The 71,404-nt window shown below is 44.2% G+C and overlaps 2 protein-coding genes and 1 pseudogene across 2 annotated transcripts; 2 read left to right on the forward strand and 1 right to left on the reverse strand.

Moving 5' to 3' along the window:
* The first annotated feature begins 688 nt into the window (after positions 1-688).
* Pin4 (peptidylprolyl cis/trans isomerase, NIMA-interacting 4) lies at positions 689-5,140 on the forward strand. Its single transcript, XM_057759723.1, has 4 exons — positions 689-800; positions 2,916-2,989; positions 4,024-4,143; positions 4,967-5,140. The coding sequence occupies exons 1-4, from the start codon at positions 758-760 to the stop codon at positions 5,123-5,125; spliced, it is 396 nt and encodes a 131-aa protein (XP_057615706.1). The 5' UTR covers positions 689-757; the 3' UTR covers positions 5,126-5,140.
* Positions 5,141-14,680: 9,540 nt separating this feature from the next.
* Positions 14,681-35,392, reverse strand: Ercc6l (ERCC excision repair 6 like, spindle assembly checkpoint helicase). Its single transcript, XM_057759722.1, has 2 exons — positions 35,325-35,392; positions 14,681-18,493 (listed from the first exon to the last, which is right to left on the reverse strand). The coding sequence occupies exons 1-2, from the start codon at positions 35,390-35,392 to the stop codon at positions 14,860-14,862; spliced, it is 3,702 nt and encodes a 1,233-aa protein (XP_057615705.1). The 3' UTR covers positions 14,681-14,859.
* LOC130868698 (U6 spliceosomal RNA) lies at positions 28,026-28,126 on the forward strand (annotated as a pseudogene).
* Positions 35,393-71,404: the final 36,012 nt, after the last annotated feature.

The following is a 71,404-nucleotide window of genomic DNA, read 5'->3' on the forward strand; positions in this document are numbered from 1 at the left end:
CATCTCCAGAGCCTGGTTTGATCTCCCTCCCCCTTTTTGTTTTGTTTTGCTTTTTGACAGATTCTGGCTCAAACTTTTGATCTTTTTGCCTCAATCTCCTTAGTGCTAGGATTACATGTGTGTACCACCATGCCCAGCTTTCATAATGACTTCTGCCACAGGCAATGGAATGATATAGGCTTAAAAAATTCTGCCTTTTGTACCCTGTCAAATTGTACCCTATTGCTGCAAATAATAATAATTATTATAATTATAATAAATACGAGGAGCCATTAGGGAATATAGGCCTGTGTCGGTGAGAGGACTGGAGAAAGGGGCCATCACCTCACTTCTCCCTTTTCCCTTTGTCTGGCGTCCCTAAGGCGTTACTAAGAGCCCACGCCAAAGAATTGCAGTAGCTTAAGGCTCGCATTGCGCACGCGCGGAGGAAGCGTGGGTGGGGACGAGAGCGATCTTAGAGCGGGTGCAAACGAGGGCGTAGAAAAATAATGACGAGCACCAAGGCGGGGCTTTCTCGCTTAGCTCAGCCTTCGTCTCCGCCTCTCCGTTTAACTTATTGGTTAAACGTTTCAGGCCCCCGTTGGTCAAGGAACCAAAGGTCTGGGTCTGCCCCAAGCTATGCCTGCCTCCGGAACCGCGACAGAAATGGTTGATTGTGAAGCTGCTTACAGGCACTGTTTAGGACATACTCTAGGGGCCTGAAGGGGCTTTTTTCTTAGCACCGGAAGAGTTGAGAGTTCAACCGCAAGCCTAAGAGATGCCGCCGAAGGGGAAAAGTGGTTCTGGAAAAGGGGGGAAAGGTAGAGCGGCCGAGACAATCAGAGAGCGTGGGGTGGGTTAGGAGAAGGGCGGGAGTGTTTCCGGCAGCTATGGGTGTCATAAGCCTGGCAGCAAGTGACTAGCCCCCCCACCCCCCCAGAGCCGCTATGGTTTGTTTGGGGTTGTTCCGGTAAATCAGAAAATATAAGTACGCGAGGGGCGCTGTGGTTCAGGGAACACATGGGTTTCAGTGCAGGGACCATCGTGGCGGGGAATAGCTTGTGGGGATGGTTCCTCGAGACCTAGAACTGCTGTTTTAAGAGTTTATTACCACTAAAATGTGATCCGATTAAACGTCAGCAGTAAAAGGAAGTCCACACTGTGGTCCTTAAGGGTCTCTTTAACAACTAAATTATGACGTGCCCTCCCCTGACCCCCTTTGAGGAGGGACTCGTTTCTTGAAGACGAGTGTTGGACACCGCTGTGCTTTCAAGCTAGAAAAATAAGACACAACTCTTATTCTTCCTCATCCCTGGAAGTAGTGGGGAAGATAGTAGCCAGAAAGTACCGTACTGAATTCAGTACTGAGAGAGGGATATTGTAGAAGGTGGGAAGAAGAGAAATAACTGGGAGCTACTTCAGGCAGGCCAAGATAGAGCAGCCGCAGTAGGGTAAATCATACCCGACCCAGAGAGTCCAGCCCCAAAAGCACCGATGGGAAACAGCACAGTTTGTGTAGCATAGCACTGCTGAAGTAAAACTTCAAGACAGATTATCGAGTGGGGAAATTAAAGCAGCAGACTAAATCATTGGGGGTACTGTGTGTGATGTTAGTAAAGGTCGTGGAGGGTCAGGAATCCCGTAAAGAAGTCATTTCAGTAGTTCTTGGAAGAGATAGAGGTGGCCCGAATTCTTTGGTTGTGGGAACCCAGAGAAGAGACAATGAAGTGCTGTAGAGCGATGGCCCGGAGGTCCCAGAAACCACGCTGTGTTTAAAGAAAGAAATATGAGAATGGGTGAGGTGCCACAACCGTGCTACAGCACAGGGTGGCTGAGGCAGGGGGATCTGAGTTTGCGGTCATCTGGAGTACATAGAGCACCAGTATCGAAACAAATAACCAAAATAATTATGAAACTAGAAGGATACGTGGGGAGTGAAGGAGGAGGAGAAGGGCATTGCCCCCATTTTGGAGATCCTCTTTGGTTGTCCTTCAGCTGCTTAGCTCCTGTTCATCCATCTCCCATTCCCTGGCTAACTAAAATATCTGTCCGTTTCCAAATTCCCCTTCCACAAGTTTTCACCTGCTGGTTCTCAAGAAGTGATCTGTCTTTCTCACTGGAATGTGGGTTCCTTGGTGGCAGCTATGAACCCTGTTCACCTTGTACCCCTCAACACCTGGAACTCAGGAATTATTTAGGAAGCATTTGTTCAACTGAATACTTAATCCAGGGGGGGGTAGTTCTTAGACATCTTGGCCTCTAACAGTGTGCTGCCTATGTGTGTGTGTGTGTGTGTGTGTATATATATATATATATATATATATATATACATATATATAATGTTTTTTATTTATTTTTGAAAAAGAAAATCTTTTTCATTATACATACCAATCCTTTCTGACCCAAAACTTAACAGTAGTAAGATGTGCTTCTAATGCTTGATAACTTGAATGGCAAAAACTTGCCAGGAGGCCATCAGAGAGGCATTGTGGTAGACTGCAAACATTTGGGCATAAATACATTCTTTACTTTGTAGTATCTTTATTCTCGGAGAGTTTGGGTGTTCGAATTGCAAGTGTCAAACACTGGCACAAAAGATAGTAGAGATTATGTAACTTTCTATAATGGCAGTGCTCGGTGTTCTGCCGTTGGAGGGCAAGATTTGGGATGGGGTCAGAGGATTTGGAAGAGGCTTCTGGAGCTCATTCATCATGCCCACATTCATCTCTTTGTCTGTTTTCTGTGAAGTGTTTTGTAGGGCGCATTTCCTGTTATTAGAGATGAGTCACCGGGGAAGGTAACTTGATTGTGTGACTCACCATGGAGCCTTTTGGAGCTTGGGGATGTAATGGAAAGATCACCTTGTATTATGAGTTGGACGCATCTAAAATGTCAAAGTAATTTGAAATGAGTACCTGTCCTCTTTTTTTCTAAAGGAGGTGCCGCTTCTGGGAGTGACAGTGCTGAGAAGAAGGCTCAGGGCCCTAAAGGTGGTGGCAGTGCAGTAAAGGTGAGTTAGCTCCCATCCCCCCCTTTCCATGCTAAGTATTAAGGTGGCTAGCTGTGTGGATGCATGGAAAAGACCGTTAGTAACTTGTTCTTATGTAAGAGGCTTAACACTAAGGGTAAAGGAAAGAAGATAGAAAACTGGAAGCCAAAGACCAATCTCATTTTTTGTTGTTTTGGGTTTTTGTTTGTTTGTTTGTTTGTTTGTTTTTCAAGACAAGGTTTCTCTGTGTATCAGCCCTGGCTGTCCTGGAACTAACTCTGTAGACCAGTCTGGTCTCAAATTGACAGAGATCCGCCTGCCTCTGCTTCCTGAGTGCTGGGGTTAAAGGTGTGCGCTACTGCCCAGCTCAGTCTCACTTTTAAAAGGTGGAATTTTCGCACTTTTAGTACTGTTCTTTAAAGTGTGTTAACTTAGGGACTGGGGTGCTAGCTCAGTCGGTAAAGTACTTCGAAAAGGACCTGTTTTTGATCCCCAGAACCCATATAAAAAGCTGGGCATAATGGCATACATTTAAAATTCCAGCATTGCTAGGTAACCGGCCTAGCATAATTGGAGAGTTCCAATCCAGTGAAAGGCCCTATCTCAAAAGACAAAAAGGGATTGGATGGCACCCTAGATTATCTTCTGGCCTCCACACACACTTGCACACAAATTTGTTACCTTGACCATGCAAATGTGGGTGGAGATAAGTCAGCAAATAATTACTTGAAGCCCTTAACCACCCAATCCCAGAGGAATGTCTGCAGACAGAACTGTACTACTATAGCTATGTAACAAGAAGTTTCATGTTTAAAAAAGCATAGATTTCATTGCCTCTGCCTACAAATTCAATGTTATTAATAAAATAACTTGTAGGATGTCAGTGATATGAGTTAATGTGTTGTTTTGTAGTTACCTGGAATAATTCAGATGTTCAGTGATATGAGTTAATGTGTTGTTTTGTAGTTACCCGGGATAATTCAGATGTGACTCTTGCACCAAGAAGAATCAGTTTCCTTTCCAAAACACTAACTAGACATGCTTTTCCCTTGTAGGTCAGACACATTTTATGTGAAAAACATGGCAAAATCATGGAAGCCATGGAAAAGTTAAAGTCTGGAATGAGATTCAATGAAGTGGCCACACAGTACAGTGAAGATAAAGCCAGGCAAGGGGTATGTTGCACTTATCTGTCATTTGAATGTTCTGTTGTCATGCTAGAGCAGTAAGGGTAGCATGCAGAAAACACTGAGTTTGAGCCACCACACTGCAGAAACATTTTCTCCACAAAGGAAATACAAAAGCAGGGATTATTTTCTATGTTCTGTCATTAATGTAGCCATATCTTTGTTTTGAGAAAAGTAGAAATGTCTAGCTTGTGGGACTAAGGATGTAGCTACATAGTAGAGCATTTGTGTGGCGTGTGTGAAGCCCCAAACTTGATCCCACCGATTGTAAGTTCTGAGAAGGTGCATAAGAATCATCTGTGAAGCCGGGCGGTGGTGGCGCATGCCTTTAATCCCAGCACTTGGGAGGCAGAGGCAGGCAGATCTCTGTGAGTTCGAGGCCAGCCTGGTCTACAAGAGCTAGTTCCAGGACAGGAACCAAAAGCTACGGAGAAACCCTGTCTCAAAAAACCAAAAAAAAAAAAAAAAAAAAGAATCATCTGTGTAGAAGGGGAGATGGGGAAGGGGATCTGCTATGTGAGACTTGTCCTTTTGAAACCAAGCACCAAGGACAGAGTCACCTATGTCTAAATGTAGGCGTGACCTACCTTTCACAGACCACTTCAGAATACAGCAGTATCGTGAGCACTTGTCCCCCATCCAGTCTTAGACTTCTTGCTCCCATTTGTCCCTGGTGAGACAGCTCCTCCATAGTCCAGATGAATAAATACAACCTAGTGAGCCACTGTCTTCATACTGGGAACTCTCTGAAGCTGCATTAGAACTATTCTCTTTAAGGCCACTTGATACCATATGCCTTTGGATTTTTCAGGGTGACCTGGGTTGGATGACCAGAGGGTCCATGGTAGGACCGTTTCAAGAAGCAGCATTTGCCTTGCCTGTAAGTGGGATGGATAAGCCTGTGTTTACAGACCCACCGGTTAAGACAAAATTTGGATATCATATTATTATGGTTGAAGGAAGAAAATAAAAGCACATGAAAGACTGAGTAAATGTTTTATATTTCGTTTATCTCCTTAAGTGGTATTATGAAATAATCCTCATATCCTGTGAACTGTCCTGGGTACCAGTATGTTCTGCAGTCACTTTCACTTATCAGTTCTCAGTGATGACTCATGCAGACTCCTTTAACTTGAGTTCCCATTTTCCCCAGACTAACTTTGACCGTCAGTGTGTCCCATAAATTAACTCTGAAACCATCTTCAGAGGAGTCAGATTTTAGGCCCCTGAAAACCTTGGGCACCTAGTAGGCGAATTAGCACATTTAAAGCATAATTCAAGTTAGTTAACTGATCTGCCAGGACAGGTGTCACTAGCTCCATTGTCTTAGTAGAATACATGGCAGCCAAGCAGCCATCTAATGTCAACTTTCTCCTTAAGATTATTTTTATGATTAAGGTGTCTGTGTGTTTGTGAGTGTGCATATGTGTGTAAGTGCCCGTGCAGGACAAAAGAGGCCATCAGATCCCGTGGAGCTTGGTGTGTAGGTGGTTGTAAGCCACCTGACATGGGGAACAGGAAGCAAACTGGTCCTCCGCAAGTGCAGCTAACACTTTCCTGAGCCGTGCCTCCTGTTTCTCAACTTTCTCTTCAAATAAATGTCTGTCAAAGGAGGTACCTGGGGGCTTGCCAGATGGCTAGCAGGTTAAGGTACCTACTACCAGGTCGGATAGCCTGAGTTCAGTCCCTGAGACCCACATGGTAGAAGAGAACTGGTAACCATAACTTGTCCTCTGCCTTAGGTTTTCCGTTGCCGCGGTAAAACACCATGAGCATAAGCAATTTGGGGAGGAAAGGGTTTCTTTTGGTTACGCTTCCACACCACACAGTCCATCCTTGAACATCAGGGCCGGAAGCTGGAGGCAGAAACTAGGAGAAGTGCTAGTCGCTGGCTTGCTCCTCATGGCTTTCCCAGCGTGCTTTCTTAGAGAACACAGGACCACCAGCATAGGGGTGGCATCACCCACAATGAATCAGGCCACCTCATGTCAGTCGTCAATGAAAAGTGCACCACAGGCTTGCCCACAGTCTGAACTAGTGGCGGTATTTTCTCAACTGAAGTTCCCTCTTCCCAAATGACTCTAGCTTGTGTGAATTTGGCATAAAACTAGCCAGCACATCCTCTGACCTCCACATGCATGCTGTGGCACAGGAGGAGGGACGGGGCACACACACACACACTAAGTGGTATAATTTAAAATTAGGGGAAAGATACTTGGCTCTCCTATGAAGTTTTCTATACTAGACTACGCAGATATTCTCCAGTTGCTGGCTAAATGAACAGGAGTCAGCATAAAAGCACTTCCTTCATGCTCCTTGCATGCTGTCCTGGTTGGGTTTTGTTGGTTTGTTTTGTCAGATTGCTTTGTAGGCAAGTCTGTGGGACACTTCTTGATTAATGATTGATGTGGGAGGGCCCAGCCTACTGTAGGCAGTCTGGACAGGTGGTCCTGGATTATATAAGAAAGCAAACTGAGGGGTCTGGACCCCGACAGCTCAGCAGTTAAGAAAGAGCACTTGACTGTTCTTCCCAAGGTCCTGGGTTCAATTCCCAGCACGCACTTGGCAGCTCATTACTCTAACTCCAGTTACAGGGGATCTGGCCTCCTCATACATGCAGGCAAAACCACCAATGCACATAAGAAAAAAGAAAGCAAACTGAGCAAACCATGAAAAGCAAGCCAATAAGCAGTATTCCTCCATGGCTTGCTACTTCAGTTCCTGCCTCCAGCTTCCTGCCTTGAGTTCCTGTCCTGACTTCCCTCAGTGAAGGAGTGGGACCTGACAGCTGAAAGATGAAATAAACCCTTTCTTTCCCAAGTTGCTTTTGAACATGGTGTTTTATCACAGCAATAGAAACTTAACTAACACATATGGATTGCATTAGGATTCTTTCCATGGCTAATATTCTGTTATCTAAAGACTGTGTGTGGGAGAATGTTCTGTGTCGTGTGTATGTGCATGTGGAGGTTAGATCTTCTTCTGGAGCTGGGCTTTGTTTGTTTTGAGAGGGAAGAGTCTCTTACTGGCTTGGAGCTCACCAATTCAGCTCGGTTGGCTGGTCAGCCAGGGATCCTCTTTTCTTTATCTTCCCAACCCTGGGATTGTAAACTCTTGTCGCCACACCAGGTTCTGGGGAATGAACTTAGTCTTCATGCTTCATGCTTGTATAGCAAGAACTTCACTGACTGAGCTAGCTATCTCCCATATATATATAGTTGTTTTTTTTTTTTTTTGAGACAGGGTTTCTCTGTAGCTTTGGAGCCTGTTCTGGAACTTGTAGACCAGGCTGGCCTTGAACTCACAGAGATCTGCCTGCCTCTGCCCCTGAGTGCTGGGATTAAAGGCATACGCCACCATCACCCGGCATAGTTAAATTATATTTATTTATTTATTTTGTTTGTGTATTTATATTTTATATGTGCTATAGCAAGTATGTGGAGGTCAGAGGACAACTTACTCATCTGGTTCTCTTTCTCTCATATGGGTCCTGGGGATCAAACTTAGGTCTTCAGGCTTGGCTGCAAGTGCCTTTACCCATGGAACCATCTCGGTAGTCCATTATGTCTATATTTAAATTTTTTAACTGCTGTATTTATGACATATAAAAATGTGTCATGAATAAAATACCATATTGCTTTAGAAATAAAAATTTACCAACTGATTTGTTTGTTTGTTTGTTTTATTGAGACAGGGTTTCTTTCTGTAGCTTTGGTTCCTGTCCAGGAACTTGCTCCCTTGACCAGGCTGGCCTTGAACTCACAGAAATCCACCTGCCTCTGCCCCCGGAGTGCTGGGATTAAAGGTGTGTGTCACCACCACTCGAGTTCTGAATTCCTGCCATTTAGCAGATGTGCCACTATGACAGAACAGTGTTCAAAGTAATCTAGGTATGATGCTATGTGCTTTAGTCCCAGACTCTTGGGGCTTAGCTTGGGGGCTTTTGAATAAGGCCAATCTAGAACTACATAGCAGGTTCCAGGCCAACTTGGGGTATAATAATAGCATTGCTCTGTCTCAACACACAAATCAGAGCATCAGAGCTCAGCTAAGATGCAAAGAAAGTACTTATTGAAGTAGTTTCACATACGATACTACTACCTTATACCACTTTCATGTAGCTCAGTAGCAGAGCACTTGCTTAGAATAAGCAAGGCCATCTCCAGTTCACTCTACCCCCAAAAGAGTTAATAATCTCACATACATGTTTATAACAACGAATAATGAAAATAAACTCTGGAAACCTTGAAACTTTGAAAAGCTTTATAGTACCTGGTCTTTTCCTCAGGACATTGGCTTACTCAGTATATTGTGAATCCGTTGGGTGGATGTCATCCCCAAAGGGAAGTCAGGAAAAGTGAACCAGCAAAACGAGATTCTATGGCTTGCGGAGCAATTAAAGCTGGCCTGGGAGTAAGTAGGGAGGAATGGGCCTCTTAGGCCAAGTATCTCTTTGGGAGTTAGCCATTGACTGGTAATTACAATCTGGAGGAGTTGATGAAGGAAACATTTGAGGAGTTTAAGGCCGGGTGTGGTAGCTCATCCCTTTAACCTCAGCATTTGGGAACCAAAGGTTGGCTGATCTCTATGAGTTCAAGGTCAGCCTGGTCTATATAACAAGTTCCGAGACAGCCAGGGCTACACAGACAGGCCCTGAGTCGAAAAACAAAATTGAAGGTTGACAGATTTAACCACAGCATGGTGGGTACATTTAATTAAGACTTTGTTTCTTTCACCAAGGACCTCATTTATAATAAAATAATTGCAAAGTAAAACCAAATTGAGATTGTACTTCTTTATCTGGTAAAGCTCAAGACATTTAACATGACTGGGGAGTGTATGAGGGGAGTGGGAATGTGAATTTTAACCTCTCTGGAGAGTAATTTGGCAAAATTATCAAATTTAGAAATATACCCATTGATCCTGGAACTTATTGCCTAAGTGTAATCTAGCATAAAAGCCACAAGGATATTTGTGACAGCATTATTTGGAAGGAATCTAAACATTCATCAGTGGCGTACCACGAAGAGATTAAAGTCAGGTGTGTTACAGCGTGTGCAGCAAACTAGCCCTAGGGTAGGAAAAGTGTATACGAAGAGTTTGGGGTATGCATAGCTCAGTGTTTACATTTGCCTGGCATGGGAAAGGCCCTGGATTTCATCCCCACTGCTGCAAAACAAATGTAGACAGTCTCTGGGGGTGCCATTTAGAACTGAGGGGACAAAGCAGGTTAAAGCTCAGTGGTTAAGAGCACTGGCTGCTCTTCTAAAGGACCCAGGTTCAACTCCCAGCACCCACATGGCAGCTCATCACTGTCTAACTCCAGTTCCCAAAGTTCTGACACCTTCACACAGACATGCAGGCAAAACACCAATGCATATGAAATACAAATAACTAACTTAATATATAATTATTGGGCATGGTGGCAAACACCTTAATCCTAGCACTTTTTATCGTAAATTTATTCATTTAGTTATTTTACATACCACCCAGTTTCCCCTCCCTCCTTTCCTCCCGTTCCCCACCCCAATTCTAGCACTTTAATCCTACACAGAGACCCTGTCTCAAAAGAAAAAAAAACAATTTACCTCAGGCTTCTTGGTGGCACATGCCTTTAATCCCAGCACTCCGGAGGCAGAAGCAGGTGGATCTCTCTGAGTTCAAGGCCAGCCTGGTCTACAGAGTGAGTTCCAGGACAGCCAGGGCTGTTACATTGAGAAATCCTGTCTCGGAGAGAAAAAAAAATGAGAATTTTGACTTCATACCCTTAAATTTGGATTTTGTTTTTGAGACAAGTTCTCACTATATAGCTCTGCCTGACCTGGAATTTGCTAGGTCAGGCTAGCCTTGAACTCACAAACCTGCTTCTGCCTCCCCAGTGCTGGGATTAAAGGCCTGCCTCGACACACCCAGGTAGACCAGGGAACTTAAATATTTTGTGACATGAAATCCTTTGGCAGTGTGTAAAGGCTGTGTATCCTTTCTCAGAGCTGAGCGTTGTTGATTTTTAATTTTTTTTTAAAGATGAGATCTCTCATTGTGAAGCCCTAGTTGGCCTGGAACTTGGATTGGCCTACCTCTGCTTCTCCAGTGCTGGAATTAAAGGTATGTGCTACTATGCCCTATATTCGAAAGTTCTTTTTGTTGTTGTTTTAGGTTTTTATTTTGTATGTGTGTGTGCCTCCTGAGTTTATGCATATCGCAGGCATGCAGGTACCCTCAAAGGCCAGAAGAGGGTGTCCGGATCCCCTAGAGCTGGAGTTGGGCAGTTGCGAGCCACCTGATGTGGATGCTGGGAACAAAACTTGGGTCCTCTGGAAGAGCAGGAAGAGCTGTTTCTCAGAGTTTTGGTTAAGTGCATGCATATCTACATAAGATAGAGGGCTGAAGAGGTGGCTTAGCAGTTAAGAACTCTGGCTTCTCTTTCAAAGAACCCACGTTCAATTCTCAGCACCCACACGGTAGCTCACAATTGTCTGTTACTCCAGTTCCAGGGGATCTGAAACCCTTTTCTGGCACATTGTGCACAGATATACATACATGCAAAACACCCATACACATAAAAATAGATAACTTTTTTTAAAAATACATAAGATTACAAGACTGTCACATATGCTGAAATACAACTGAAAGTTTAAAATTATAGTATGTATGTGTGTATATTTCATAGCAGCAAATAGCAGATCTAAAAACTACTTATATGGGGCTCAATATAGTATGTATGTGTGTATATTTCATAGCAGCAAATAGTAGATCTAAAAACTACTTATATGGGGCTCAAACTCAAGACCTCCTTACTGCTGGCAGGCCTGTAAAGGCCTGCATTGCCACACTCAGTTTATGGGGTGCTAGGAACCAAAGCTAGGGTCTTGTGCATGCTAGGCACACACTCTACCGACAGAGCTACATCCCCAGTCCTGTCTACCTGCTTCATGAATTTTGGGGCAGGGATTTTTTTTTATTGTTTTGTTTTGCTTTGAGAGGGTCTCACCAGTGTAAGCCTGGCTGGCCTGAAACTCTTTTGTAGATCATCCTGGCTCAAAACTTACAGAAATCTGGTTCCTCTGCCTTCTGAGTGCTTCAGGGATTAATGGCATGTGCCATCAGCTGGGCTTGTTTTTTTTTTTTTTTTCTTTTTTTCGCAGGGTTGTGGGACAAGACCTCACTGGATAGCCCGGGCTGGCCTGGCATGTTTTCCCACTACTACCTCCTCAGCTTTAGACTTGAGACACACTAACAGGTTTTATTTTGTTCTATTTTTGAGTCAGGGTCTTATATATCCCAGGCTGGCCGTAGCAAAGGATGACCTTGAACTCCTTACCCTCCAGCCACATCCCAAATGCTGGGATTACCAATGTGCAAAGGTGCCATCACACCAGTCACTCTTAGAAAAGTGCACAAGCCTAAGAAGCTGCAGGCTACCCTGAGAACAGTGGGGGATGCAAAGGCTCTGTGTGCCACATGCAGCTAAGTAGGAACAGGGCTCAGGCCATCATGGGTGATATAGGGGCCAGAGCCCAGAGTGCAAATGCCTTTGCTGTCCCCTTAAATCCTGAATGTGATGTGTAGAGGCCAGAAGCTGGATATTTGGACAAGTATTTCCCCAGGCTTGGAGATCAGTAGCAGGACCTGCTCGTTTCAGGGGACCTAGGAAACTGCTTCTGTGAAGTCACTGATTGTAGTAGGAGCTGTAGGGCTGCATCCTGCCACCCGGCTAGCTTTATACCCGAAATAATTACACACAAACTGTATTCTTTTAAACACTGCTTGGCCCATTAGTTTTAGCATCTTACTGGCTAACTCTCGTGTCTTGCTTTAACCCATTTCTAATAATGTGTGTAGCACCACGAGGTGGTAGCTTACCAGGGAAGATCTTAACCTGCATCTGTTTCGGGTGGGAAAATCATGGCGACTGACTGACTCGGCTTCTTTCTCCCAGCATTCTGTTCTGTCTACTCCGCCTACCCAATTTTCTGTCCTATTAAAGGGCCAAGGCAGGTTCTTTATTTAACCAATGAAATCAACACAAAACAGAAGACTCTCCCCCATCAACTGATAAACTCTGTAGCAAACTGAACTGGCCTCAGGGGTCAAGCCCAAGCTTCTTCCTCTAAACAGGACCTTTGTAGTTTTCTGTGTGGAGCATCTGAATGGGGACAGTGTCCTGTCCTCATTTAACAACCTTGGTGGGAATAGGTCCTCAACAAATCTGTTAAATGACTCTTTGTTTCCAGAGTGAACTGTTTATTGAACAGTTGTCAACCAAACTGGATTCTTCTAGACCTTGGGAATACATTTAGTGCACAAAGTGAATCTCTGCATTCATGGAACCTACAAGTGGGGTAATAGTTAATCCACAGCGTGGGGGAAGGCGCTCTCCTAGGATTAGGGTTGGAAGCTTTAAATAGGGAGGGGAGCTATGAAAAATTAGTCTGTTCTTGGCTCCTGGCACAGTTCCTAAAACCCTGAAAATCTCCTGAAAGGTGTGTTTGCTGGTGCAATGACTGGTGGCTAGACAACCCCACCTCCTGTTCCAGCTCTGGGAGGGGAGGCAAGTAGCCATGAGACCAAGGTTTCATTAGAGGGGTGGAGCTGCCCAACCTCAAGGGTTATAGACTTAATCACTAATATCCAACTACTTAATCAAGCTTGCTTATCTCATTAACCATCCAAAAATACCCTAACACAGACCCCAAGCACTGCATAAAACAATGGAGTTTGGGAAGGTTTAGGTTAATACACCTAGTTGCTGGGGTTGTGGTGTTGTGGGGGTGTGTGTGTGAGAGCTCCCTACAGCCTCCTTCATAACTATACATAATCATCCTTTCTAGTCCCAGTTCCTAAAGTGTATTTTCTTTAATAAACTAAGTATAGTAAGCAGTTTTTGGGAGCTCTGTGCACTGGAGGGTGATGAGAGCCCAATCTGTAACCATGTGTCATTCAGCACTAGCCTTTGAGCAGGCCAGCTGCATCCGCTTGCGAAGACCGTCACAGCTGGGCTTGCTGATGTTCCCTCCTAGGAAGGGCAGGAAGGGCCGCTGAACCCTACCCAAGTGTTCACAGCTGCTCTGATTGCATGTAGCCTCCACTTTCATGGAGAAGCTGCAGTATACAGGCTGGAAAAGATTAGGGGAAGGAGGCTCCATCTTTGCAGCCAAGGGGAAGTCATCATCCACGTGGGTGAACTTTCCAGTGTGACTGCTCACACTATATTCATACTATAGTCAATAACCCCAATGTATGCGCTGTAAGCAAGCCCATAAACTTGGTCTCCCAGGGTCATACTTTGGTTTGCCATTAGGGCCTTTGGAGGAGGCGTAGACATTGCTTAGTCCTCCCACATGGGAGAAAATTCTTTCACACTACCCTGCGAAGGCAGCCTTTTTGGAACTGAGACCTTAAACTTGTAGTCTCATGCTAACTCTAGGTGGTAGCTGAACTGAATTGCAAGGCACTGGTTGTTGCCAAGAGAAGTGTTTTAGTATGGATTCCCACCACCACACTGGGTGTCAAAAATGATGAAAGTAAAGAGATCAGTGCTATGTAGATCTGTTCATTCAGTACCAGGTTAAGTCTGTTTCATGTCTTACTTTCTCATCATGGGCAGTTAGCTCACACACCCTGTACCTCAAAGGTTACGGTAAGGATTAAACAAGACACCTATGTGATATGATCAATACCCAGTAGGCACTTCCTTTCTTCTTCGTTTTGTTTTTGTTTTTTTGAAGCAGGGTTTCTCTGTACAACAGTCCTGGAACTAGCTCTTGTAGACCAGGCTGACCTCAAACTCACTGAAATCCACCTGTCTCTGCCTCCCGAGTGCTGGGATTAAAAGGCGTGCACCACCACCACCCGGCCAGAAGGCACTTTCTAGACACTAGTTCTTAAGTGACAATTTATACTATGCTGAGGATGAATCAGATTCTATCTAGTCTACATCCCAAAGAGAGGATGTGATAACCTCAAAACAGCAGCATAAGTGGGGTGTAGTGTCAAACACCTTTAACCCCAGCACCCAGGAGGCAGAGGCAGATGAATTTCTGTGAGTTTTATGGCAGTCAGGTATACAGAGTGAGTTCGAGCACAGCCAGGGCTATGTAGAGACTAAAAAAACTTAAAAAGACTAGAAAACTAAATAGAATAAAACAAAAACCAGTAAGTGGCTTGAAAAAAAGCAGTCAAAGGTGAGTGAACTAACTACCCAGGTGGTAGGAAGAGTGACTGCAGGGCAGGCTAGTAGCTGAAGAACGCCAGCACAGGCGCCATCTGCAGCCAAGTCGCAGGCACAAACATCACTTTACTACATGTCTCAGGATTTAGGATGCTAAGTGACAAGCTCTTGTAGTAACTAAAGAGTTTTTGTATACGTCTGCCTATCACTTCATGAAAGAAAGTGAACGAACCCTGTCTCAAAAAACCAAAAAAAAGAAAAAAGAAAAGAAAACAAAGAACATGAATGGAGAAGAAAACACTTGAGAAAAGTCACTTTAATTTTCCGGTCTGAGCTGACAGACAAGATGGTCCTTTTCAGAGTAAAAAAATAACCCAGATAGTTTCACAAGAACTTTAGGAAGTATCAATTAAAAATACAAAAAAAAGTCATCTGAAAGTTTGTAAAATATGCCTAAAAGAAAAAAATGAAATATTCAAGGAAAGAAATACTAAACAAAACTTTTTAGACATACTAACCAGGCCCTAAAGTTCTCAAGCGTTGTTAAGTTGCTTATATAAACTCAGAGTCATGAGCATGACCTCGGGATCCGCACTCTTTATGTCAAGAGCTTTCACTAAGCAGTTGAGAGCCTCCTGTATCTTCCCACACTCTTTCAGTTCTCTTCCACGAGCTACAAGAGTCTCATAGTCATCAGCAGCCTCCACGGCTGGATCCTGGGGAGGATCAACCAAAGGGTCGCTTGACAAAGGTTCAGGGGAACAGGGAGAGCTCTTCGGGGTCAGAGGTCTAGGCTCAGACTCAGTCAAGCTGCTCGGCTTGTTTCCTGAAGCCTGTGCTTCCTCAGAAGGATCCTCTTCTGTGTGCACAGAGGCTTCCTCACTGCTCTCTTCTTCCTCTTCTTCCTCATGACCTGGAGCACTCTCCTCCTCACTGCTACTCTCAAGCCTTTCCTCCATATCTTCCACGTCATCTAAAACCACATTGATCAAAGACCTCCTAGAAGCCAGAGATCTCCTAGAATCTAAGGATATATTCACACTTTCAGGTATTTTTGGTGAAAAGAACCTTCCAGGTGGACTTTTGTCATTTTTGGGAGATGAAGCATCAAATTGTTTCACAGATGAGAACTGATAGGGAGAGGTGCTAAATGAACTTGTGCTGGAAGTACCTTTAAAAGCATCTTCATCTTCAGTGTCTGAGAGGATCCTTCTAGCTTTGCTTCTGGTTTTCACACTAATCATGTCTGGTTCTTCATCACTCTCATTAAAAGAATCAAAACTGCGATTAACTGCTGATTCTGCCCTAGTGTTAGCTGCAGGGCTATTTTCTTTCTCAGCGAGTCCCAAAAACTTGGAGAGATTTTGTCTATTGTCTGCGGAATCTTCCAGGAGAAGATTGAAATCACATGCATACTCTGGTGGTGACTCTGAAAGGTCCTCTTCCAACTCCAACTGGGCCTCGCTTGCTTGAGCACCTTGCAGTGCACTAGGAGATGCTGACAAGACATCAGATATTTCAATCACGTGCACATCTGATTCTATGTTTTGATTTTCATCTGCTATGGGACTACTATCCTGTAGATCTAAATTTGACCCAAGATCAGCCTTCATGGATTGTCTAGGTAAATAATTAAAACTTCCCAGGAGGTTCTCTGGCAGGGCCTCTTGTCCAGGTGATGCTTGTGATGCCTTCTTCTGCATAGCTTCATTTCCAGCTGCAAAACATTCTGCAGGTCCCAGTGAAGAGTCAGTCCAAATTCTTCCCATACTTCCAGCCTCCTGGGGTGAAGTAGCTCCAGTGCCAGCATCCAATGTACTTTCATAGTGGTGCCCATCACCTTGCAGCAAAGTAACATCAAGTGACTTGGAGGGATCTTGGGACTCACTCTCAGAAGACTGATCACCAATGCTTATACTGGCCATCTGAGAACTGATAGCCTCTACCTGGGTAGGATTAGTCAGAAGGTATGACGGTTGAGGCCGGGGTTTGTTCAATTCAGGACCTTTCTTCTTCCGTTGAGAAGAAAATGCATGTGCTTTGAGCCAGGTCTCTTCATTTCCAGTTTTTTGTCTTTCCATTGTATTTTGAGATTCAAATTCAACAAGCAATTGAGCTTTCTGCACTCTCTGTTGAATGTACGGAGACTCTTCTAGCATAGCAAGTTCTTCTTTAACAGACAGCTCATGAGTGAACATCAAATCATGGTCTGAGATTCCTGCTATGTTCAGTGAGTGTAGGTAGGCAATATGCTCATCTAGTTTCTCATCAGATCTCCGCTGAGCAGCATGCAGAGACTGAAGTTGCATCTGGGTTGCAGAGTTCTGCAGATCCCCAACTGTGAAGAGCTCTCTTAACTCTTGTTTGCTAAAATAGCGGAATGGGTTCTTCTTATCACCAGTACTTTGTCTGATTAACGAGTCCTTGAAAATCTGTCTTCTATATATTTTTTCCTCTACAGTCCCACAAGTGATTAGGCGATAAACCACAACATTCTCTTTTTGTCCAATTCGGTAAACTCTATCCACAGCTTGAGCATCAGTTGCAGGGTTCCAGCTAGGGTCAAAAATGACCACTCTAGTTGCTGCAGTTAATGTTAGACCGACACCACCAACTTGAGTGGTAAGTAGAAAAACAGAGTATTCTTTATTTTGCTGGAATAACTGAATTCTTTTTTCTCGTTCCCAAAGATGAGTAATTGTGCCATCAATCCGTAACATCTTAAAGTGCTTATTCTTTAAAAGGCGCTCAATGATGTTGAGAATTTGTCTTGACTGAGAAAACACCACAGTTTGATGCCCTTCATCTTGAAGTCTCTCTAGCAGGGCCATTAAGAATATCATTTTTCCAGACTCTTCCATCAGTACCCTGTCAGTTAGGTGATCAATGCTGTTCACATCTGAGGTATCTCCTTGCTCATTTTCATCCTGAGCCGACAATGTGGCAGTCCCCAAATTGAGCAAATGACAAGCTCGTGCAGACAGCAGCCTAGGGTGATCACAGAGTTTCTTTAAGACACCCAGCTCAGCCAGAGGTGAGCGTGTCTCCATTAGTAACTCCTTGATGTGATCTAAAGACACGAACTTCCTATAAATCTCCTCTTGTAAAGGCACAAGACGTATCCAAACAATGAAATCATTTTTCCTGGTAAAGGAAGGCATCTCACAAATGGCTTCAACACCTGGATTCTTTTCACTAAGCCTGGCCTCTGGCTTATCTGCCTTTTTCGTTTGCACTTCTTCTTTGGTCCTCCTGAGAAAATAGGGTTTTATGATTTCCATTAAATTTTCAGATATCTTAAGTCCCAAGGCTTTTTCCCCAGGGGTAGCATCCTTCTCTCTTGCTCTAATAATAGGATTTTCATATTCCATTTTAAAAGTTTTTAATGTTCCTAACAAGGAGCCTTGGCAAGCAAAATCAAATAGGGACCATAGTTCTTGCAAATTATTCTGGATTGGTGTTCCTGTGAGGAGGAGGCGATTACTTGCGGGAACAGCACGAGCACATATTGCTGACTTGGTGGAGGCACTTTTGATCTTATGGGCTTCATCAAGAATGACATAGTCCCATACAAATGTTTGGTCATTAAAGCTTGCAAGTTGCTTCCAATTATTGATTAGCATTTGGTAGGTAGTGATAATAACGCCGCTCCTTTGTTGAATCCGTGTCAGGTTCCTAGTGCGTTCATCCTTGCTGGAGCCATGAAAGGTTTTGACTCTCATTCCTGGTGTCCACTTGGCAAATTCTTTGACCCATGTATTAATGAGACTGGTTGGCATGATCAATAGCACATGATTCACAAGTGAAGCATCAAACATACCAGACAGGAAAGCAATGATCTGAATAGTCTTTCCTAATCCCATATCATCTGCTAAGATGCCCCCTTTTCTTTGATCCTTATACAGGCTGTAGAGAAAGGCAATGCCTTCTTTCTGATGCTCAAAGAGTTTCTCATACAGCTCCCGATAAAGCACCAAGCCAGAGTTGCACACATCTGTGAATTCGTCATCACCATCTTCTTCTGCCAACTGTGCCAAAGCTTCCTGCAGTTTTTGGATTCTGCTGATCACCTTTTTAGTGGGAAAAATATCTTTTGCCAAATTGAAAAGTTTCAATGATTCTTCCAGATCGCCATTCTTAGCTGCTTCTTTGGCTTCTTGCACATATCTATTTGGGAAAAAAAAGGTAAAGAAATAAGACATGGAAGTTGCTTATTTGTGGGAGGAGGGGGAGGGAAATGGGAAACGGGGAGCAGTTGGAAATTTTAAGTAAAAAAGAATAAAAAAAAAAAAAAAAGAAATAAGACATGGGACTAGGGATGTAGCTCAAGTGGTAAAATACTTGCTTGGCATAAAAAAGCCTCTAGGGTCAGAGTCCATTTTTTAATCCAGACTGTAGTTGGGCTTTAAAAAAAAAAAAAGACAGTTTCAAGTACCCCATGCAGTTCTTCTTAAATTCACTATATAGCCAAGGGTGAGCTTGAACTTATCTCCCCCTAGCCTCTAACTCCTAACCCACCTCATGAGTGCTGGGAATTATAGGCATGTGCTATGCCCAATTTTATATGAGGTGCTGGGAGACAAACTCAGGGCTTTGTGCATGCTAGGCAAGCATTTTACCAGGTTCATTCAGCCCTGTTAACTAAATTGGGTTTCTAAAGCCCTTAATTCAGGACGGCAGAGATTAGCACAGAAAAAAATACATACTTGTACTTCAAGCACTTCAGAGGCTGAGACAAGAAGATCAAGAGTTCCAGGCCAGGGCTGGTGAGCTGGCTCAATGGGTAGAGGCGTTGCCACCAAGCCCTCTGAGTTTGATCCTTGGAATACACATAGTAGAGGGAGAGAACTGACTTCCTCAGGTTGTCCTCTGACCTGCAAACATGCTGTCATATGCATCTACTCACCTACACTCAAGATAGCTAGATGGATGGAGGGATGGAGGGATATAAAAAGGCCTTTTTAAGTTCTAGGCCAGCCTGGGCTAGAGCTAATTCCCTGCCTCAAAACAAACACAAAGAAGAACTACAGTTGGAGATGTTAGTATATGTCTATAATATCAACACTTGGAAAGTAGAGACAGAATTAGGAATTTAAGGCCAGCCTCAGCTACAAAGCAAATCTGACACCAATCTACGTTACATGAGATTCTAGTTCAAAAAACACAAAATAAAAATGAACAATGGATTATATGAATAAATGCTCAATATTATTAGTAGGGAAATACAAATCAAAAATACAATAAGACTCCATCCTGGCCCAGCAAGATAGCCCAGCTGGTAAAGGCACTTTCAGCCCAGGCCTTACAATCTGCGTTCACTCTCTAGAAGCCATTATAGAAGGAAGTCCCCATAGCTGTACTCTGACCTCTGCACATACACACACACACACACACACACACACACAGACACGTGCGCACACACGCGCACACGCGCGCACACACACACACACTGACAATAAGTAAAAAAAAAATATAAGAAACTCCATCTCACCCAACTTGGAATAACTAAGACAAATGCTGACAAGAAAGCAAGAATTCTGGGGTAGGGAACAGTCTTTACATACTGTTTGAAATATACAACAGTACAGCCTCTATGGAAGACAATATGGAGGTTCCTCAAAAATGAGAACAAAAATACTTTATAGAACTGGGTGTGGTGGTGTAAGCCTTTAGTCCCAGCACTCAGGAGGCAGAGGCACACAGATCTGTGAGTTCGAGGCCAGCCTGGGCTACAAAAGCTAGCTCCAGGACAGTCCCCAAAGACACAGAGAAACCCTGTCTTGAAAAACAAAACAAAACAAAAAAAAAAAAACATTAAAAGGTAAATAAGAACATAAAAAGATGTTAGTCATGGGGAAATGCAAACCAAAACCACAATAAGGCACTACTTTATAACCCTCTAGGGCTGGAGAGGCGATGGTTAAATGTTACAAAGTTCTTTGGAGGGTAATGAAAATATCCTAAAATTAGCTATGTGAAAGGCATACAATTATTTGAACACACCACTTCCACAATTATGTGAATATAATGTCACTGAACTGTATAGTATCACTAGGAGAAATGCCTGGCATTCAATGAAGGTGTTAACTCAAAAATGTCTATGGTGGACCCATAGTCTACAAAATTTAAGTTGCTTAATCTGGTAGTACAAGTCCTCTCTGACACATCCTACGACCCCTCTGTCTTTACTAGTCACTACCTACCTTAGATATTTTTGTTTTAGAGACAGGGTACTCCTATATAACCCTGGCTATTTTGAAACTCACTGTGTAGACTGGACCAGACTGGTCTGGCCTCACACTCAAAGGTCTGCCTGCTTCTGCCTCCTGAGTGTTGTGATCAAAGGCCTATACTATCATACCTTACAAGTTTTATTCTAAGTCCTTACACCATTACGTTTTTCTGTGTCCTCTAAGTACAGACTCACACCACCATTCTCTTTCTAGAACACTCCCCTCTTTCACTGTGCTAACTTCACCTCACTCATCTTTAAAGATTTTCAGAGGCAGGTGTGATACCTCACATCCGTAATTCCAGTGACAGCAGGAACATCATGAGTTAAAGGCCAGCCTGAGCTATACACTGGCTCAAAAGGCAAAAAAAAAAAAAACAAGGCTAAAAAAGCATTGATTCTCAGGCTAAGATATCTAATTCAATGGTAGAACACTTGTCTAACATTCACAAAGCTCTAGGTGCAATCTCCATTACACAAAGACAAGTAAAGATGACTCTTAAATTTTCTATAGACATTCTTGGGAAGGGGCTTGTTAAGACACAGATCTCTGGGCTTCAACATTAGATTTTTTGACTCTCTGTTGGAATTTAAGAATTCACAGACCCATAAAAGTAACTAATGCTTTTCACCCAGAGGCCACACACAAATATTTATATGCACAATAGAGTACTACTCAGATATTACTAAGAAGATCATCAGGTATAGTGGTACACAACGTTAATTCTAGCACAAGGAGGCAGAGGCAGACTGATCTGTAAGTTTGAGGCCAGCTTGATCTACACAGCAGTTCCAGGAAATTGTGTTGTTTGCAAAAAAACAGATGGTATTACAAATCATTTTAAATATGGATAATGGGGAAATAATACCATCAACGTATTGTCTATACACACACACACATTAAAGTGTCATAATGAAACCCATTATTTTATATAATTAATACATACCAGTTTTTTAAAAGTTTTTTAAAAGATACAGTTCAGGTCTCACTTAAGGTTTTTTTCTTACCCCATGCCCCAGGTGGATCTGTTGTTCTGCCTCAATATTCCCAATAAGTGTACTTAGTGTGTCTTAGGGTAACTATTGCTATGATGAAACACCATGACCAAAAACAACTTGGGAGGGAAAAAAGTTTATTCAGCTTACACTTCCATATTGTTGTTTACCACTGAAAGAGGTCTGGACAGGAACTCAAACAGGGAATGATCCTGGAGGCAGGAGCTGATGCAGAGGCCATGGAAAGGTGGAATATTATTTTAACTAGGCAAAGATGTGTTGTGTTTGTTTATACTGCAGAATATTACTTTAACTATGTGAAGGTATGTTACATTTGTTTATGCTGCCTCTGTTAAGGATGTAAAGATGTGTTGTATTTGTTTCACCTTGCCTGCCGAAGGCCGACTGGTCTAGTAAAAAGCTGAACAGCCAATAGCTAGGCAAGAGAGGGACAGGTGGGGCTGATGGGCAGAGAGAATAAGTAGGAGGAAAAATCTAGGCTCTAGAGGGCAGAGAATGAGGGAGAAAGAGAGGGACACACCCGAGGTCAGAAGTCAGGCAGCCACTCGCCAGCCAGCCAGCCAGCCAGCCAGCCAAGAGAAACAGTGAAAGCACGATCTACAAAAGAAAAGAGCTGGGCAGTGGTGGCGCACGCCTTTAATCCCAGCACTTGGGAGGCAGAGGCAGGCGGATCTCTGTGAGTTCGAGGCCAGCCTGGTCTACAAGAGCTAGTTCCAGGACAGGAACCAAAAACCTACGGTGAAACCCTGTCTCGAAAAATCCAAAAAAAAAAAAAAAAGGAATAGCAGCTGAGGTTGTACCTACCTCCACACGATATACACATACACATATCATGCACATGCACCCTCATATACATGCACCCACACACCTATATACCTAACACTCTACACAAACACACACAGAGAGAGAGAGAGAGAGAGAGAGAGAGAGAGAGAGAGAGAGAGAGAGAGAGAAACGCACACAAATCATCACAAACCATTAGAAGATCAAGGGGTTAGGACTTTGAGCTTGTGTTGGTTGGTTTTGTCAACTTGACACAAACCTATACATATAACTTATATACCAACCTATAACATATCTGAGAAAAGGGATTTTTTATTTTTTGAGACAGGGTCTCTCTATGTATACCTGACTGCTCTGGAACTCACAAAGACTCAAAATAATAAATAACCAAAACCCCTCTTCACTTAAGAAGGGGACAGACTAAGGGTTTAACTGCTGTTCAGAGACTAAAACTGGTATTTAATAACAACAATGTCATTATACTCGTACCAGTATTGACCTAATATTTGTAACTACATATAAAATGTTAAAAAAAAGTTGGTATTGACCAAAAATGCTAAAAATTATGGTACTAACACAGATATTTTAAAAAGTTGGTATTGACCAACAATACAAAATATTATATTAACCTGTCAAATGCTAAAAAAAAGTTTGACACATCCTATAAATGTTGGGACTTAATACATATGTCAAAAATTTTAGATACTGATACAATATAAAAGATTTAAGGGGCCGGGCGGTGGTGGCGCACGCCTTTAATCCCAGCACTTGGGAGGCAGAGACAGGTGAATCTCTGTGAGTTCGAGACCAGCCTGGTCTACAAGAGCTAGTTCCAGGACAGGCTCCAAAGCCACAGAGAAACCCTATCTCGAAAAAAACCAAAAAAAAAAAAAAAAAAAAAGATTTAAGGGGCTGGAGAAATGGCTCAGTGGTTAAGAGCACTGTCTGCTCTTCCAGAGGTCCTGAGTTCAATTCCCAGCAACCACATGGTGGCTCCAAACCATCTATAATGAGATCTGGCGCCCTCCTCTGGCGTGTGGGTATACATGGAGGCAGAAAGTTGTATACATAATAAATAAATAAATGTTTAAAAAAAAGATTTAAGAGTTAGCTCAAGATGTCTGTGTGGGAAAAAAAGATTTAGGAGCTACTCTAAACTAGCTTAAAAAAACATTCTCAAATCAGGTAATTCTCTTCTCTTTTAAAATAAGAGACTATAGCCATTGGGAGAATAATTATTTATAAAGCATTATAATTTATCCTAACAAAAAAGCATGGCTCTAAGACACAGAGCCCAAAGGTATCTCTCTCCATTAATCTCTTTTCTTCACAGAGATCAGCAGTCAATGAAAGGTTTAAAGTGTCTTCTTCTCAGATGCCTAAGACAGAAGCTCACATATATAAATGCCTGTTCCAAGGACAAAAAATATAAATAGAAGTCTTTGCCCAAGCCAGGCATAATCATCCTGTCCTGTTACAGAAACACAGGTTTTATTAAAATTAATAAGAAAGAATAAATTATAGGCCCATTTTTCTTTTTTTAAATTTTTTAAAGAAATATTTATTTATTTGTTTGTTTATTTATTTATTATGTATACAATATTCTGTCTGTGTGTATGCCTGCAGGTCAGAAGAGGGCACCAGACCCCATTACAGATGGTTGTGAGCCACCATGTGGTTGCTGGGAATTGAACTCAGGACCTTTGGAAGAGCAGGCAATGCTCTTAACCTCTGAGCCATCTCTCCAGCCCTAGGCCCATTTTTCTATATGGTATGACAACCAGGCTATCAAGCCATAGGCCACACCTAAGATGGGTCACATAAACTTCCAGACAGGCTGTCACTAAGCTAACAGAAGGTCAGGGTATTTTGCTCCTTTCTTTGTAATTTAGAGGATGCCAAATAGAGATGTTAATTCAGCCTATGTATGACAGGTAGCATACAAAACAAACAGGTAGTTGTGAATGTGACAAAAAGCCATTCACCTGGTTACCTAGGAGACAAAATGCTAATGATTTTCCCACTCAGTTAAGTTTTGATATAAAGACTGTTTAAAATATAAACAAAAAATTCTTCAAAATGTAAATTCAAGACTTCATGAGGGACCACCAAAAACTTCCCTCCCGATAAAGCCAAGTGAGTTATGTCTTTATTCCCGCGCCTCCACGCTGGTCCAGGGAGAGATAGTTTATGTTGGGGTCTTGTCAAAAAAAAATAATTAAGGGTCTGGGCTAACATTGGACCCCAACACTTTTCTGTTCTCTGAGGTCACCTGCACTCACATAGACACACACATAGAAATAATTTAAAAATAAAACAAATCTAATATTTTTAAAAAGAAGTTATTAGGGAGAAAAACAATGGTATTGAATATGCAAACTTTTGTGCTTATCATTAGTCCCTAAACAGAACAAATTAATTATTATGTACATAGATTTACATTGTATTAGGCATTATAAGTAATCCAGAGATGATTTAAACTAGGACACAGATATGATATCATTTTAAATGAAAGACTTGAGGGAGGTAGAGGCGGTCAGATCTCTGTGAGTTCGAGGTCAGCCTGGTCTACAGAACGAGTTCAGGACAGGCTCCAAAACTGCACAGAGAAATTCTATCTCGAAAAAACAAAAAAAAAAGAAAAAGAAAAAAAAAATAAATGAGAGACTTGAGTACCTGCAGTTTTTTTTTTGTTGTTGTTGTTGTTTGTTTTTTTGTATTCAAGGGAAATCTAGAAATCTAGAACTGATCTCTAAGGACACAGAGAGGGACAACTATGTTATCCTAAAACTACTTATCTTATTTTGTGTTTTGCCTGTGTGTATGTCTGTATACAGTGAGCACACAGTTCCTATGAACCCCCCTGGAACTAGCATTTCAGATGGAAGCTGCCATGGGGGTATTGGAAATTAGACCTCTTAAGCGCTGAGCCATCTGTCTAGTTCTGTATTATCATTTTGTTGGTTTTTAAAGATATATTTATTATGTATACAGTGTTCTGTCTGCATGTATGCCCACAGGCCAGAAGATAGCACCAGATCTCATTATGATGGTTGTGAGACACTATGTGGTTGGTTGCTGGGAATTGAACTTAGGACCTCTGGAAGAGCAGCCAGTGGGCCAGTGGTCTTAACCGCTGAGCCATCTCTCCAGTCTGTATTATCATTTTTGAAACAGGGGTCTCACTCTATGGCTTAGTCTGGACTGGAACTCACTATATGACCCAGGCTGATCTCAAACTTAACACAACTGACACAACCTCCTGAGCACTAAGATTATAGGCATAGGCCACCATATAGGTGCGCATTATCTTTTTTGTTAGTTTTAAGATATGATCTCACTATGTAGATCAGGCTGGGAATGAACTCACAGATATCCTCTTGCTTCTGCCACCAAGTGGTAGGTGTGCAGCACCCTGCTCATTGCCACTTTTTTTTTGTTTTGTTTTGTTTTGTTTTTCGAGACAGGGTTTCTCTGTGGTTTTGAAGCCTGTCCTGGAACTAGCTCTTGTAGACCAGACTGACCTCGAACTCACAGAGATCCGCCTGCCTCTGCCTCCCATGTGCTGGGATTAAAGGCGTGCGCCACCACCGCCCGGCTTCATTGCCACATATTACCTTCTATCCTATGGTTCTGTAGAAGTCTACCACAAGTCTTATTGGGCTAATAATCAAGGTACCAGTAGAACTACATTCCTTTCTGGAGGGTCTAAGAGGAAGAATCTTTTCTTTCCAGCTTCTAGAGGCTGCTCACATTTCTTAGATCACAGCCACTTCCATCTCACCAGTCAGCAAAAACCTGCTGAGTTCTCCTTCATAGCATAACTTGGCTCTCCTACCTTTCTCCACCACTTTTAAGGACCCTTGCAATTATCTGGAGGAAATTTCTCTATTTTAGGGCCAACTGTTAGTGACCTTGATTCCATCTTGGCCCTTAACACTTTCTTGCCATATAAGATAATAGCCACAACTTCCAGAAATACCACATGAAGGTTGTAGTCTTGTCAAGAGGGTAAAAATACAGGGGGCCAGGGAAGAGAAAGTTACAATTACATGCAAGGAAGTTTCTATATTACTGACTCTGAACTTCAGAGCTATGTAAGGAGGGAAGTGTGAACCCAAGCTGAGTAAGGAAGAGTGAAAAGACTCCAAGAGAAGACTGTAGAGCCCAGTGATGTCAAATGGTTATTCACACTGGCATCCTACACTAAGTAAGGTAAGGGAGAGTGGAATGCTTAAAATTTAGATAAAAAGTGAGTCTAGCAGGGCAGTGGTGGTGCATGTCTTTAATCCTAGCACTGGGGAGGCAGAGGTAGGCAGATCTCTGTGAGTTTGAGGCTAGCCTGGTCTACAAGGAGTTTCAGGACAGCCAGGGCTGTTACACAGAGAAACCCTGTCTCAAAGAAAAAAAATTGAGTCTAGTCAGGCATGGTGGTACACACCTGTAATCCTGGCACTTGGGAGGTAGAGGCAGGAGGACCAGAAATTCAATTACAGGCCAGCCTGGGCTATGTGAGACCTTGTCTCAAAACAATAACAACAACAAAATGTGATTCTAGCCAGGCCTATTAGTACATGCCTGTAATCTCAGCACTAGGAAAGCAGAGGCATGAGGATGACAAGTTCAAGGGCTACCTGGATACCTGAGTTCAAGACAGCCTGAATCTCTCTCTCTCTCTTTTTTTTTTTTTTTTTTTTTGGTTTTTCGAGACAGGGTTTCTCTGTGGTTTTGGAGCCTGTCCTGGAACTAGCTCTGTAGACCAGGCTGGTCTCGAACTCACAGAGATCCGCCTGCCTCTGCCTCCCAAGTGCTGGGATTAAAGGCGTGCGCCACCACCGCCCGGCTCAGCCTGAGTATCTTAATGAGGCTCTAGTTCAAAGTTTTTCATTCTTTTTTTTTTTTTAAACATGAGGTCCTGGGTTCAAGCCCAAGACTGTGTGTTTGTGTGTGTGTGATTCCATTAATAAAATGTGGCTGCAATGATGGTTAATTTAGCTTAATTGAATTTAGAAATACTTAGGAAGTTAGTAAAACACAACTCTGGGCTTGTAAAACAACAGTTCCAGGGGCAATAATATCCTGAGGGCTTGGACATAATGAATGGACTGACCCCTTAGTGGATTCATAATATAATATTATTGGGAAATAGCTTTCTTGGAGGAAGAAGATCACTGGGGACATGTTACCCTGTCCCCCTCCTGTTACTACTCTACGTTGTCACACCCTTCCTGTTATGATGAATTGAAACCTATGGAATTGTGAACAAAAATCAATCCTCCCAGTCAGGCAAGGGGGCACACACCTATAATACTAGCTCTTGGGATATGAAGGTGGGACTTCTCGGCCAGCTTCAGCTACAGTTAGTTTTCAAGGTCAGCCTGTGCTACAGGAGACTCCATCTAAATAATAAAATCCTTCCTTTCGGGCTGGAGAGATAGATGGCTCAGAGGTTAAGAGCATTGCCTGCTCTTCCAAAGGTCCTGAGTTCAATTCCCAGCAACCACATGGTGGCTCACAACCATCTGTAATGAGGTCTGGTGCCCTCTTCTGGCCTGCTGACATACACACAGACAGAATATTGTATACATAATAAATAAATATTTAAAAATAAAAAGAATTAAAAAAAATAAAAAGAAATGCATTCCTATCTTAAAAACTCATGTACTGGTGCTCGTTTTGGCAGCACATATACTAAATATTGAATACTGAAATTAGCATGGCCCCTGCACAAGGATGACAAGCAAATTCGTGAAGTCTTCCAGAGTAAAAAACAAACAAACAGAAACTCATGTACTGGGACTAGAAATGACCCGGTGGGTAAGAGCAGCTGCTACAAGTATAAGAACCCAATAACATCCATATAAAAAGCTGGGTTCGACTATGTGTGTGCCTGTAATTGCAGTGCTGCTGGGAAGAAAGACACAAGAATGCCTGGGGCATTACAGTTTCAGTAAGATCCTATGTCAAAGAGAAAGAATGGAGAGTGATAGAGCAGAATACCCAGTGTCCTTCTTCGGCCTCTACACATTTGCACACAGATGCACACCTACACAAATCCATGCACATACATTGCACTCAACTATCCCTCCTCAACTAAAACCTCAGGCCAGCCAGCAAGATGGCTCAGAGGGTAAAGGCACTTGACACCAAATCTGATAGCTAGAGTTCATTTTCCAGAACCCGCACTGTGGAAGGAAGAGAATCAACTCACAAAAGTTGCTCTCTGACTTCCATATGTCTGTATAGATGCACACATGCACAGAAAAAAAATGAAAAAAGACATAAAGTATTAAAAGAGAAAGAAAAATTGCATTGAAGGCCCAGTACCAGTGTGATGTTCAAAGGCTTTTGAGTCCCAAATTGGATCCTGAGGACTATAACCTAACAAAGGCTTGATCTGATAGCACTATTATCTGATAGCATTATCATTTAGCATAGCAAATCATTATCTGATAGCATTATTAGGAGACTGTGTAACCTAGAAGATGGGGCCCAGGTGAGGAAGCCAGTGACTGTAAGTGTACCCAGGAGGGGTATGCATTGCCCCAGGTCACTCCCCTTCCCTTCCTGTTCCCTCTGTTATGCTACTTCCTCATGAAGCTCCTGCCTTACCCAAGGAAGGCCTAAAAGCAATGCAGCCAGCCAAGTATTACCAAAACCTCTAAAATCATGAGCCAAAATAAATCTCTGTTGTTGTTTTGGTTATAGAGACAGTTTCTCTGTGTATACCCCTGGCTGTCCTGGAACTCAATCTGTAGACCAGGCTGGCAAGAAATTCACAGAGATCCCACCTGCCTCTGCCTCCCAAGTGATGGGATTAAAGGTGTGCGCTACCACTGCTCTGGGAGAACACATAAATCTTAAGCTGTTTTTTAAAGGTATTGTTTTATAGGTATTCTGTTATAGCAACAGAAAGTGACTAACATAAAGCAAACTTGCTGAGAGTTAATCCCTTCATGAGAGAGCCCCTGATACCCAGTCCACTACTTCTCAAGACCATTACTTTGGCAATTAAATCTCCACCTGAGTTTTAGTGGGATCAAGCCATAGTCAAAACACAGCAGGATTCATCCATGTCTCTGCAAGGTGGTCAATACAGGAGGTGCTGTGTTAATTAGTAGTGCAAGGCATACAGTGTAACTATGATGTTAAATGGCATACAAGAATAAGAGAACCTCAAAAAAAAAAAGATCAAGCAACTGAAAGGACAGAGTACTGGTAAGATAATCTGCATGAACACTGAAATTGAAAAGTATGTGCTATGCCTTCATGCTATACATTACTTCTTCAACAGCTTCATGGTATACCAATGTATGGATAGAGATACACTTATTTTTTCACAATTTCCCTATCAACAGGTATGGAGACTGGGCTGAGGATGTAGCTCAATGAGAAAGCACCGGTCTAACATATGTAAAGCCCCAGGTTCAATCTTCAGCATAACCAAAAATGGATGTAGACTGGTGTTTCCTTCTCAAAATTGTTATCACTAGCAATAAATACAATAAAGCATGCACATGTATTTTTATACACATACGTCTTAGTCCACCCTATTTGTGAAAGAAAGTAACAAAATTTCTACCCAAAAAAGTAAAACTTAAATATGGCATAGTAGTACATGTCTACAATTCCTGTATTCAGGAGGCTGAGATTTAAGGATCTCTAGTTTGAGAGACTCTCAAAAACCAAGAGCTGTCCTCTGACCTCCACACCCATGCCACCATGGTACATGCTGTGTGATAATGTTCTTGTATCTTGTAAAGACTTGTCACTCATACTGGTTTAATAAAATGCTGATTAAGGGGTTGGGGATTTAGCTCAGTGGTAGAGCGCTTGGTCCTCAGCTTCAGAAAAAAATAAAATAAATAAATAAAATGCTGATTGTTCAGTAGCCAGGCAGGAAATATAGGTGAGGTGACCAGACTAGGAAAATTCTGGGAAGAGGAAAGGCTCAGTCTGCCGTTGCCACCCAGATGCAGAGGAAGCAAGATGAAAATGCTACACTAAGAAAAGGTACCAAGTCACATGGCTAAACATAGATAAGAATTATGGGTTAATTTAATTGTAAGAGCTAGTTAATAACACACCTGAGCTAATAGGCCAAACAGTTTATAATTAACATAAGCCACTGTGTCTTTCATTGGGACTGAATGGCTGTGGGACTGGGCAGAAGAAAATTTTCGTCTACGGGTACATTTGTGCCTGCACTCACACATGATGCACACACAGACACTAAGAAATTTCTATAGAAAAAACTTTACCTAGATGGAAAGATTGCTTAATGATTGAGAGCACTTGCTGCTCTTGCAGAGAACTTGGATTTGTTCATACACGTAAAAAACTGTAACCTTGCTGGTCAGTGGTAGGATGCACCTTTAATCACAGCACATGGGAGGCAGAAGCAGGAGGATCTCTGTGTTTGAGGCCAGCCTGGTCTATACAGCTAGTTCTAGGACAGCCAAGGCTACACAAAAAAAAAAAAACCCATCTTGAAAAAAAAATATTAAACTTACCATTAATATACCAAACTGTACCTGAAATATTGCATATATCTTATTTACTGAATATTTACATTTTTTACAAAAGGAAGTATTTTCATTTATTAAAAACTTGTGCCAGGACAGATTCAACTCAATGCCCATTAAAATCCCAGCAAAATTCTTCAAAGAACTCGAAAGAACGGTACTCAACTTCATATGGAAAAGCAAAAACCCCAGGATAGCCAAAACAATCCTGGGCAATAAAAGAACTTCTGGAGGCATTACAATCCCTGACTTCAAACTCTACGTTCACCAAGCGAGGCCAGGGCCAAGCGCCATCTTATAATGGCGAATTGGCTCCCAGCACTTCTGGAGGCATCACAATCCCTAACTTCAAACTCTACTACAGAGCTACAGTACTGAAAACAGCCTGGTACTGGCATAAGAACAGACAGGAGGACCAATGGAACCAAATAGAAGACCCAGATATCATCTTCGAACACCTGATATTTGATAAAGCAAAAAATATCAAATGGAAAAAAGAAAGCATATTTAACAAGTAGTGCTGGCAGAACTGGATATCAACATGTAGAAAAATGAAAATAGACCCATATCTATCACCATGCACAAAATTCAAGTCCAAATGGATCAAAGACCTCAAAATAAAGCCACATTGAACCTTATAGAAGAGAAAATGGGAAGTATACTTGAACGAATTGGCACAGGAAACCACTTTCTAAATAGAACCCCAGAAGCACAGACACTGAGAGAAACAATTAGTAAATAGGACCTCCTGAAACTGAAAAGCTTCTGTAAGCAAAGGACACGGTCAACAAGACAAAATGACAGCCTACAGAATGGGAAAAGATCTTCACTAGCCCCACATCAGATAGAGGTCTGATCTCCAAAATATACAAAGAACTGAAGAAATTGGACACCAAAAGATCACATAATCCAATAAAAAATGGAGTACAGACCTAAACAGAGAACTCTCAACAAAGAAATCTAAAATGGCTGAAAGACACTTAAGGAAATGTTCAAGACCTTAGTCATCAGAGAAATGCAAATCAAAACAACTCTGAGATTCCATCTTACACCTGTAAGAATGGCCAAGATCAAAAACACTGATGACAACTTATGCTGGAGAGGCTATGGGGTAAAGGGAACACTCCTGCATTGCTGGTGGGAATGCAAGCTGGTACAACCCCTTTGGATGTCAGTGTGGCAATTTCTCAGAAAATTAGGAAACAACCTTCCTCAAGACCCAGTAATACCACTTTTAGGTATATATCCAAAGGATGCTCAATCGTGCCACAAGGACATGTGCTCAACTATGTTCATAGCAGCTTTGTTTGTCATAGCCAGAACCTGGAAACAACCTAAATGCCCCTCGATCAAAAAACGGATAAGAAAAATGTGGTACATTTACACAATGGAGTACTACACAGCAGAAAAAAATAACGACAGCTTGAATTTTGCAGGAAAATGGATGGAGCTAGAAAACATTATTTTGAGTGAGGTAACCCAGACACAGAAAGACAATTATCACATGTACTCACTCATAGCTGGTTTTTAAACATAAAGCAAAGAAAGCCAGCCTACAAACCACAATCCCAGAGAATTTAGACAACAATGCAGACACTAAGAGAGACTTACATAGATCTAATCTACATGGGAAGTAGAAAGTAGAAAAAGACAAGTTCTCCTGAGTAAATTGGGAGCATGGGGACTTTGGAGGAGGGTTAAAGGGGGGAGGGGAGCAGAGAAAAATGTAGAGTTCAATAAATATCAAAAAAAAACTTGTGCTGGGTGGTGGTGGTGCACACCTTTTATCCTAGCACTCAGGAGGCTGAGACATACAGATCTCTGTGAGATCGAGGCCAGCCTAGTCTACAGAGTGAATTCCAGTATAGCCAAAGCTACACAAAGAAACCCTGTTTTGAAAAGTATACATGTGCTCATTTCTCTCTGTTCTTGACTGTGAATATGATGTGACTTCCCACAGTCATGGACTATAACCTGGAAGTAGAAGCTAAAACAAACCCTTTCCAGCCTAAAACAAAACACAACTTGAATACTTGCTGGATATGCTGACACACCTGTATCCCAGAAATGGCCCCCATAAGGACTGTTTAATCTAGCCTGACAAATAAGCTATTTGTATTACTTTAGGAAACCAGGCTATGTTATGAGCTAAATATGAGGACAAAAAGTAAATAAAATCTTCTGTGCATCAAACAACACAGCAAGAAGGCATCTTACACAATAAAATGTTTTATGGAGAGAAAGGGCAGGCTGTCTCAAAAAAACAAACCAAACCAAACAAAAAAACAACAAAAAGAAAAGAAAAACAAGTAAACCAGCCATTTATTTTTAATTAAATTAAATTTTAAGCTTGATTTAATCAAATCTTGTTGAAAATTACATCCTTTGAGATATTTAACTTCGAAAGCCACAGAGTTTTATACAGAGATAGTCTTTGTGAAGACATGAGAGTCAAATCAACTCTCTTGTGAAGCACACACCCTGTACTGCCTTTTCTTACACGACTCCAGGTCTAAATATCCACACAGTCGCTAACTTTGCTTCCCTCTGGTTTGCCATGAAATCCTTTTTCTAAAAAACATATAGTCATCCTCCTGAATATTAACCTTCATCAGGCGATGAAAGGAGACAGAGACAGAGACCCACACTGGAGCACTGGACTGAAATCTCAAGGTCCAAATCAGGAGCAGAAGGAGAGAGAGCACGAGCAAGGAACTCAGGACCGCGAGGGGTGCACCCACACACTGAGACAATGGGGATGTTCTACTGGGAACTCACCAAGGCCAGCTGGCCTGGGTCTGAAAAAGCCGGACTCGCTGAACATAGCGGACAATGAGGACTACTGAGAACTCAAGAACAATGGCACTGGGTTTTTGATCCTACTGCACGTAATGGCTTTGTGGGAGCCTAGGCAGTTTGGATGCTCACCTTACTAGACCTGGATGGAGGTGGGTGGTCCTTGGACTTCCCACAGGGCAGGGTGATTGCTCTTTGGGCTGACGAGGGAGGGGGACTTGATTGGGGGAGGGGAAGGGAAATGGGAGGCGGTGGCAGGGAGGAGGCAGAAATCTTCAATAAATAAATAAATAAAAAATCCTTTTTCTACATTTACATTTTTACCCAAGAGAAGGTCCCTTGGGTAAAATACCGGTGGTTCTGACCACTGCCAACACCAAACTTTAATTCCGTAGGACTGGGTGTTACACACCTGCAATACTCTGGAAGCTGAGAGAGAAAGACAAGAGTTCAAGAGCAGCCTGGGCTACACAGGGCAAAAACCTGCCTCAAAAAAACTACAAGTTAACAACATGCACCTCCATGCTGGAGATATGACTTGGTGGTTAAGAGCACTAACTGCTTTTCCAGAGGACCCTGGTTCAGTTCCCAGGACAGAATGCCACACACCCCACTGTAGTTGCGATTTTCTTTCCTCTACTGATAAGTGGTTTTGAGCATCCTTTCATGTGCTTGTTTGCCACTATTAGTATGCTTTTAGGGAAAATGCCTACAAGTTCTTTGCTTATTTTACGCAGATTTTTAAAAATTAGTTTTATGGGCATTTTTGTTTTGCCTGCATGTATGTGTGTGCACCAGCCAGGTAGTGACTGTGGAAGCCGGAAGAGAATACAGGATCCTGCACGACTGGAGTGACAAGCAGTTGTGGGTCACTATATGAATGCTAGAAATCGCACCTGGGTCCTCTGCAAGTGCCAAAAGTTAGTGCTCTTAACCCCTGAGCCAACTCTCCAACCCTGTACTACAATTTTTAATAGTTAAATATTCCTCTCCACATTACCAAGCTCTGAGTCAGTCATCTGGTGAAAGAAAGCTTGTTTATTCAGGCACATTTCTTAACGGTTCCGTTTCTGGCTGATGCCTTCCCTTCGCTCACCGACCATTATAACTGATCATTCTTTCATTTAAAGGCAAGACTCTGGTGAGGAAGCGAAGCATTTGACAGCATTTATCAAACACTATACAGCATTTCTTTTTCAGATCCCATTTCCACTAACCGATTACTAACAACATGGGAACCATTTTCCCTCTCTTTTTTGCCCAGGCTCAGGTTAGAAAGACTCAAGGACTTCATCAATTAATTGAAATTCGGGCTCTTAAAGAGTTCACACTACAGCCGGGAGGTGGTGGCACACGCTTTTAAGCCCCGCACTTGGGAGGCAGAGGCAGGCGGATATCTATGAGTTCGAGGCCAGCCTGGTCTACAGAGCGAGTTCCAGGACAGCCAGGGATACACAGAGAAACACTGTCTCGAAAGAGTTCAGACTGGAAACTTATTTGACTTAAGATGGGAGGGCGCGGGGTGGGGGTGAGGGAAACGTCGGTCAAATCCACAAACGGTTCGTCGGGGAGCATGTGGGAATCATTCTACCCCAACCCCAGGCCAGGGACTGCGAGCTAGACCCGTCCGGAGGCCCAAACGTACCTCAGGTAACTCTCAGCCAGCCGTGGGTTCAAAGTCTCGACTTCCGCTAACCCTTGGGAAGCCTCCATGGCCGAGGGAAACGGCTTTACGGTAAAGCCACGCTTGAATTTCGCTCGCCCCCGCCTTACTGAGTAAGGCGCACGAACCAGGAGGAAGAGCCAACCGGCCGCCTCCAGGCTGGCCAATCCGGGATCCGGTGCTCCAGCGCGGTTTCCGGAGTCCCGCCCAGGAAGGTCTTGCGCCTGCGCCCTCGAGCACTGGAGCCCGCCGGCTACGTTAGCTAGTTTGACGCCGCGTATGGGACTACGTCTTCACGTGACTGCTCGTGTTTTTCTGTCCCTTCCGAACTGTGCCGCCCGAGGGTGAGAGTGTTGAGGGCAACGTGGAGGAGATGAGAGATTAAATAAAATGTGCGCGTGTTTCTCTTGAGCTCGCGAGTGGAGGCTGTCTTATTGTAATGGCCCGTAGAGGTTTCCATTGCCCCTTTCCCTACCTGCCAGTGTTTGGCACTGAACATACTCGAATTCACACGCCTAAGAGACAAAGTCCTGCACCTTTTAAATCAGACTCTGAAGGGTTTCAAGAACAAAGCCTAAGGGGGAGGGAAATGGGAAACGGGGAGCAGTTGGAAATTTTATTAAAATAAAAAAAAATAACAGAGAAAAAAAAAAAAGAACAAAGCCTAAACCGTTCGCGGTGGTGCACAGAGGCAGGAAGATCTCAAGATCCAGACTGGGCTAACATAAAAGCAAGACTTTGTCTCAGATAAATTAATTAATTAATTAATGAAAAACCGGAGGAGAGGAATGTAGGTGGACGAAACCCAAAACTAAAGCTCTTATTTAAACAATACTAAATGAATTCAGCAGGCTTTATTAAGAAGAGGTTATGCATGTGAGAGCTTTGGGGAGGGGACATGATAGGAATTGGATGGGAAGGAGTGGAAGTCATGTTAACGCGGTACTCATGCAAGAAACATTTACATACCAGGCATGACAACGCACATCTGTAATCCCAGTACCGGAGAGGCAGAAGGATCTCTGAGTTCTAGACCAGTCTGGAATATTTAGGGAGTTCCTGGATAGCTGGACTGCAATTTCCAATTATTTATTTGGTATGTATGTGTGTGCTCATGCCACAGCATGTGTGTGAAGGTCGGAGGAGAGCTTGTAGGACATAATTCTCTTTCCTCCATGTGGGTTCTGGGAATCAAACTCAAGACATCAGGGTGGACAGCAAGCGCCTTTCTCTGTTACTGGATTTTCTCGGCTCCGTTGTCGCACTGCTTCAGGGGTCCCCTCCACCGCTAAGCCTTGCACAGGCTGCTTCCTGCATTTCGTTGCTGAGGTCAAACTCAGGGTAACGGTACCTGCTGCTACGTAAACCTCTCCCACTGAGCTACATACATCCCCAAGCCTTACAGCTTCCTTTGGGCCACTTTCTAGTGCCTTCCAGAGTCCCAGTTGCTCACCCAAGGGCTCCAATGCGCCAAGGAACTCGCCACCAGAACTCTAAATCCTCCAATCCTCCTTTGTAATGGTTATCCTCACTAAGAAGCCAGAAATAAGACAGTTTGAGGGGAATTTAGAGTGGATAAAAGATTCATAACAGTTCTGTGTCCCAGCTGGCGTGGTTCAGGTACTGTTCAAAGCACTTTGCACACACTACCTTTCTCGGCTATCCTGCTTTCTACATCCACAGCGCATCAAGGGTTCCTGTTGCCCCAACATCTCTGAAGAGAATGGGCTTTGAAAAGCTTTTCCTAGCTGGGCAGTGGTGGCACATACCTTAAATCCCAGCAGTTGGCAGGCAGAGGCAAGCAGATCTACAAGGCCAGCCCAGTCTACAGAATGAGTTCCAGGACAGCCAGGGTTACACAGAGAAACCCTGTCTTTAAAAAAAGAAAAGAAAGAAAAGAAATGATGAAAAGAAAGAATGAAAGAAAGAAAAGCTCTTCCTAAGCTCGGCATAGTGACCTATCCCAGCACTTGGGAGACAGAGGCAGGTGGGTCTCTGTACATTGAAGGCCAACCAGATTTATACAGTGAGACCCTTTCTTGAAAAAGTAAAAAGAAAAGATTTCTCTCATTACTAGTAATTTATAAGTGTGATAATGGTATTATTTTGGTTTTTTTTTAAGCTCTCATCTCTTGGAAGCATATTGGCGTATTTTTAGGCAAAATGGGACACCTGAAACTTACATCAAAAAGAGAGGTAAACATAGATTGTTGATAATTTCTGGGGTTCCTTATAGAGTCTCATGGTCCTCTTCTCTGGACTTCTGTGTGTGTTTGAAGGTTTCTGTAACAGAGGCATTTAAAAAATTATCTGCAAATTGCACTGAGTCACCTATGCTCACAGAGCAGGAAATAAAATAATAAGGCTCAGTGGGAGAGCTCTGAGTGTGTAAATAGAGATGAGACAGAACAGCCCTGTCCTCCACACTTTCCCTACACTAAGCTTTTCATCTCTTACATGACCTTTCCAGATATTGTTTTTCTTCTTATCATCATCCCTTTACAGATGAGAAAATTGAAACACAGAAAAATTAATTAAACAAGCTTATGTGCTGAGAATACAGCTCACTTGTTACAGTGGTTGCCTAGGATCCAAGGCCCTGGATTCAGTCTCCATCACTCCACATAAAACTAGCTGTGGTGGTGCACACGCGTGGCTGCAACGTTTGGGAGGTGGTAGTAGGAAGATCAAAGTTCAAGGTCATCCTCTGCTACGTGAGACACTATCTCAAAATAGAACAAAAAAATCCTAAGGGGTTTTGACAGGCAGGCCTTAGGTCTTCCCTTCCAAAAAATGTATATATATTTACATAACTCAGGCAGTCTTCTGACTTTTAAATTTTTGGTTATTTTTATTCTTTGGCATTTTAAAATCATTTTAACATATTCGTTTATTTAGTGGTGGCATGCATGCTTGTGATGTGTTCATGGTATAGGTCAGTCAGAGGACAACTTGCAGCAGTCAGTTCTTACCCTCACCAAGTTTAGCTCCAGACTTGGCAACAAGCACCTTTCCTGATTAAAACCATCTCATCTACCCTTTTGTGGTGTTTTTGAGACAGGATTTCATAAAACCCAGTGTAACAGGAAGAGCAGGCTGCTTGTTGTCCCAGCTACCTGGCTAGCTTATACCCGAAATAATCACACAGAAACTGTATTCCTTTAAACACTGCCTGGCCCATTAGCTCTAACTTCTTATTGGCTAAAGCAATACATAAACAGAAGGACCTCCTATACCAACCCAGACTATCCTTGAAAACTGTAGCACAAATAATAAAAAAAACCGGAGACAGATTTTGGGGTTCAAGCTGAATATCAGAAATGCAAAATAGCCAAGTCACTAGAAAAGTCTTACCTCTACCAAGGCTGGGCGACTACAGACTGAGCCCTGAACCCCCGTCTCCTGTTTTATATTTCCCTCTACTGCTGGGATTAAAGTACTAGTGTGACTCCCTAGGACTGGGATTAAAGGCGTGAGCCACCACCACCGGGATCTGCTTCTGCATTTATCTTGTGTAGCCCGGGCTGGCCTTGAATTCACAGAAATCTGTCTGCCTCTGTCTCCCAAATCCTGGAATTAAAGGTGTGTGACACCACTGCCTGGCCTCTAGTGGCTTAGTTTTACCTTCTGATCTTCAGGCAAGATTTATTTATTAAAACATAAATAAAGTATCACTATAAAAAAAACTATGTAGCTGAAGATAACCTTAAACTTCTGAGCTTCCTGCCTCCACCTTCCAGGTGCTGGGATTACTGGCACATACTACCACGTGTACTAATAGACGGTGTTGTGGTTGAGGATTAAACCCAGGTCTTTGTGCAAGCTAGGCAAGCACTTGACCAACTGAGCTACATCTCCACCCCTTGTTTCATTTTTTGCAGTTATAGCGCCTGCACTATGGGACTGCACATGAGCCGGGAACTAGGCTGGAGATTTAAAAACATACACACACAGAAGGCAACACGGGTCATCCTAGATACAAGAATGCCGACTTGATTGTGCTCCAGAGAAACTTATATAGGGATCTTTAACTGATAGCCATGGTTGGAAGGCTGTTTTGGAGGCCAGTCTGATGGCACAGGTGAGGGAATTGAGAATAGCACCTCTGAAGGAAGGAAGGGAGTGACTAAGCAAGGATCATACCCTGGATGACTGACAGAAATGATTCCAGTCTGGGTTCCTAGCCTGTCAGAACTCTGCCCAGCAGAGTTCATGGCTCCCTCCCTGCGTATGAAGAAGCAGAAGGCAAAGAGTTGTCGGCAAAACTCTGCTCTTGGGGACTAAGACCGAAAGAGAAGGTTTCTGTTTCGTTTTGAGACAGGGTCTCATTAGGTAGCCCTGGGTGGCCTGGAATTCACTATGTAGACTAGACTGGCCTCGAACTCACAGAGATCTGCCTGCCTCTGGGGTGCTTGGGATTAAAGGCATATACCACCACTCAGCGCAAGAGAAAGTTTTTGGAGATAGGTATAAAGAATCAAATTAAGCCTTCGTGAGCAATGAATGGGGTGAGTTTGGAAGAACAAAAAAGAAAATGATGGGGAACAAGCGAGATGTCTCTGTTGTTACAAGTCCTTGCTGCTCTTGCCAAAGACCCAAGTTGGGTTCCCAGCACTCACTTTGGAGTACTCACAACTTCCTGTAACTCCAGCGTCAGGACATCCAGACATCCATCACTCTCTTCTGGTCTCTACGGGTACATGCACTGATGTTCACCTACCAACACAGATACAAACACCTACCCAGCTGGGCAGTGGTGGCGCACGCCTCTAATCCCAGCACTTGGAGGCAGAGGCAGGCGGATCTCTGTGAGTTCGAGACCAGCCTGGTCTACAAGAGCTAGTTCCAGGACAGGCTCCAAAACCACAGAGAAACCCTGTCTCGAAAAACCAAAAAAAAAAAAAAAAAAAAAAAACCAAACACCTACCCATAAATAAGATCAAATCATCTTTTAAAAAACAACTACAGCCGGCCAATGGTGGTACATGCCTTTACTCAGGAGGCAGAGACAGGCAGATCTCGGTGAGTTCAAGGCCAGCCTGGTCTACGAGAGCTAGTTCCAGGACAGGCTCCAAAGCTACAGAGAAACCCTGTCTTGAAAAAAACAAAACAAAACAAAACAAATTACTCTGCTGGGCAGTGTTGGTGCATGCCTTTAATCCCAGCACTCAGGAGGCAGAGGCAGGCAGAATTTTTGGGGAGTTCGTGGTCAGCCTGGTCTACAGAGTGAGTTCCAGGATGGCCAGCGCTACACAGAGAAACCCTATCTTGAAACACCAAAAATAACAACAAAAAACAAATTATTTTAAAACTTAGGAATTGGGCTGGAGAGATGGCTCAGTGGTTAAGAGCATTGACTGTTCTTCCAGAGGACCTGAGTTCAATTCTCAGCAACCACATGGTGGCTCACAACCATCTGTAATGAGATCTGGTACCCTCTTCTGGCCTGCAGACACACATGGAGGCAGAATATTGTATACATAATAAATAAATAAAATCTTAAATAAATAAAAATAAACTTAGGAATTTAAATTATGCTTCCACATAATCAATTGGCCATCACTATTTCCAGCTAGCGTTCTTGTAAAGTAGATGGGCTTCTAAGAACTATACTTTTAAATGTTTTCCTCAAGAGTAAACCCGCTTTTCTTTCCTTTTTCTTTGGTTTTTTCAAGACAGGGTTTCTCTGTATAGCCTTGGCTGTCCTAGAACTCACTCTGTAGACCAGGCTGGCCTCAAACTCACAGAGCTCTGTCTGTGCCTCCCAAGTGCTGGAATTAAAGATGTGAGCTACCACCAACCTGCAGATGAGGTTCTAAAAGAATGAATGGGAAGGACTGAAGTTTTTGTTGTTTGTTTGTTTTTTTAAATATTTATTTATTATTTATTATGTATACAACAGTCTATCTGTGTGTATGCCGAAGGCCAGAAGAGGGCACCAGACCTTATTGCAGATGGTTGTGAGCCACCATGTGGTTGCTGGGAATTGAACTCAGGACCTTTGGAAGAGCAGGCTATGCTCTTAACCACTGAGCCATCTCTCCAGCCCCTGTTTGTTTGTTTTTTAAGACAAGGTTTCACTATGTAGCCCCAACTGGCGTGGAACTCGCTTTGTAGACCACAACTGGCCTACAAACTCACAAAGATCTGCCTTCCTCTGCCATCTGAATGCTGGGATTATTGGTCTGCCCCACAAGAGGATTCTTCCAGAGTGTGAAGAAAAAGGTACTGAAGCAAGGACCCCAGCTGCGAGTCATTTCTGACACTGCCAGCAGAGGGAGCCATAAACTGAATTTCCTGAGAATGGGAGTGGGCTTGGCCCCTTGTGTTGGATAAATTCTTTTTCCAAAACTCAAGTCAGCTCAGCAGCCAGCACGATAGGAATGAGAGTAAAGGAGGAAACGAAGAGAATTTCCTGCAGGGTCTTTGCAAAGTCTTTGCTGGCTAATCTTGGTTGTCAACTTGACTACAGGGAAAGTCAGCTAAAATCCAAGCAGCTGGGCATGCTTTTCTTGATTAGGTCATTTGAAGTGGGAAGACCCACCCTAAATCTGGGTTACACCTTCTGGCAGAAACCCGCATAAAAGAACATGGAAGAAGAAACTTCTGTTACTTTTAGTCTGCTTTCACTCTTTTTTTTTTTTTTTTTTTTTTTTTTTGGTTTTTCGAGACAGGGTTTCTCTGTAGCTTTGGAGCCTGTCCTGGAACTAGCTCTTGTAGACCAGGCTGTCCTCGAACTCACAGAGATCTGCCTGCCTCTGCCTCTTAACCTCTGAGCCATCTCTCTAGCCCCTAATTTTTGGCTTTTTGAGACAGGGTTTCTCTGAGTACTTTTGGCTATCCTGGAACTCACTCCGTAGACCAGGCTGTCCTTGAACTCACAGAGCTCTGCCTTCCTCTGCCTCCCAAGTGCTGGAATTAAAGGTGTGTGCCACCACACCTTGAACTCAGAGAGCTCTGTCTGCCTCAGCCTCCCAAGTGCTGGGATTAAAGGTGTGCGCCACCATCGCCCGGCCTGCTTTCACTCTTAAAGACTTATTTATGTATTTTATGTATATGAGTGCTCTGTCTGCATGTATGCCTGTAGGCCAGAAGAGGGCACCAGATCTCATTACAGATGGTTGTGAGCCAACATGGGATTGCTGGGAATTGGACTCAGGACCTCTGAAAGAGCAGCCAGCGCTCTTAACGGCCAAGCTATCTTTCCAGTCCCACACTTTGTCCCGCTGCTGAGGCATTACTGGTGTTATAATCTACTTCAGGGTTCCAATGTAAACTGAAGACCAGCAGATATCTCGGAATTCCTTGGGACTGTTGAGACATTCAGCCTCATGGACTGAACAACTACCAGATTCTTTGCCTTTCTGTAGGGAGCTAGCCATTGTTGGACTACCAAGAACACAGCCTGTAAGCCACTCTCATAAATCGTGTGTGTGTGTGTGTGTGTGTGTGTGTGTGTGTCTGCACGCTATCAGTTCTGTCCCTTTAGAAAACGCTAATACAAATGCCTTCTCAATCTGCATTCCAGGGCTAGAAAGGAAACAGGTGCCAAATGGTCAGGAACCTTTCATAGGAAAATGTCTCTGTCAAGAGCATGGTGTCCACTCTGGGCTACTCACCCACTTCCCAGACCTCAGAATTTTCTTTCTTTCTTTCTTTCTTTCTTTCTTTCTTTCTTTCTTTCTTTCTTTCTTTCTTTCTTATTTGGTTTAGAGACAGGGTTTCTCTGTAGCTTTGGTGCCTGTCCTGGAATCCTAGAACTAGTTCTTGTAGACCAGGCTGGCCTTGAACTTACAGAGATCCACCTGCCTCTGCCTCCAGAGTACTGGGATTAAAGGCATGCACCACCACCACCTGGCTGCTTTCTTGAATTTCATACCTTGATGGTAAATTGGCTATATGATAACACCATCCCAGAAACTCCAACCCAACATGAGACTAAATTCATATCCCGCCTCCACTAATATACCCCCTCGATAGTCCTCATCTCCGTCAACAGTACTACCAGCATCTCCGTTGTCCATAACAGACACTGAGGAACAGGGCTGTAAGTGTGGCTCCCTGTTTGGTAGGGATTTATTTAACATGCAAAAGGTCCTGGGTTCTATTCACAACACAGGGAGGGAAACAAGAGGGCGGGAAAGGAACTGAGACGCATCCTTGAGGCTTTCCTGTCATTTCTCACCTCACATTCAATAAATTTAGAAATTTTTTTTTTGGTTCTACCTCTAAAACATTCCCAGTCCAACCAGTTCTCCCCTTCTCCACTGCCACCATGCTGGTCTAAGCCACCATCATCACTTCCCTGGACCACTACAGTCACCTTGGCTGGCCCAGAGCCCTCAATTCTCCTGGTTCTGCCTCCCAAGTGCTGGGATTACAGAGTGTGCTCCAAGGCGCCCAGTTAAAATGGTCTACGGTTTTTGTCTTTTTTCTTTTAGTAATGGGATCAAACTATGGGCTTTCTGCCTGCTAATCAAGTGCTCTACTACTAAGATAGGTTTTTGGAGACAGGCTCTCACTATGTAGCTCACATTTGTGTGTGGGTGTCTTTGTTACTGGAGGGGAGCTCAGGCAAGTGCTCTGCTCGAGGGCAGCATCCCAGGCCTCCACTGCAGTGGCACTGATTTTACCCAAGGGCAGCATCCCAGGCCTCCACTGCAGTGGGGCACTGATTTTACCCGAGGGCAGCATCCTAGGCCTCCACTGCAGTGGGGCACTGATTTTACCCGAGGGCAGCATCCTAGGCCTCCACTGCAGTGGGGCACTGATTTGCATTGCAGTTTCTATGTGTACTTTTCCCCTGCTGCCTGATCGCCAGGAAACTAGAGTGATCCAACCTTGCCCTTGTCTCAGCTTTCCCAGCCTTCCAGATCAAGTCCTGCCTTCTCATTATGACTTACAAGCGCTTGCGACCAGCTCTCCTGTCTTGGGTCTCACTTCTTCCCACCCCTCCCACATACACACCTACACTCTGCTGCTCAAGGTGAGTGTCTGCAGCTACTCAGCTTCCCTCTGGGCCTCCTCACACTCTTTCCTCTTCCTGGACTCTTTCTTGTCTCCTCAGCATCTCCTATTCACTCAGTACTCCCTTCCAAGAACTCCCTTCCCTTATCCTCCCCAAGAGTCCTCCCCTGGAGCCCCCACATCCTGCTTTTATTTTATTACATGGATCGATTCCATGGAATATAGCTGCCAGGTAACTTCCATCCACCCCTCTCCCATGATCAAGGAAGCTCTGTGAAGGCTTAGCTCTTCTTTTCCAAGGGTTAGCCTAGTATAGAACCATGTGTATGGTAGCATATCAGCAAATATGTCAGATGAACAAATGAACGATTTTTCAATATCTTGTTCCAGAAAGGAAGCAGTGGGCACCATGTTAGGGTCAGAACAAAACTTTGGGTGGGTTTGATGCATTCAAAGTCATAATGGAGACCAGACACCAAGGAATGGGGGAGGGCAGCACCTGCCCATTCTGGCCATTCCTCTCGCCAGTATTACCCGGCTCCCTCTTATGCCTGCCTCAAGGTGGCGTTGGAGGTGGTACAGAAGAGTAAGTTCATTCTTCTGTTCCCTTCCTAGTTCTTATACTGGGACAGAAGCACCCATACTTGGCTTCAAGATGGGTAGATCCAGCCATTGCCTAGTGTTGGTGAACTCCAGGTACCCAGAATGCCTTCTTGCTAGTCCACAGACACTCATGGGAATGCCATAAGCTTTTTCTTTGTCTCTCTCCAGTGAAGAACCCTCTCGCCACATAGGCACCTAATCTTCATGCTTGTTCTTCTTTCCCCTTCTTCACTGATACTGAAAAAGATCAGCTTACAGTAAAAGTAAGCTCCCACCACAGTCCCAGACAACTTAGACAACAATGAGGACACTAAGAGAGGCTTACATAGATCTAATCTACATGGGAAGTAGAAAGTAGAAAAAGACAAGATCTCCTGAGTAAATTGGGAGCATGGGGACCTTGGGGGAGGATTGAAGGAGGGAGGAGAGAGGCAGGGAGGGGAGCTTAATAAATATCAATTTTTAAAAACTAAGCTCTCAGAGACAACTGAGGGAGGGAAATGGGATGAGGAGTAAGCTTTTCTAGAGCCTTTGAAGGTTTTGGCCCCCTGCCTAGATCTGAGTCTGGGACTGTATGTCCTAGAGAAGGGTTTGTTAGCCATCTGCTCTGAGCTTAAAGAACCTAGGGGCCCTTGGGATGCTTTGTTCAAATGCATCAAGACAGGGTGAGAACAACAGCCAGGACCTTGGCCAGTCTGGTCTCTGAAGGTGGGGAGCAAAGGCACAGAACTGACACGGGGACACGTTTACAGTATGACAGGCCCCGTAGCAGAGAGCTCCCAGATCATCCCTCTCGGCATCCCTTTCAAGTACTGATGTGTTCAGAACAGCTGTTGGGCGGAAGGCCCTTTCTCAGAATCGTGTGCCCTTTACCAGATGAAGGAAGCAAGGCGCACTGAGCTGAGTCACCTCGTGTTAGGTGCAGTGCCTGGCAGATTCAGTGAGACCAGATACCCAGGTGGCAAGAACATAACGGTCATCCTTTTCAGTAAGCCGGCAGCCTGGGGAGATAGATTTGGGATTCATAAAAGTAGGGAGCTTCTGGGGCTGGTCTTCAGCTTGCCAGTAATTCTCCACCTTGGATTCATAGTGGATGCACTAGAGATCTTTTCTTTTTCATTTTTTAAGATTTATTTATTTAAGCCGGGCAGTGGTGGCGCACGCCTTTAATCCCAGCACTCGGGAGGCAGAGGCAGGCGGATCTCTGTGAGTTCGAGACCAGCCTGGTCTACAAGAGCTAGTTCCAGGACAGGCTCCAAAACTACAGAGAAACCCTGTCTCGAAAAACCAAAAAAAAAAAAAAAAAATTATTTATTATGTATACAACATCTTTTCTTTTTCATTTTTTTAGGTTTATCTATTTATTATGTATACAACCTTCTGCCTCCATGTATGCCCGCATGCCAGAAGAGGGCGCCAGATCTCATTACAGATGGTTGTAAGCCACGATGTGGTTGCTGGATATTGGGAATTGAACCCTGGTCCTCTCGAAGAGCAGTGAGTGCTCTTAACCACTGAACCATCTCTCCAGCCTTAGACATGTTTTTTAAGAGATTTATTTTTATTGGTGTGTGTGAATGTGTGTGTGTGTGTGTGTGTGTGTGTGTGTGTGTGTTTGTAGGTGGTCTTAGGAGCCAGAGATGTTGGATTTCTTAGAGCTAGAGTTACAGGGAGTTGTGAGCTGCCTGACATGGGTGCTGGGACTTGAACTCTGGTCCTCTGCAGGAGCAGTACACACTTTTAACCACTGAGCCATCTCCCCAGCCCCATTCAAGATCTTAAATAATTATAATACAAAACTGTATGTCCAGCCGGGCGGTGGTGGCGCACGCCTTTAATCCCAGCACTTGGGAGGCAGAGGCAGGCGGATCTCTGTGAGTTCGAGACCAGCCTGGTCTACAAGAGCTAGTTCCAGGACAGGCTCCAAAACTACAGAGAAACCCTGTCTCGAAAAACCAAAAAAAAAAAAAAATTATTTATTATGTATACAACATCTTTTCTTTTTCATTTTTTTAGGTTTATCTATTTATTATGTATACAACCTTCTGCCTCCATGTATGCCCGCATGCCAGAAGAGGGCGCCAGATCTCATTACAGATGGTTGTAAGCCACGATGTGGTTGCTGGATATTGGGAATTGAACCCTGGTCCTCTCGAAGAGCAGTGAGTGCTCTTAACCACTGAACCATCTCTCCAGCCTTAGACATGTTTTTTAAGAGATTTATTTTTATTGGTGTGTGTGAATGTGTGTGTGTGTGTGTGTGTGTGTGTGTGTGTGTGTGTGTTTGTAGGTGGTCTTAGGAGCCAGAGATGTTGGATTTCTTAGAGCTAGAGTTACAGGGAGTTGTGAGCTGCCTGACATGGGTGCTGGGACTTGAACTCTGGTCCTCTGCAGGAGCAGTACACACTTTTAACCACTGAGCCATCTCCCCAGCCCCATTCAAGATCTTAAATAATTATAATACAAAACTGTATGTCCAGCCGGGCGGTGGTGGCGCACGCCTTTAATCCCAGCACTTGGGAGGCAGAGGCAGGCGGATCTCTGTGAGTTCGAGACCAGCCTGGTCTACAGAGCTAGTTCCAGGACAGGCTCCAAAGCCACATAGAAACATTGTCTCGAAAAACCAAAAAAAAAAAAAAAAAAAAAAAAAACCCTGTATGTCCAAAGATTAATATATAAAGCATTTATAAAGAGCTCCTGAAACCCAATAATAAAGTTATAGCCGGCCGGGCGATGATGGCGCACGCCTTTAATCCCAGCACTTGGGAGGCAGAGGCAGGTGGATCTCTGTGAGTTCGAGACCAGCCTGGTCTACAGAGCTAGTTCCAGGACAGGCTCCAAAACCACAGAGAAATCCTGTCTCGAAAAACCAAAAAAAAAGAAGAAGAAAAAAAAAGTTATAGCCCAAAATATAAGCAAATGACTGGAATAGACACCTAATAAAAACTATGAGGGGTTGATAAACACATGAAATGTGTATCATAATAATTAATCTTAGAGAAATGCAATTTAAAACTATAGTGAAGGTCAGTCATAGTCTCTCAATTAATTTCAGGTCTTGCCTACAATTCCAGGTCTTGGGATGCTTAATCAGTAGAATTGCCAGTTTGAGGTCAGCCTGGGCTACATAGTAACTTACATGCCAGACTGGACTACAGGGTTGCCCTATTTCAAAATCTCTCTCAAAAAAAAAAAAAAAACAATGAAAACCAGATTATACCAAGTTTGGGCAAAGGTAGACATTTACAATTTGCTAGTTGGCTGGTGGAAGTGGAAATTGGTATGATCTCTTTGGAAACTGGCAGTCTCAAAATCAAACATAAATCTACTAACTTTAAAATAAATGAGTACATGTGTCCACAGAAGGTTTGGTCAAGAATACTTACAACAATTTTTTTTTCTTTTTTAAAGATATATTTATTATGTATACAGTGTTCTGCCTGCATGTACGCCTGCAGGCCAGAAGATGGCGCCAGATCTCATTACGAATGGCTGTGAACCACCATAGGGTTGCTGGGAAATGAACTCAGGACCTCTGGATGAGCAGTCAGTCCTCTCAACTGCTGAGCCATCTCTCCAGCCCGCAGCAACTTTATTTCTGATAGTCAAAATCCGAGAACAGGCCAAAGTGTCCCTGAACTTGGTGTATCCACATGGAGTGGTTCGAGGCTGATTTTGAAGTTTGGTTCCCATTGGAATTGAAGGATATGCCCCTCACGAGGAATTCACACTCAAGTAAACTCTCACTTTTGTGGAGTATGGAACTAGTTAGCGTGCAATTGCTTTTCAGTTCAGCAAAGTTCCTGCCAGGTTTTGTCTCTCCTACACCCACCCTTACCCTTCGACTTTCTGCCGTGGCTTGAGGAATACAGGAGCCTCACAAAAAGCTGAGCAGATGCTGGCACTGTTCTTTTGCACTTCCCAAGCTCTAGACTCATGAACCCAAACAGTGTCTTGGTCTCTCTCCTCCTCCCTCTCCTTTGATAAAAATCATATCTATCCCAGGCTGGTCGTGAACTTGAGTGCTTCTTTCCTTAGCCTCCAGAATGCTGGAACTGCAGGTTGTGTACCCCAGAAGACTGCTTTGCTTTATAAACTGTGTAGACTTAGGCCGAGCATAGTGGCGCATGGCTTTAGTCCCAGCACTTGAGAGGTAGAAGAAAATAGAGCTCTGTGAGTTCAAGGCCAGCCTGGTCTATACAGCAAGTTCCAGGACAGCCAGGGCTACATAGTAGATCCTGTCTCAAGAACACAATAAATGACATCGACTCGAGTATTTCATTATAGCAATAGCAAAAACAAATAAACAAAACCCCCAAACAATAAAAATGTCATACAAGGGAATGCCACTCATCAAAAAATAATGAACTGCTTGAACAGGGCAATGCTTTGGATGAATCTCAGAGGCACTATACCGAGATAGGTCAGGCTCCAAATGTTACCACTGCTTGATTTGGTTCCTAAGACGTTTGAGAACAATCAATATGAATCCCTAATAGAAATCACTATGTGCCCATCAAAATCCCAGCAAAATTCTTCAAAGACCTTGAAAGAACGGTACTCAACTTCATTTGGAAAAGCAAGAACCCCAGGATAGCCAAAACAATCCTGGGCAATAAAAGAACTTCTGGAGGCATCACGATCCCTGACTTCAAACTCTACTACAGAGCTACAGGACTGAAAACAGCCTGGTATTGGCATAAGAACAGACAGAAGGACCAATTGAACTGAATAGAAGACCCGGATATCAATCCACACGTCCTCGAACAGGCAGAGTTCAAGGTCAGCTGTCTACAAAGTGAGTTCCAAAACAAGCTGTAAAGCAACAGAGAAACCCTACCTGGAGGGGCGGGGGAGAAGAAAGAGAGAGAGAGAAAGAGAGAGAGAGTTTACAGCTTGTTGGCAAGCATTTTCTCAGTTGAGCTTCCCTCTTCTTAGATGACTGTGTCAAGTTAACACAAAACTAGCCAGGTCAGGCACTTATGACCTATGTATTTTATTGTATCTAAATTATGCCTCAATTTTTAAAAATGTCAAGGTCCAATCCCCGACAAAATCAAAATCCTTAGAGAGCCGGGCGATGGTGGCGCACGCCTTTAATCCCAGCACTCGGGAGGCAGAGGCAGGTGGATCTCTGTGAGTTTGAGACCAGCCTGGTCTACAGAGCTAGTTCCAGGACAGGCTCCAAAGCCACAGAGAAACCCTGTCTCGAAAAACCAAAAAAAGAAAAAAGAAAAAAAAAAAGAAATTATCTTTGCTCAGGCCCTACCTCTAAGGATTTTTTTTTTTTTTTTTTTTTTTTTTTTTTGGTTTTTCGTGACAGGGTTTCTCTGTGGTTTTGGAGCCTGTCCTGGAACTAGCTCTTGTAGACCAGGCTGGCCTTGAACTCACAGAGATCCACCTGCCTTTGCCTACCGAGTGCTGGGATTAAAGGCGTGTGCCACCACTGCCCGGCACAAAGATAATTTCAATTTTTCCCAGTTTCTAGTTTGAGAAGTAGAACATTCGTTTAGCATGTGTAAGGTCTTGGGTTCAATTCCTTACACTAAAAATTAGAAATCTTTAAATAAAAAAAATGATGTTTAAAAATTAGAAATCTTATCCTGGTGTGATGACTCATACCTGTTATCCCAACACGCAGGAGGCTGAAGCAGGATTGTTGAGTACAAAGCCATCCTGGGCTACATAGCCTACTTAGAGTTCTGGCACAGAGTGATCGGAGCCAGAGAGATCTGGATTGGGTGCTGTCTTATTTTCAAAGTTTTCCAACAAGGCTTTCAGATTTGAAGAGGGAAGAAGGATTTGGAGATGGAAGGGTTATTCTTCAGCTCTTTGAAGGGAACAAAGCTGATTTTAGTCTTAAGGTCTGGATCTGACGAAGTGAATAGCACAGTTCTACCTATTCACTCACTGAGGCTCTCCTTAAATAGGAGAGCGGCCTTGGAAATTATGGCCTTTGAATTAAACAGTGAGTCACGGCACGCAATAAAACAGCACCTCTTTTGTCAATATTCTCTGCTTCAAATTTGTCACTAATTCCAGCTGGCCTCATCCCAGCAGATCTGAACAACCGGAAGGCAGAGTGAATAGAATTTGATCAGTGGTTCGCCCCCGCAGGATGAGCTTGAGGTTGTCTCTGTGGGCCCTGTCCCTGAAAGGTGTTCCGGTGATGGTGGTGGTTTTGTGCAGAAAAGAAGAGAGCTAGCAGAGGCCTTCCTCCTGCTGTGCTACAATGGCAGGCTGCGGTGAGGCAGAAAGCTGAGGGGAGCGGAGAAGGCAGTGCCGGGAATTGATAGCCGCAGTGATGTCTAGTATAACGCTAAGAGGCCCTTGTTTTTAAATTCTTCCAGATATTGGCCCATTTCTACCCTAAACTGAGACCGACAGAGAAACTGGGGCCAGTGAGGTGACAACAGGGGGCAATGGCCTCCCTGTTCCCAGTATCCTTTGTCCTGTTAGTCCAATAGCACCCCAGCTCCCAGCCGATCTCTCCTGCACTCAATGAGCCCAGGCAGCTGCTACGTCATTTCCCTGGAATGTCAGAAATGCCAGAAAGCTTGCAACTAGATCCATATGAGACATAGCCCCGAGCAAAACAACTTCCAATTTACTAACAGTAATTGCCACCCCCAGATAATCTAGCCTGCACTGAGGCAGTGAGAAGGGGGCGGGAAGGGAAGGGAAGGGAAAGGACTTGAAGAAGAGAGGGAAGCAGGCAAGTGGCCCTGCCAGGGTTGCGGCTTCAGAGATGGGTTGGAGAGGGGAATGGAACAGACTCTGAAGACTTTGTCAGTCCTGTTTGTCTGGAAACTGGAATGTTCTTCTGGACAAGCGTAGCAAAGCATTTCCTTCATTACATACTGGGCCCCTAAGGTAGTGGGCACTTTGCTTGGCACTGGGCATGCAGATCCAGGGAACTTCAGCTCCTGCCCACTGGATGACTCATAGCCTCCAGTGAGAGTGAGCTGGAGAGAAAGAGCCTGTCAGAGAGCTATTGCTCGTTCCGTCAGTGTTTATTTATCTAAGTTGGTTTTTGGTTTGGAATTTTGTCCTTTGAGAAGGTTCTTCCCAAAACGCAATGGTGGCAAACACCTTTAATCCAAAAGCTACAGAGAAACCCTGTCTCAAAAACAAAACAACAACAATAACAAAAATTCTCCCCATAGCCCAGGCTGGCCTGGAATTACTACATAGGCCAGGCTGACCTCAAACTTGTGGCAGCCATCGGCGTCGGTCCTGTGAGCTTGTGTTCCTGGCTGAACCGCCACACCCAGCTCTTTTTTTTTTAATATTTATTATGTATACAGTATTCTGTCTGCATGTATATCTGCCGGCCAGAAGAGGGCGCCAGATCTCATTACAGGTGGTGGTGAGTAACCACGTGGTTGCTGGGAATTGAACTCAGAACCTCTGGAAGAGCAGCCAGTGCTCTTAACCGCTGAGCCATCTCTCCAGCCCCACACCCAGCTCTTATAGCTATTTATTGAGCACTTGCTATAAGGCAGACATTGTGTTAAGGGTACAGCAGTGAACAAAACAGAGCAGAATTTCCACCCCCACGATCCTTACCTCTAAGTGAGGGAAAGAGACAAAACCTAAAACAGTGTTAGATGCGTTCTTGCTCACTCTCTAGAGACCTGGAGCCAGTAGGAAGGAAGCACACACATTAACGCTCTTACTATAAGGAATGGACTCAGTCAACTAAGAAATATGTTTTAAGATGCATTTATTTTTCTTTATTTTTTTTAAAGATTTGTTTATATTATATATACAATATTCTGCCTGCATGTATCCCTGTGGGCCAGAAGAGGGCACCAGATCTCATTACAGATGGTTGTGAGCCATCATGTGGTTGCTGGGAATTGAACTCAGGACCTCTGGAAGAGCAGGCAATGCTCTTAACCACTGAGCCATATCTCCAGCCCCCACATTTATTTTTCTTACATGTGTATGGGTGTTTTGCCTGTTTATGGGTCTGTGTACTATGTGTGTGCCTTGGTGCCCATAGAGGCCAGAAGAAGGCATCAGATCCACTGGAACCGGAGCTACAGATGGTTGTGAGTTGAACCAAACCTGGCCCCTCTGCAAGATTAAGTACCGTTAACTACTGGACTATCTCTCCAGTCTCAAACTCAGCCAGTCTTAGAGACTGAGAACAAGATTTGCATTTCACAGTTGGGAGACCAGGCAGACCCATGGTATAGTTCTAGTTTGAGTTCAAATTAAAGGCAGAGAAGATGGATGGCAATCACTCACGAGGCAAAAGGACTCTCAGTGGTTATGAAAACTGACTGCCCTCCTAGAGAACCCAGTCTGGGTTCCAAGCACCTGCATGGTGGCTCACAACTGAATCCGACGCCCTCTCCTGGCCTCTTCGAGCACTGCATGCGTATAGTTCCCAGGCATACAAGGCTGAGAGAGGCAAAAAAGCAAGATGATCACTTGAGCTCAAAAGTTCACCCAGGGGCCAGGTGTGGTGGCACAGGCCTTTAGTTGTAGTGCTTGGGAGGGAGAGGCAGCCTGTCTACATAGTGTGTCGACCAGGGCTGTAGAGTGAGAACCTGTCTTGGAAGGAACGTAGGGAGGGAGGGAGGGAGGGAGGAAGAAAGGAAGAAAAGAGTTAAGCAGCTAAGCCTGCGGCTCTTTGGGGAGACTGGTTCAGTTCCCAGCACTCTCGTGATGCTGCTCACAGCTGCCTGTAGCTCTAGCTCTAGGGAACCTGATATTCTCTTCTGGCATCCACAGCACCTGCACGTACTTGGCACACTAATCCCCATACACATATACACATAACCCCGGAGACAGGGGCAGATGCATCTCTGAGTTCTAGGCCAGCCTGTCTACATGAAGAGTTCCAGGACAGCCAGGGCCTACGATATTGAGACCTTGTCTGAAAAAGAAAACGAAACGTTTTCTGGGTGGTGGTGGCAAACACCTTAATCCCAGAACTCTGGAAGCAGGTGGATCTCTGTGAGTTCGAGACCAGCCTGATCTGTAAGAGCTAGTTCCAGGACAGCCAGGGTTACACAAAGAAATTTTGTCTCAGAAAAATCAGTCAATCAATCAAACAAATTAAAACCCAGAAAAGCTCAAGCAGCCTGGGTAACATATCAAGCCCCCACCTCAACACAACAGAAGGCATTCTTTCTTCTCAGCGCTTCATTGTTGCAGTCAGAGCTTCAAGGAACTGAGGGAGGGAGGCCTATGCGCTTCAGTTAGAGTGGTCTGCTTTATTTATTCTGCCCACTCAAGTATGCTTTGCTTTCTTTTTTATTTTATTTTTACAATGCCGAGGATTGAATCCAAGGCCTCAGGGCAAGGGTCCTGCTTCTGAGTTAATAGCTCCAGCCTTACCAATTCAAGTATTGATATCATTCTGGGTGCCTTCACAGATACCAAGAAATAATATTTAACCAAGTTTCTAGAGACAGGCATAGTGGTAAATGCTTGTAATCGAAAACCTCGGAGGTGGTGCCAGGGGACTCAGGAGTTTAAGGTCAGCTAAATGGTGAGAATGAGGCCAAGCGGGGCAACATGAGACCTAGTTTCAAATTCTTTCTGCTGTGTTCCCTGTGGTGCTGTCAAGTCCACAGATAAAATAAACTGTCACAGTTGGTGATGAGGGCAAGAAAATAGAAAGTGCTGGCGGGATGCAGGCTCCACACTTGTACTGGCTGATGGTGGAGGTTTTGCTGAGTGGGTATCGTTCAAATGAAGATTTGAAAGCAAGGAGAGAAGCTGGGCATGGTGTCACACACATTTAATCCCAGCACTTTTAATGCCCAGGTGGGTGGATCTCTGTGAATTGGAGGCCAGCCTGGTCTACGATATAGCAAGTTCCAGGACAGCCAGGGCTACCTAGAGAAACTCTGTCTCAGGAAACAGAAAAGAAAGCAGTGAGTGAACACACATGCAGATTTGTTTCAGGCAGAAGCAGCAGGTACAAAGGTCCTGAGGCAAGAGAGCCTGTGTTCTGTCACACAGGCAAGGAATCCAGTCCTGTGGGAGTAGAATGAATTGTGAAGAAAGAAGTAGAAAGAAGCCGGGCGGGGATGGTGCACGCCTTTAATCCCAGCACTAGGGAGGCAGAGGCAGGTGGATCTCTGTGAGTTCAAGGCCAGTCTGGTCTACAGAGCTAGTTCCAGGACAGGCTTCAAAGCTACAGAAAAACCCTGTCTCAAAAAACCAAAAAAAAAAAAAAGAAAGAAAGAAAGAAGTAGGTGGCTGGAGAGATGGCTCAGTGGTTAAGAGCATTGCCTGCTCTTCCAAAGGACCCGAGTTCAATTCCCGGCAACCACATGGTGGCTCACAACCATCTGTAATGAAGTCTGGTGCCCTCTTCTGGCCTTCAGGCATACACACAGACAGAATATTGTATACATAATAGATAAATATTTTTTTAAAAAAGTAGTAGAAAGGCCGGGCGTGGTGGCGCACGCCTTTAATCCCAGCACTCGGGAGGCAGAGGCAGGCGGATCTCTGTGAGTTCAAGACCAGCCTGGTCTACAGAGCTAGTTCCAGGACAGACTCCAAAACCACAGAGAAACCCTGTCTCGAAAAACCAGAAAAAAAAAAAAGTAGTAGAAAGGAGGTAGAATGGCTCCCCAAAACGAAGTGAACAGAGGGCTTTACACTCCACTCCAAATGAGAGCCCTTGCAGATTCGAGAGTGGGGCAGTGACCCAGTTTAGCTTGTGGTTTGTTTGGTCTTTATTGAGACAGATACTTATTACATAGCAGTAGCTGGCCTGGAACTCACAGAGATCCGCCTGCCTCTGCCCCCTGAGTGCTGGGATTAAAGGTTGAGCCATCCTGTGTGGCCTTTGGTTTGTGCTTTAGTAGGATCGCTTTGGCTTCTGTGTGGTGAACAGACTATAGTGGGAACTAGGGGTGGAGTCTGGTGATGTATCTCAGTTGGCGGAGTGCCTGCCTAGCAAACCTGAGGCCCTGGGGTCAAACCCCAGCCCCACACAAACTGGGCATGGTGGTTTATGGTACACGTCTGTAATCTCAGCACTTGAGAAGTGGAAGAAGGAAGAACAGGAGTTTAAGGTTATCCTCTGCTAAGTAGCTAAGTAATGAGTTTGAGGCCAGCCTGGGCTACCCAGCTCAAAACCAAACCAAACCTCTAGAGACCGAGGAGCAGTTCAAGCACCACTGCACTAATCCCAGTGACAGGTGATGACTGTGCACGTCATGAAAAGCAGCGGACTCCAGCTATGATTTGAAGGAAGAGCCGACAGCGTTGGCTGAGGGGTGAGTGGAGGAGCTGAAGAATATGGAAGACGCTGTCTTGGCTGAGGTAGTGTAGCGAGGTGGTATGATATGGACAATTCAAGTTCAGAGGAACTCAGTGGACTCAATCCTTGCCCTTAGCTGTGTGGCCTTGAGCCTCTTCTTCTGTGTGAGCTCAGATAGACCCTGTGAATGAAAAGTTCCAAAAGGGAATCTGCATCTGGCTGTGAACAAAACCTCCTGAAAGGAAGATTTGTCTGCAGAGACAGATTGGATGGTTAGGATTTTAGTACTGTGGAGAGACTGGAATGGTGCAGGCCCAGAGACTAATACCTTATCTTGGGTGAAGTTCTGGGCCTTCTGCAACAGCCGTTCCTTGCCCCCACCCCGTGCCCCTTATTGGAGCTAACATCTTGTGATAACAGATAAAAATCTCTTAGAATCTATTCACTTAGTAGGTAACGAACTTCAACCAATTCAGAAGCTTAGATAGTGCAGATAGTGTCTTAGAGTTTCTATTCCTGTGAAGAGACACCATGACCACAGCAACTCCTTTAAAGAAAACTTTTAATTGGGGTGGCTGCCTTACAGTTTCAGAGGTTCAGTCTGTTATCATCATGCCTGGGAGGACGGCAGTGGGCAGGCAGACTTGGTGCTGAGAGTCCTACATCTTGCAGGCAACAGGAAGCTGGCTGAGACACTAGGCAGTATCCAGAGCTGGGGAAACCTCAAAGCCCACCCCCATGGTGACACACTTTCTCCAACAAGGCATACTCACTCCAACAAAGCCACACCTCCTAATAGTGCCACTCCCTATGAGATTATGGGGACCAATTACATTTAAACTCTCACAGATAGTATTATGTGTCTATAGAAAGACTTCTCTTTTACCCACAACCTCATGGTGGCTGACAACCATCTACAGAGGGATCTGATGCCCTCTTCTGTGATGCAGGCATACATGCAAATAGAGCACTCATGCACATAAAACACATAAAAAATAAATCTTTAAAATACGTGATGGCCCATGCCTTTAATCCCAGCACTCAGGAGGCAGAGGCAGGTGGATCTCTGTGAGTTCAAGGCCAACCTGGTCTACAAGAGCTAGTTCCAGGACACGCTCTAAAGCTACAGAGAAACCCTGTCTCAAAGAGAGAGAGAGTGCTATGTGTTTTTTTTTTTTAATTTTGGTTTTTTTTTTTTTGCATTGACAGTTATGAGGATTTTTTTTTTCTTTTGAGATGTGGTTTATGTTGCTCAAGTTGGCCTCAAAGGATCCGCCCACCTCAGTCCCTGTCTTCTGAAACTCAGGTGTGGACTTCTGTGTCAGTTTATGAAAATTTAATGAGGAGATTATGTAAAAACCCAAGTTCCACAGCTGGCACAAACTAGATCTTTCTAAGCCCTTGCTGCCTGCCTTTTTGACCTCCCCTTTGAGAGGAAGCTGGAGAAGCTTCTGAGAGGAGCTGCATCCAGAAGGAAATGGCGGAGGAGTGGGGTTTTGTTAGGCAGGGAGGAGGTGTGAAAGGGATTATTTTTCTTCCAGGCAGGGGAGACAAAACCAGTGGGTAGGCAAAGGGCCTTATGGAAGATCTTCGTCTAGAGGGGCTGTGTGAGGAGATGGAGTTCCTGGGTGTGAAGAGAAGTCTGACACTCAGTCATGTGTAAACCAAGGGCCCCAATGGAGATGCTTGAAGGTTGGGTATCCAAGCTCTTGCTGCCTCCCCAGCTCTGCTTTGGACTGGGCCTGGCCAGGAAGACCTTTAAAGCCCTCCAAGTTACAGGATGAAGCTAGTAAGTTGTAACGGTAGCATGCAAGATTCTCATGCTGAGGAGCTGTAGAGGTTTTCACTGTGTAGAATCACGACAAATATCTGGCTTGATTCCAGACTGGGTGGACCCCCACCCCCCCACACACACACCAGCATACTAGTTGCAAACATCCAGCCCCCAAGCATCTTGTGTTCTGGCCTGAACCACCTCTGGCTTCAAGCTTCTCACCATCAGCCCCTACTCGCTGCACAAAAGCACAAGCCTTCCTTCCTTAGTACCATCAGGTCCCCCACAGAGTAGACGCGACTTTTCTCTAGAGCTGTACACACCAGCCCTGCACCTCAGGGATGTCTGAGGTCAGACTACCATGTTTTGTTTTTCTTTTGTTTTTGTTTTTTTAAAGATTTTTATTTATTTATTATGTATACAACATTCTGCCTCCATGTATGCCTGAATGCCAGAAGAGGGCGCCAGATCTCATTACAGATGGTTGAGATGGCTGTGAGCCACCCTGTGGTTGCTGGGAATTGAACTCAGGGCCTCTGGAAGAGCAGCCAGGGCTCTTAACCACTGAGCCATCTCTCCAGCCCCCGACTACCCCGTTTTTTAACCTGCCTCATCCCTGTTTGTTATATAAACTCAGATGTGTCTCTTGACCTTCCTAGGCCTTCTTTTTTTTTTTTTTTTGGTTTTTTGAGACAGGGTTTCTCTGTGGTTTTGGAGCCTGTCCTGGAACTAGCTCTTGTAGACCAGGCTGGTCTTGAACTCACAGAGATCCGCCTGCCTCTGCCTCCCGAGTGCTGGGATTAAAGGCGTGCGCCACCACCGCCCGGTCCTTCCTAGGCCTTCTTTACCCCTGCAAAGAAGAATGAAAAAGATCCCTCCTTCACAGGCTCACTGCCAAGCTCCAGTGGTATTTTCTGAGACTGGGATTTAAGGGCTTTGTGGGGTGTGGTATGGGCACCTGTAATCTCAGCACCTCAGAGGCAGAGGCAGGAAAATGACAGCAGATTTGAGGCCAGTCTGGTCTATGTAGTGAGAGTGTCTCAGAACCCAAGCTGGGACTGCAAGAAAGCATCACAGGTGTAGACACTGAATCAAGCAAGCTTGGTGGCCTGAGTTGGAGTCTCAGAATTCACATAAAGGGGAAGAAGAGAACTGACTCCATGCCTTCTGGCGTCCATACATTTGTTGTGGCATGCGTTCCCACATACATCATGCACACATATACATGCATGTACTATATACATATATGTATATGTATATATATGCACTTTTCAAGATGGGGCTTCTCTCTGTAGATCAGGCTGGCCTCAAACTCACAGAGATCTGCCTGCTCTGCCTCCCGAATGCTGGGATTAAAGGTGTGAGCCACCACTGCTGAGCACAACAAATTTTTAAAAACCCAACCAAACAGCAACAAAAATGTGTGTTTTACCTTGTTCTTCCACTACCTCTTTGAATGAAAAAAAAAAAAAGAAATAAAAAGGAGTGGAGAGGACTGGTCCTGGGTGTGGTGCAGGAGAAAGTTTATCGTAGGTAAAAGGGGAGCAGAGCCAGAGGCAGAGACGTCTGGGAGAGTCCAGAGTGAACATGACCCCCAGCTGAGCCATGTGAGGAGGAGAGGTAGGGGAAAGATGAGACGAGAGGAGCCACCGGCCAAGAGGGGTAACCTGGGTCAAGAGACTGCCAAGAGAGTAGTCCAAAGAAGCATGTAACCAAAATGGCTGGAATATATAGGGAAGGGCAGCTGGGGGAAGGGTAGCCTAGCCCCTGGGCTGGAGAAGTTTAGGGTAGTGGGCAGCGTACACTAGCCATACCCTGTAACAGCTAGGGACTGAGGGATGCTGGGAGACCCTGGCAGCCAGATCCACCTTGATATGTCAAATAGACACCTTAGCTCTTTGTCCTGGATTTGAGACCTAACACACTCCCCAGTTAGTCCATAATTACCATGATGTGACTCAGTGTAAAACTGATCAAACTGAAGGAAGGGGCAGAAAGTGTAACCAAACTCGAAGTTTTCTTCTGATGAATAAATACTTTGATAGAATCTTTAAAATAGCAATAATCTGCCAGACAGTAGTAGCGCATGCCTTTAATCCCAGCACTTGGGAGGCAGAGGCAGGCAGATCTCTGTGAGTTTGAGGTCAGCCTGGTCTACAAGAGCTAGTTCCAGAATAGGCTCCGAAGCTACAGAGAAACCTTGTCTTGATAAATAAATAAATAAATAAATAAATAAATGCAATAATCATATAATATCTCAAGTCATTTTGGTTATTATCCCTGCTTTATACCAATACTTAGAGTATTTTTATTGAGCAATCAGATTGGAGAATAGATTTGGATGCCATAATGGGCCAAACACATTCTTGTTGGACAGGATCAGCTAACAGCACTCAATATAATGCACTGCCTGTTAGGGAAATGGTCTAGTTGATTTTATCATCACAGCAAACCCTGTGCAGTTAGTGCAGCTGTTACCCTCTTTTGTGGATGGGAAAGCTGAGAGTCAGTGGGATGAATACTGACGGAGGCTTTGAACACAGGCAGGCTCGTTGTAGAGGCCGTATACCTGACTTACTCCTCTGGTTTGCTCAGCCTGCTTTCTTATAGAACCCAGGACCACTGATGCAGGAGTGGATCACCCATCATGGGCCGGCCCTCCCTCCCACATCTATCACTAATTAAGAAGATAGCAGCTGGGCAGTGGTGGCACAAACCTTTAATCCCAGCACTCGGGAGGCAGATGCAGGCGGAACTCTGAGTTCCAGGCCAGTCAGGGATACACAGAAAAATCCTGTCTTCAGATACCAAAAAAAAAAAAAAAAAAAAAAAAAAAAATAGCCTACAGGCTTGCCTACAGCTTGACCTTAAGGAGACATTTCTCATCAGAGGTTCCCTCCACAGAGGACTCCAGCTTGGGTCAAGCTGACCTCAGGCTAGCAGAGGTTCCCTCCACAGAGGACTTCTAGTTTGGGTCAAGCTGACTTCAGGCTAGCTGGTACATCCACTTATCTGTTTATTTTTGAGGCAAAGGCTTGTCCTGTAGTGCAGGCCAGTCTCACATTCCTGAGTACTGGGCTTGGAAGAATTTGCCCTGCACCCAGGGAGCAAATGTCCATTTCTTGAAGCCAGAATGCTGGGAGTAGGCAGCTTCCTGTTTCCTTGCCCTCACTCTCCACATCTATCAGGTCCTGTGACTTTTGCTCTCTCTCTCTCTCTCTCTCTCTCTCTCTCTCTCTCAGGTCCTGTGACTTTTGCTCTCTCTCTCTCTCTCTCTCTCTCTCTCTCTCTCTCTCTCTCTGTGTGTGTGTGTGTGTGTGTGTGTGTCCTCGGAACTGGTTTCCTAGCCCAAGCCAAAACCTCTGCTGCCTTCACCATGTCTCATCCTAGTCCCTCTTTCCACTCAGCACCCAGGGCAAGTTTTAGAACAAAATTTGGGTGTTGATTCCATGGTTCAAAACCCTTATTTAAACCCAAATTCCTGTACTGTGATGAAGGGCTGTTTTCTTAGACTTTATAGGATGGATTCTGGAGTCCATTGAGAACTTGATTCTGATGCCAAGCCAGCCACTTCCTATGCCAAGCCAGCCACTTCACTGTAGCAGGCTGTCTAGGACTGCCAGCCCCCACGTGCTCACGCGGAGACTTATTATCAGTTTTGAATGCTTGGTTTTATCTTATGCATGGTCTTGTCTTACTCCTGTCCCACTAGCTCTTTTACTTAAAGTAACCTGTTTCTCTTTATCTACATTTTGCCTCAGGGTTTTTTAACCTTTCATTTTGTATTTTCTATTCCTTATCAGGCTGGCTAGCTCCAGGCATCTCCCTCCTTCTCCCTACTTTGTCTCCTTTGAGTCTGGGTTCTTCCTACTTTATTCTCCCTGTCTGCCAGCCCTGCCTATCCCTCTATTCCCTAGCTACTGGCAGTTCAGCTTTTTTTTTTCAGGCCAATCAAGTACCTTAGGAAGGCAAAGCAATGCATCTTTACAACATTAGGCACATGCAGTATACGCAAATGTAGCACATCTTTGCCTAGCTAAAGTAATATTCCACAACACTTCATAACCTTTGGTAGCATTTATTTTTATTTTTACTATTTTGCAGTGCTGGAGAGTGAACCTCAGGCCTAGCAAATTCTAGGCATATACTCACTCTATTACTGATCTACACCCTCAGTTTCCTGGAAACATTTATTTTCTTTTAGAGACAATATCCAAGTATGTTGCTGAGGCAGACCCCAAACTCATGGGCTCCCCAGCTCAACCTCAGGGGTGACTCGAACCACAAAACATGCCAGCTTTGGCAATTACATACTTAAATAATATGCTGCCAGTTACCTCTGCTTATTTTGTCCAGGGCCAGGCACTATGGCACATGCCTTTAATCCCAGCACAGCACTTTGGAGGCAGAGGCAGGTGAGTCTATTTGAGTTTCAAGCCAGCCTGGAGTACTTAGCGAGTTCCAAGGCAGCCAAGGTTACATATCTAGACCTTGTCTCAAAAAATGAAAACAAACAGAGAAATGAAAAAAATATTTTGTAAATAATACTATCAAGACTAGTAAGCTAAATCAGTGTTGATTTCATTGACTAGTGATGATTGATGAGTATCATTTGAACAAGATAGCTCTTGTTTTTTTGTCTTGTAACCTGTTCCTAGGAAGTCATTACGGTATTATTTTGGATTTTGTGATTCTCTCCCTGGCTTCACTTCTCGCCCTGCCCCCTTCCCTCTCATTTCCTTGTTAGAGATTCTCCCCCAAACCTTCTCATTTTCTGTTCTTTTCCTGGAACACCTTTCTTGAACCATTGACTAATCCCCGCAGCCCCTTTTTGTCTTGCTAAGATTAGCCTATCCCAGACTAGCGAAGATGGCCAGTCTGTGGGTCCAACATGCAAGCTTTTCTTCACAGAGCATCTCCCACATCATATTGTAATCACTTCCTTGCTGGACCCTTGGAATTACAGTTTTCGATTTGATAAGGAGTTGGATATCTTGCTTTATTTTCTTTAGATGGGGTCTTGCTGTGTTAGCTAATCTCAAACTCTGAGGCTCAAGGGCTGGTCCTGCCTCAACCTCCAGAGTAACTGGTACCACAGGTATGTGCCACTGAACCAGCTAGGAACACTATGATTTATTTGCCACCATCCTCAAGGTCTAAGCACTCAGATGTGTCTGTAGTCCCATAAATGTTTGCTGAATGAACAAGAGACAGATCTGCCTGTCAGTAAGCAGTGTTCTCCCTCATTCCATCCCCCCCAAGGTGTCCTAGGCCCCAGGCAAGCTTCTTCAATGCCAAAAGCATTACAAAGTTAGACTGAACAAAAGTGAATGGGTTGACTCCCTGGTCACTCTGAGAACTTCCTGTGTCTACCCAGATATTATATATAATTGTGTGGGTGAAACAGGCTGGCATCAAACATTTTTATGTAGCTGAGGATGAAGCTGAAGGTTGATCCTCCTGCCTCCACCAAGTGTACACCATCATACCCAAGTTTATGTGGTGCCGTGGATCAAAGTCTGGACCTCATGCATGCTCGGCAAATACTCTTCCAATGAGACACATTCCCAACCCCCAGAGGTAGCTCTGTCCTTGAGTTTATAATCCTCTCACTTTTAGTAAAGGGGTGGACATCTTTACCTGTAAAATGGCATTCTTGTAGGCTCTTCTTGGGGATTCCACGGTAAAGCACTCAGCGGTGCTTCATAAGCTGCGAAAGGCCTGCACAGAGTACTTACTGATAATCAACCAGAGAAAATGTGTTCTTTGGCTCACCTCCCTTCAAGCCCCCATATGGACCCAGGCTGTCCTGTTTGTACAGCAATATCACTTGCAATCTGGTTACAATTGATTGACATTATCACTTTCTTTATATCTGGCAGGTCCCCAGCCTGCAGCAACATGCGCATCGCCACAAAGACGTAAAAAGCACCCTTGTCTCATATTTACAAACAACCCTTAAAGTGGATTAATTTACATCTATTCAATCCTGATTCTATTAGTTCCAATTTCAGAAGGTGACATTTTCTGACTTTGTCTCCTTAAGCACAAGCAAAAAAAACTATGAATTTCTGGTTTTGTTTGCAGCAGCAGGCAAGTACTGGCAGCACAGTAAGGAAAACAGACAGATGGAAGGGAAGGCTTCTAGGGGAAACGCAGGATGTACCTCTCATTCATTCCCTCGTAAACTGCTCTGTTCAGATCCAGTGCGCTGAGAGTAGGCCAGCGATTGGTACAGAGCTGTGAACAACATTGGCCTTACAGACCTCACAGTCACTAGAGGAGGCAGGCTTTGGAGGGGGCTTTTGTTAAGTATTTTGGGACAAAGTCTTTTTTTTTCCGAGTCAGGGTTTCTCTGTGTATCATTGACTGTCCTGGAACTCGCTCTCTAGACCAGGCTGGCCTTGAACTCACAGAGATCCTCCTGCCTCTGCCTCCCGAGTAGTAGGATTAAAGGTGTGCCCACCACGCTCAGCTGGACAACTTAAGTAGCCTAGCCTGGCCTTGAACTCTCTTAAATTGCCAAGGTTGGTCTTGAATTTCTGGTCTTCCTGCCTTTACCTCTTAAGTGCTAGGATTACAGGCATGTACCACTGACACCAGGCTAAACAGGCAATGGTCATGTGTGTGACAAAATCCATACTGGAAGGACAGGAAACAGTACATATGAATTTCTAATCTCCCAGATGTTTGCCAGACTGAGCAGCAACTGCAATCTGAAGGATGGTTGAGAGTCAGCTGCCACCAAAGTTAGGGAAAGGGGCAAACAGGAGAGCAGAGTGAAGAAAAACTGTTACTGGAGAAAAAAGTGCCCAAAATACCTGAAGAAGGGGGCAGGGTGAGCTTGGGAGCCTAAAGGAAGATTAGGAGCCAGGTGTGATTCCAGAACCTGAAAGGCAGAGAGGTAGGAGAACTACAAGTTCAAAGTCAGCCTGAGCTACATGGTGAGACGCTGCCAAAAAAAGAAATGGAGGGTGCTCGGTGTGGTGGGGCACACTTTCAATCCCGGCACTCGGGGGGCAGAGGCCAGGGGATCACTTGAGTCTGGTCTACATATCAAGTTCTGGGAAAGCCAGAGCTGTATGGTGAGATTCTGTCTCAAAAAATAAAAATGCCAGGCCGGGCGGTGGTGGCGCACGCCTTTAATCCCAGCACTCGGGAGCAGAGGCAGGCGGATCTCTGTGAGTTCGAGGCCAGCCTGGTCTACAAGAGCTAGTTCCAGGACAGGCTCCACAGCTACAGAGAAACCCTGTCTCAAAAAACCAAAAAAGATAAATAAATAAAATAAATAAATAAAAATGCCAGGACAGGCTCTAAAACTACAGTGGAAAAAAAAAACAAAACAAATAAAACAAAAGGGGCTGGAGAGATGGCTCAGAGGTTAAGAGCATTGCCTGCTCTTCCAAAGGTCCTGAGTTCAATTCCCAGCAACCACATGGTGGCTCACAACCATCTGTAATGGGGTCTGGTGCCTTCTCTGGCCTGCAGGCATACACACAGACAGAATATTGTATACATAATAAATAAATAAATATTTAAAAAAACAAATAAAACAAAAAAATAAGCAAAAGAAAGTAAAAGAAAAGAAAGGAGTGAAACAAATAAAAGGAAAAAGAGAACGTCAAGGACTACAGGAATCGAAGGCTCATGAAGGTGGCATGGGGAAGGGAAACGATGGGTTCTCTTTAGCATATGCTAAGTTTTAGTTGTCAGGAAACAATTCAGGAGAAAATGACTATGTAGACTTGAAATCAAGAAAGAGGTTCTGTGTAGGCTGGAGAATGACTCAACGGCACCCATACAACAATTCAAAACCTCCTGTAATGACATTTCCAAGAGAGCTATCTTCTTTTGGCCTCCACATATATATTGTCCACATATATTCACACGGATTTACACACATATACATAAATAAAGCATTAAAATACATATGGAAAAGAAAAAAGACAAAAAGTGTGGTAGTGAGCAATGAATTGGAAGTTGGGAACTCCTGTGTTCCACTGATAAGTAGCTCAGGACCACTGGGAAAAAAGTGATCTTACAAGAAAACCAAGGAATTTGGACTTGACTTCATAGTCAATGCCTTTGAACCAAGAGGTGTTTAAGAGCAAGTAATAGGCTGGGTGGTGGTGGTGCACGCCTTTAATGCCAGCATTTTGGAGGCAGAGACAGATGCATTTTTGTGCGTTTGAGACCAGTCTGGTCTACAGAGTGAGTTCCATGACAGACTTAAAAGCTACAGAGAAACCCTGTCTCGACGACCCCCCCCCCCACACACACACACAAAAGAGCAAGTAACAGGATTTGAGCTGAATTCTAGGGACGGGACGATAATATAGAAGAGACACTGGGCTGGGGTCAGATGAAATAGTTTTCTACAGAGATCTGAGTCAGGTAGAGGAGGAGGGAGGGCCCTCATGAAAGGTATCGAGATACCTTTGGACACTTGGGCAGGATGGGCACACTTGGGCAGGACCAAGATAGCCTGCTGGGCCTGGTAGCCTGACCGTGCAGTGTACTGCAACAGGCTTGTACAGACTGGCAGAGACAATCATTAATTTTCCAGAGTCATCAGGCATGGTGGGTGATACAAGCCTTTAACCTGAACACTTAGGACGAAGAGGCACGAAAATCTCTTTGAGTTTTGGGTCATAAAACTGCATAGTGAGACCCTATTTTTTTTTAATGACAGTCACTGGTTTAGAAACAGCTTTTATCAAAACTAAAAATATTAGGGACATCTAAAATAATTTTTTTATTTTTCGAGACAGGGTTTCTCTGTAGCTTTGGAGCCTGCCCTGGAACTTGCTCTGTAGACCACGCTGGCCCCAGATATCTGCCTGTCTCTGCCTCCCAAGTGCTGGTATTAAAGGCGTGCACCACCACTGCCTGACTTTGTTTTTTTTTTTTAATACAGTAGTCTCATGCAGCCCAGGCTAGCCCCAAACTTGATATGTAGCCAAGGATAACTCCTGATTCCCCTTTCATGTGCTATGATTACAGATAGAGCCACTATGACCAGAGACAACGACAGCGCAGTCTCACTTTGTAGCCCAGGATGGCCTTTAATTCACACTCGTCCTGTCTTTCTTAGCCTCCCAAATACTGGGATTACAGACATACACCAGTATGCTTAACCACAATACATTTCAAATCTAATCTGCAGTTTTGTTTGTTTTTGGAGAAAGGGTTTCTCTGTGTCTGGAGCTCATTCTCTAGGCCAGGCTGACCTCAAATTCGCAGAGATTTGCCTGCCTCTGCTTCCCAGAATGCTGGGATTATAAATGTGCATCAGCACTGCTCCGCTCTAATCTGCATTCCTAACATTGTCTCCATCGCGTCCTAGAGCAGTCATTTCATAACTGTATGTGTTCTACTGCTGTGAATCGAAATGTAAAAATCCGTGTTTTCTGATGGTTTTAGGTGATCCTTGTGCAAGGGTCGTTCGACCCACCCCAAAGGGATCATAACCCACAGGTTGAGAACCGCTGTTCTAGCTCATTAACTAAGCACTGATTTATAATGTTGGCAGCTACAGGGGTGATTTCATTAATCAGGGTGCAGGGAATAGATCCCTGCGATACCGTGCAGGCACAACAGATTCAAGCAACCGCGAGGGCATAGGTAATAGTAAAATGTAGCAACATAAATATGAAGTCAATAGGGTGTCATTTAGTTATTTTTATTTTTGGTTTGTTTGTTTTCTTTTTCAGTTTTGTTTTGATGTGATTGTTTCTTCCTATGCCCCACTCTTCTGTTTTGGAACAGGAATGATTACTCTGTGCTATTATGTGCTGGAACTATGTAACTTCCTTTCCTTCCTTCCTTCCTTTCTTTCTTTTTATTTTTTTATTTTTTTTTGGGTTTTTCGAGACAGGGTTTCTCTGTAGTTTTGGAGTCTGTCCTGGAACTAGCTCTTGTAGACCAGGCTGGTCTCGAACTCACAGAGATCCGCCTGCCTCTGCCTCCCGAGTGCTGGGATTAAAGGCGTGTGCCACCACCGCCCAGCTTTCTTTTTATTTTTTGAGACAGGGTTTCTCTGTGTAGCCTTGGCTGTCCTGAAACTTGCTCTGTAGACCAGGCTGGCCTTGAACTCACAGAAATCCTCCTGCCTCTGAGTCCTGAGTGCTGGGGTCAAAAGCATGTGCCACTATCTTCGGGCTATAACTTGCTTCTTATCTTATAGGGGTCACAGTTAAGAGACTTTGTACATTACACAGTTTTTCACTCATTATTTTGGTGTGCGAATGGGTGCACCAGATGGGTGGAGGTCAGGGGACAATTTATGAAGTCAGTTCTCTCTCCACCACCTTTCTCTGAGTTCCAGGCCTTGAACTCAGGACATTAGTCTTATACAGCAAGCGCCTTTGCCTGCTGAGCCATCTCAACGGCCCTAAAAGACTGGACTTTTAAATTTGTAGTTGCTTTAAATTACAGCAAGTTCCACCACTCTAGTCCCCTTCTCAATTCTTTTAGACACTGCATATAAGCCATTTTGTTTGAAAACCTATAGCTTATTCTAATGATACTGACTTAATTTCCTCAGTTCATTAATCCAACATGGTATTGGGGTAGAAATTTTTCCTTAGTTAACCAAACCCCAGAGGTATGTGGCACACACCTGTAATCCAGCAAACAGGACAAGAATACCCAAGTGCCCCCTGCTGCCTGGGGGTTGGTAGCAGCCTGATCACTGTCGTGTTGCTTGGTCGTAGTAACCAAGCCCCACTCCCCTACCCAGAGAAAGCGTGATCCCCTTTGTGTAACTTAGGTCATGAATGTCCTGCTTCCCTCGCTAAAGACTCAGGGTACACATTAACAAAGGTCACTTTCCCAAAGTATAAAATATCCCCTTTCCCTAAGAAACTTGGAAGCTTTCTCATGGTGCTCCTAACCCCCCTTCAGGCCCCTGCTGTTCAGTCGGCATTCATAAGACTTTTTGACTGAAAAGATAATCCACCTTCAAACCTACGTCAAACTTTCCCAAACATTTCCCAGGCTGGGGGCCAGTTGCTTAAAAACTTTCCTAGGTGGGCCTGGTGGCATTCACTGGTAATATCTGACACTCAAAGGCTTAGCCAGGAGGGCTGAGGGATAAAGGAAGGAAAGGCAGAAATATGGGAAGAAGGAAGAAGAGAGTGAGACAAATAGGAAGGCGCCAGCTGCAGGGGTTCACCCCTACAGTCCCAGCTATCCTGGTGAACCTCTGAAAACAAACACAACATCCACGTGGTAGCTTACCAAACAAACCAAATGTAGTAAATGTTAATGAGCAAATGGAGCTTGTATTTCCCTAGGTGATTGGGATTTAACACTCTGACCTTTTTGGTATTTTTGAGAACGTTCCAAATATAGCAATTGTCCTCCCCCCCACGCCAGTGTATAGTGCTGTTAATGTAAAACCACAACTCTTAACCTCAAAGAGGATAAGAGACAATTTATTCTGGAGCCAAATATGAGAGACTATGGCCCAGGAATGGAGATTCAGGTTTCCTCAAATACCATGTTCCAAGGTGATAACAGTTCCATTAAGTTTTTTTTGTTTGGTTGGTTCCTTGGCTGTTTTCTCGAGACAGGGTTTCTCTGTGCAGCCAGTCCTGGAACTCGCTCTGTAGACCAGGTTGGCCTTGAACTCACAGTGTCTCTGCCTCCCGAGTGCTGGGATTAAAGGTGTGCGCCATCACCACCTGACTTGAGGCCCTATCTTTAAATAATAATAAAAAAAGAAACAGCAAGTGTTGAGTGAAATTTCCCTGGGGATGTTAACAAATATCTTTTCACTTCTGACACGGCACCAAGCAAAGACAGATCAATGTAAAGATTTCCCCGGAGTAGAGCGTGCTGAGCCAGTGGATTTTGTTCAAGAGTACACCCAGGTGAGCTTACTTACAGGAAGGAGCCTTGGTGACCCGAAAACATGTGCATTACCTCTAAGTCCTACCCCATCATGAAGGATGGATGACCTTACGGAGCTTAAAGTCCTCCCTTTAGTTAACTAATCATCTCAAGCATTTCCCATGATCACTTGCAGCTGGAGGATTGGCTGAACAAACCGGTTTTGCCTTTGCCCCTTCCCTCTCCTTAGGAGTCAATAGCTCCATTATTTTACTGTAAAGACTAGTTGTATATAGTTTCTTTCAATTATTTGCCACAGCAACTATGCCATGCATGGTAATCTCTGTTCTCAATGATGGGATGATCATGTTAGGCCAGGAGTAAGACATACTGCAAACAGGGTTGCCGTGGGGGCACTGACTGCAGTCCCGTCTACCCTGAAGGCCAAAGTGTGAGGATTTTGGCCTGAGTTGAGACTGGACTGCCTCCAAAAGGATACGGCACAGAGGCCAGTGTGGCTGGAATAGACTCGGGGGTGGGGTGGGTAGATGAGGTCCGAGGGCACATTTGTAAGGGCCTTACAGGTCCTCGTGATATATGACTGTGGCTTTGGTCTGTGAGAGCAGTGGGGCCACAGGCAACCTCTCAAACAACAGGGCTTATACTTTTAAACAGCATTCCTCTGGCTGCTGGGTTGAGATGGCAGGGATAGAAACTAGGGTACAGCTATGGGTTAGTGTCATAGAATGTAACCATCCCACAATGTATGTATATTTAACAAACCATTTTATATCATATTTTGTCATCTTAAAAGACTAGTAGTGGTATTTCTGGGTTTTTCCTTTTCCTCTGGGGTTTTTTAATCCCAGCACTAGGCAGACAGAGACAGGTGGATTTCTGTGCGTTTGAGGCCAGCCTGGTCTACAGGACAGCCAGGGCTGTACAGAGAAATCCTGTCTCAGAAACCAGCTAGTCTAACTTTTATTTGGAAAAAAGGCAGACACCATGCTAAGCAGTTTTCTTAATAAATCTACTAGGAAATATGTAGCAAAGAGCCTCTTACATGCATGCCTCCCTCCTCACCCTCAACACCATCAGCACATGGCTCGCTTTTATTCCCACACCCATTCCTAACCCACTAGGTTATTTAATAGAACACTGCTTCCAGTTCAGCTGCTCCTCAGTGCTGACAGGAGTGCAAAGCCCATCCTGCCGCTGGTGCAGGGACATAAACCGCAGGGGGATAAACTTGTTTATTTTGGTCTGTCTCATCTCAGGGCCATTTGTCTGCTTCACTGTTGACATGAGTGCTTGAAGATTTTAGAAACCAAACCATGGGGCCTCCAGACGCTAACAGAAATCTAGACAATGCTCTTGGGAGGGACTGATAGTATATTCTCTAATGCCAGGAGATTTTCACCCTACACATGGCTTGCCTGACAACTGCATTTGGGACTAAAGCCAGCACAAATCTTTCCTGAAAAGGCAAAGAGGGCTGCATATAGTAGCTCAACCTACAATAGGCTTGAAGTAAGAGCAGGACGTCTCCTAGAGACCATTTCATTCACTGTTTGGTCGCTAGTCTCTTTTTTTCGAAGGGCAGGAGGATCACTGCAAGTTCCATGCCAGCCAGGGCCATTCATT

Source organism: Chionomys nivalis, chromosome X, assembly GCF_950005125.1.
Source record: "Chionomys nivalis chromosome X, mChiNiv1.1, whole genome shotgun sequence".
NCBI classification, from domain to species: Eukaryota; Metazoa; Chordata; class Mammalia; order Rodentia; family Cricetidae; genus Chionomys; species Chionomys nivalis.

Excerpts from the sequence above, each read along its gene's own strand:
- Pin4 (XM_057759723.1), top strand. The coding sequence starts at position 758 with ATGCCGCCGAAGGGGAAAAGTGGTTCTGGAAAAGGGGGGAAAG. Across the intron at positions 2,990-4,023 it reads GTGGTGGCAGTGCAGTAAAG|GTCAGACACATTTTATGTGA; the intron begins GTGAGTTAGCTC and ends TTTCCCTTGTAG. Across the intron at positions 4,144-4,966 it reads AAGATAAAGCCAGGCAAGGG|GGTGACCTGGGTTGGATGAC; the intron begins GTATGTTGCACT and ends TGGATTTTTCAG.
- Ercc6l (XM_057759722.1), bottom strand. The coding sequence starts at position 35,392 with ATGGAGGCTTCCCAAGGGTTAGCGGAAGTCGAGACTTTGAACCCACGG. Across the intron at positions 18,494-35,324 it reads CTGGCTGAGAGTTACCTGAG|ATATGTGCAAGAAGCCAAAG; the intron begins GTACGTTTGGGC and ends TTTCCCAAATAG.